General features: G+C 36.4%; 1 protein-coding gene and 1 pseudogene across 1 annotated transcript; one reads left to right on the top strand and one right to left on the bottom strand.

The window, feature by feature from the left end:
- The first annotated feature begins 7,123 nt into the window (after window positions 1–7,123).
- Window positions 7,124–31,663, top strand: LOC131276773 (vomeronasal type-2 receptor 116-like; annotated as a pseudogene).
- A 33,391-nt stretch (window positions 31,664–65,054) lies between these two features.
- LOC131276774 (olfactory receptor 7A5-like) lies at window positions 65,055–65,975 on the bottom strand. Its single transcript, XM_058290345.1, has one exon. It carries the CDS (start codon window positions 65,973–65,975, stop codon window positions 65,055–65,057), a length of 921 nt encoding a protein of 306 aa, XP_058146328.1.
- Between the last annotated feature and the right edge of the window lie 6,114 nt (window positions 65,976–72,089).

Here is a 72,089-nt window from a genome sequence, read left to right on the forward strand (position 1 = left end):
GTTCTCTGCTTTGGGGTGACAAAAAATAAGTGTTTCCAACATAGCTCTGTGTTCCCATAGATTTGCAATTATTAGGAAAACCTATCTGAACATGGAGAAATGGATCAGCAAAACCTGTTGATCTATGGTTTTAATACATTTTACAGGGCCTGAGGAGTAGATAAGGGTGTCAAATTTTAGGAATTCAAAATGTAGTTGTATTTTCACATTATTCTTATGCTATTGATTTGTAATTTCTGAATATTTACATGACTGCTGCTTCCCAGGCTTGGGCACACTGGATTGTGAGTGTTTCTAGTCACAGGAATGGTATGCAGGCCTGCATCTACCTTAGGAGGCATGCTGTTTGCCTAACCCGAGACATAGTTGTGTGAGGTTGTCCATCTCTCTATTGGACCATAGAGTGCATGATTCCAGGATCTCTTTCACTAAAGCATGACTGGCATGAGCCCCTATCGACAGAACACCCTTCTGATGCAATAAACGCCAGTTGTTTTTTTTTTTGAGAAGGGGTAGCACTAAATCTGCCTGGAGTGGAGGTGGTCCAGGGGCATTGCTATCCCTGGACTGGGGTGAAATCATAGCACCTAGGGGTGCTGAGGATAATCCAAACATATTTTCAACCTCTTGTTTTTCACCTGGGTGCAGAGCCCCAGTTGCAGAGCCCCAGGGCAGTAGGGCAGTGTTACAGATCCCCCTATTGTCTAGAGTATTTGGAAAAGCTTAGCCAAAAGAGGTCATCACAGCCCTTAGATTTGACTTTCTAGTTCATAACAACAATATATACATGTAGATGTATCTGCATGAGTCTGCAGGTTCCATTTCTATTCCACATACCCCTTACCTGGCACACAATTAAAGCTCTGGCTAATGTGGGGAGCTACTTCTAAGATGTACCTATTGATTTTCATTGTCCTCTCTGGCAACTTCCCCTTTCCGCATGGAAGTTAACGGATCCCACTTGCTTCCACAGAATGAAAAACAGTGTATTTAAGGATGGAGATCTGGTTATTGTGGGGTTTTTCCCCCTCTATACATTTCTAACTCAAAAATGGATTGCCCAGCCTACCGAGGAATTCTATTTGCAACAGTGAGTGCCATTTTCATTTATTTTCTGCCTCATTCTTATGTTGAGTGATGTGTAGATAATTTACAGATGGCTAGACCAACATAATCCACGTTATTGTCCTTGCCTTCCCACCTGCTCTCCTACATATTAGATTGTCCATAATCTTCTAACTGCATTTTTTTTCTTTCAAAGGAAAAGGAAAATATTCCATTTTCCTTCATTTTAGTTCCCATGACTTTCTCTTTTCCATTTCTGGAACATAAGGGCTCCATCATTCCCCAACGAACTCCTCTCTCCTTGTCTCTCTTCTGACCTAGATTCCACAAGCAGTGGATGAAATGATAATCCATAGAAAAACAATCCACTGGCATTAAGCCTTTCCTAAGAGGTTATAGAAAAATGTCTCTTCCCCAAATTAAGGATCTGATAATGATTGTTTTCCCATAGTTACAATTGCTAATATTAATATTCCTATAAAGATGCCACAAATCTGCGGTCCAGTTGTATGTACATATTTCTTACTGTAGACAGCTGGTTGTTCTTTGAAATATCTTTATATCAAAGCCTGCCAGATATCCCCCCTGCCTCCTAAAGCTGCCAACCAGGCCACGATTAAAAGATGAAGGGTCTGTGAGTCATTTTCATCTCCAGGATGATTCTGATTCATTTGGGTATTTGAACTAACTGGGTTTTTATATTTATGTGAATGCCTTTTCTTTAGAAATTGTCTAATTAATGAATTGATAAATTAAATTTGCAGGGGAATAGGTTTCAAAAAATTGTTAAAAAATATTTTGATGGTCTTCTAGCAAATAGATTTTCCCTGAGTGAAAGGAGGATATTTCACTAAAGAAAATGATAGCTTAATACTTTTTTGAAAGTGCCAGACACATGTTTTACAAGCAGCCGCAAACATTTGTGGCTGATGATGACAACGTTCAGAAATTGCTGTAGAAAGAGGTTGCAACAAAGTTTTCTTCCTTTTCATTTCTAGTTGTTTGTCTGCTTATCTCTTTCATTCTTTGACAAACTTCCAGTGATTCACCACTCATTTCCTTTCTGTAATTTTCCAAAATTGCTGTTAACCTCTGATGGGTGATGCTGATTTTTCCCTCCACCCGTGTCAGGGCTGCAGGGTTGAGGGTGGTTGATTCATGGCATTCTGGCCTGAATCTCCTAAGGAAGAAGGCAAATTTGACTCATATCTCAGCTTGCATGAAGCACCCTGTGAGTTGGAGGGAAAGAGTTTGTACATAATCAGAGAAGGAGTTATTTTAATGCTTTTCTTCTTATATTCTGCTGTTCTCTCAAACTACCTAAGGGAAATGTGCACTTGGTGGATTTCATTGTTGTAGAGTAGAAACCCAGAGTGACACTTCCCAGCATGCCATGATAATTAAATAAGGCTTTCTTTTCTGTGGTGACTTATCCATTAGATTCAGAAGATTCAGTGCCCAGTGCTCACAACACTGCGGATCAAGAAATTATTTTAATATCCTTTTATATATGAAGAAAAATACATGTTCAGTTAAGGAAAATGTTTTAATATATAATATTAATAGATTTTTCTTTAAAATAACTCAGTCATAAAAAGTAAAATGTATATAAATATGTCTCAGACCATGGAGTTGTAATGAAGCCCTGAACATATTCTTTTCTTTTCTGTATTAAAATTTGTATATAAGGTTGAGATCTTTTTGTCCCCATTCCTCTTTAATGTGGCGTGCATAAAAAAGAAGATGATACACAAACATAAATATGTTTCCAGTGTACAATTTGTATGCCTACATATATTATAGTCTAAGCGCTAACATAATTTTTATCCAGTAAAAAAAATTGTGATTTTATTGGGTTCTAATATTTTATACATAATTGATAGAGTAATATAATTTTGCATTATGAAAGAGGCTGATCGAATTTTTGGGGTTAAGTGTTTGAGTGAAATTTTTGGTATGTTTTCAATGTATGAGATGCATATTGCAAAAGAATCCTCCAGAAATACTCTAATTGACATTTTCACCTATAAAGGAAAATTTCACTTTCCTTGTATTTTTTTTTAACATGATTGAACAAATAGATAATGGTATCCTGTTGATCACATTTGCATTTTTTAAAATAATTGTTGGATTAATATTTTATTGGGTTAATTGGTCTTAAGGATATATTGTTTGGAGATTTGTCTTTTAAGGCTTTGGTCATTATTCTATTCATGTATACACCTTTTCACTTTTTACAAATGTTTTAGTTATTGAAAATATGAAGTATGTGGTTGCAAACATTCATTTTAGGGCTGTGGATCTAGATCAATGATTGAGCACCTGTTTCCCATGTACAAGGTCCTGGGTTCAATCCCTCAGACCTCATAAAATGTCTTTTTTATCCTGTTGTTCCTTTTTAAAAAATAGTTTTCATTGTGGCATATTTAAATTAAAAACAATATTAAATTTCTGTTAAAGTAAAATCCAATCATCTTTTCTCCTATTCTGTCTGCCGTTTTGGCCATGCCACTCCAATATGTAATTATATTAATAACTGTGCTAATTCCAGTATTTTGTTTTATTTTTGACATATGGAAAGTGTTTGCCTCTCGTATGAAGATTACCTTAATTTTATATTCCAAAATTATTTTCTTGTTCCACTAAATAAACCCATTCATTTGCCCCTTTCTAGTTTTTCATGACCACTTTGATTATGCATGAAACATTCCCTTAAACCCACATCATTTCTCTATTTTCTATTATTTCCTAGAGATACAACATCTTCCTGAGTCATTACCACACTCTCAAAAATATTGTGGCAAATTAAAAATTGCAGTTATTGCTTTTGCTAAATCAAATTCTGCCTTTAGTGTTCTCAAATATTTTCCCTAATTTCCTGAACTTCTCATGCTTCCAGGAAACCTCTAAAGTTTTATTAACATGACCTTTAAAATAGCTTCCTAAATTTTTATAATTTTTATTAAGATACATACAACCTCCAAATTTTTCCATTTTAAGCACTGTCAAAGGTACAATTTAGTGAAATAATGGCATTTACAGTGTTGGGATACCATCAGCCGCATCCCTTACCCCAACCTTTCATCATCTCTAACAGAAACTACTTGCCCAATTAGAAACAATTACCCCTCCCCTCATCTGCTGGGCCCGGGTAACTTATCTACTATCTCTGTTAGCTTTTTTAAGAAATCAATTTTGACACATATTATTAAAGCCTAAATTTGTTCAAAGTGTACATTTGTTTAATCATATAGTTGTGCATTTATCACTTCAATAATTATGACAGCATTTTCATTATTCCAGTAATATTGATAATAATAAAAAGAAAAAATAGGAAAACTCATCACCTCTCAATCTTTCTATGCTTTCTATACTGTATCAAACTGCTATTCTGTTTTTATTTTTATTTAGATTATTGGAATTTATATTTTACAGAAATCGTTTTAAATGTGCACTATCTCCCATATTCATATTTCTTATGAGGTTTTACTATGTTATATAACCCAATGTTACATTTTTTTAGTTATCCTTCTAGTAATATACATGTACTTAGATTTTACTTTTCATCCATATAAAAGCCCTGCACTAGTCACTAACACTATGGTGTGCTTTTCCCATTTCTATTCATTCCAAAGATTTACAAGCAACCTTTTAACAATTCTGCACATTGTTAAAACCTGCCCATTCCCTAGCTTCATTCTATTTTCTAATTATTAACTCCATGATTTTAAGCAACTTATTTAGTTCATAATAGCACCATCAAAAAATATTTATCCTGTGTTAACTTATATTGAAATTTTGTAGATTAGTTTGTATCTTTGCAATATTGTTTTCAATGTTTTTACATTCCTTGAGAGAGATTTATGATCTTATCCACAGGAGATGCAGCAATTTACAAGCTATTGCTGTCATATATTTCTTACCAAAAAGCTTCTGTAAGTTGTTTATGTAATATTGAAAAACCATTGACTGTTATATATTTATTTGAGTACTGCCTTATCTGTTACATATACTTATCACCTTTACTATTGGACTTCCCATGTGAACCATCTTATCCTTAGTGAAATACTGTGGCTCATTGTTCTTTCCATCTTTTTTCTTGTTACTTTACTGCATTATTTGATAGGCTAGAAACTCCAACAAGCTATTAAGTAATTCTAGCACTTACAGTACTTATATATATTCTTGATTTTAATATGAATGCTTTTTCTTCAAGGATTCTTTGACAATATTCTTTCCATAATACAGGGTGCAAAGTTATCATTAGGAAACTTGGATAATAGTGAGAATACATTCAGACTACAAGGGAAAGAGTGTCTGACTGTGGAGATGAACCCCTGGGTTTGGGTGATTCTACCATGCCTGATCCTCAACTCCTTCCAGTTATAATTCACTCTATTTGCATTAAGCAAATTCTATGTTCTAAAGTTGAGAGGGTTTGTGTTTTTAAGCATATTCAGTAAATACTCTTCTCCTAAAATAATATGTTCAGTTAGAAGTTGTTCAATTTTGTTAAATTATTTCTTTCTTTTCCAGTATTTTGGAAGAGTTTCTTACTAGGTAATTCAATTTATTTTCATAATGCCTATCATGCTATTCCATATTTATGTTTACAAGACATTTGGGGAAAAATTGAAAATATGAAAGTCAACTTATGGAATTAGACATAAAGATTCCCAAGGCAAATAATAACCAAAATAAATCAGAGGTAGATATATTTATATGAGACAAAATATAAGGATAAGGATAAAATGCATCATTAAGATTCAATTGGTAAATTCATAACCATAAAAACACTCAACCCATCACAAATATATAGTAATTGCTATCTATGAATAAAGATATGAAAGCATACGATGAATAAAGCAATAAAGAGAAACAAGTAGATATAGAATCAGTTATCACAGTGAAAAATTTCAATATTTATATTTCAAACAAATGATAACATATATCTAAGAAATATAAATAATATTTGAAAAAAGAATAACGAGTTTGATTTATTGAGCACATTTGGATACCTGTGTCCTATTATTGAAAAATATCAATTCTTGTCAATACACAGAATATTTATTTACACTTAGTAATATGTTAGTCAAGCCTGAAAAAAAAGAGTTTTGAGATACATAGAAGATGTTTTTATTTTTCTTGGAATTTCAAATATAAGTAATAAAAATGAAAGGTATTTCCCTTGGCCTGGACAATGATTTTTAATAAGTAAATGGAAATTTGTTGTAATTTGCAGGAAAGTTGAAAAGAATGAGGTTTATTTGGAGGAAGTACCTCTGAATATCTTGATTTATTTTTAATAGCAAGATTTATAATTTTTTAAATTAGCAAATGGAGGCTTTTTAGGCTTTATGATGCTGTTCCTCTTAGATTCCTAAAGTGTTCCCTGTCCTATTAGGTATATGTAATATTCACCACCCCATTCATCATTTTTCTTCTTCCAAATATTCCTGATTACCTGATTCCTCCTTCACTGAAGCTCTGAAGTTCTTCACAGTTCGTTGATTTTTGATGATGGAAAATCCAGAACTTGATGGGGTAGATGTTTATGCTAATTGACTGTCAGTCTTCTATGAGTCACTCTGTCTGTCCCATCCACTTCTGCTTGTGTTGTGGATCTGAACTGTTTTGCAGATTCACACTTTAGTTGGAATAAATTCATCTTCAAATTCATGCTAATATTGCTGGCATTCTAGAAATCATTTAATGACATGTTAATATGAAGAAATTATTTTGCTTCCAGAATGAAGAACAAATCCTACCATGAAAGTGGTCTGCTTTTCCACTCATTACACTTTCCATTGCAACTACTTTCATCTTTCAACATATAGGTTGAATTCAGTCAGGGCTTTAAAGAAACGTTCAGCTTTTTAGCCTTAGCTAAAATACTGTGGATTAAGAAGACAGAGTCTAGAATGACTTCACTGAGTTTTCCTCCTTAATTTGGTCATTGAATTGGATTGGTAGATAATCATGATTTGTGTTTTTTGTCTAAATATCCCTGTGCCCACCATAAAGGTTTCTGACAAAGAACTACCAGTATGTTCTGGCCATGCTTTTTGCCATTGAAGAGATCAACAGAAATCCACATCTATTACTCAACATTTCCCTGGGATTTGATATCTATAATGCCCTGCACAGTGAACAAAGGACTTTGGAAAGTCCCATCATTTGGCAATCTGGACTGGGCAAGTACAACCCTAATTACAACTGTAGGAAAGAAAGCAAGTCTGTAGCAGCACTTACAGGAACAACATGGGCACTTTCCATTCAGGTTGGGATACTGCTGGAACTCTACAAAATTCCACAGGTAAGCTGGATGGAGAGTGGTTGATTATATCAAGTATCCCTTGGTGTGATTTTCAAGAAACTTAAAAAAAAAAGTTCTAATATGGAATTGTGTTTATGCATCTCTGAAATGGTGTGGCCATTATAGAGAGTTTTGGTGGGATGTGAACATGTCCTTTATATGGACCAGATACAGGCAAAAAGGGAAGAGACAGAGGAGTTCCCAGACCACAAAGACTGATGGATTATTTTCTGAAACACTCCCAGTGGTCAGGAGATGATCAAAAAATAGAAAGAGCAAGTCTTCTCTTCTTTGTTTATAAGACTGATTAATATTTATTGGGGTTGAGAGGGTACTTTACCAACTCTCTTCCTCATATGGATTTATTTTCTCCTTATCCTTTAGCTTATCTATGGCTTTTATGATCCTAATCTGAGTGATGATGGCCAGTTTCCATCAATCTACCAGATGGCTCCCAAGGATACCTCTCTGGCTCTTGGAATGGTTTCACTGATGTTACATTTCAGCTGGACCTGGGTGGGGCTGGTCATCTCAGAAGACAAGAGAGGTGTTCAGTTTCTATGGGACTTGAGAGAAGAGATGGTCTTGAATGGAATCTGTGCAGCCTTTGTGGAAATGATGCCCATCACTGAGAGATCATACTTCTCATTGCACTGGCAGTATCATTTACGTATCAAAGAATCATCAGTGAAAGTGGTTGTCATTTATGGTGACTCTGACTCACTAATGGGTTTGAGTTTTTGTAGGTGGAATTATTTATTGATAGGGAAAGTCTGGATCACGACATCACAATGGGATTTTACCACAAGTGAAAGAGACTTTTTCCTTGACTCATACCATGGGGCTCTCATTTTTTCATACCGCCATGTTGAGATACCTGGATTCAAATCTTTTATCCAGACTGTTAACCCTATAAAATACCCAGAAGACTTTTACCTCACTAAATTGTGGTTCATCTCTTTTGATTGCTTGGTTTCCGAATCTGACAGTAACACTCTCGAGTATTGTCCTCCCAATACCTCCCTGGAGTTGATGCCTTGGTGGCCGTTTGACAAAGACATGAATGAAGGAAGTTATAATGTATATAATGCAGTGTATGCTCTAGCTCAGAGCCTTCATGAAATGCTTCTTCAACAAGTCGAAATGCAATTAGTAGGAAATGGAGATGGACATATTGTTGAAACTTGGCAGGTAATGTCTCTTTCATTTGATAGCATGTGTGTTTCAGAATATATCATAATTGTCACTTTCTTAGAGTTCCATATGGGCCCAAGGTGATAGTTTAGGGATCTTTCTCCGAAAGCCCAGAATTCATTGTATTTCTTTTAGTGTCTAGGAGGTAAATCTAGTCCTAGGTAGAAATGGTCAACAAAAAGAAAATGCCATTTTCAGGGAGGAATTGAGTTTAGAATCAAAATCAAAATTTTTCTTACTATGGACTTCAACATCCTTCACGACTAATGTTTTACATAGGAAATATCTAGAGTTCCTCCATGAGACTCTTAAATGACAATGGGACTTAATTCCTTTTGCCCCTCTTAGACAGGATTGGGTACTGTACTTACATTATCACATTTAATTCTACAACCAGTATAGATATTGATAACTTTGCTTTGCAATATGATGCTCTGAGAAAATTCAAAGAGCAAATGAGTATGGTTATATATAATCTACCTTTAGATTTTCTGCAAACCACATCAATATATTGCTTTATCATCTTGTCTTTGAAGTTTTCTTTAAATACTTGTGTGTTATTTTACTGACTTTATGGCATCTTAGACCTCTGTATATTTTATTTTATTGAAATATATAATTCATTCATGAACATACAAAAATATAAGTTTATGGTAAATGCTGTAAACTTACAAAACAACTATGCATATCATCATACAGTGGTCCCCTACATCACACAACCACCAACATCTTGCATTGTTTTGAAACATTTGTTACAAACTATGCAAGGGTATCATCAAAATATTCCTAATAACTATAGTCCATAACTTACATTTAGTTTTTTTTCCCAATCTACATTATTTTTTTATATTTTTTTATTATAGTTTTTGTGAAGTTACAAAACAATCATACAAAAGTTTAGAATTCCCATACAACATACCTTCACCAACACATCACTCAGTGGTGGAATATTTCATATGGATTATGAGATCATATCATCAAACTATTACCACCAATCATTGTCCATAGTGTACATTTGAAAAACTTTTTCTTACCCAACCAATATCACCACAGTATATTTTTGGAACTGAATTGAGAATATTATAGTGATGCTGACAACCTCAGTCAAGGGGTCACTTTAATTGTATTTTTTCCCATGCTTCTCCACATCCCCACCACACTGAAATAGTGACACACATCTTGTATAGCTCACAAAAGGACACTCTGGCATCTGAACCATCTACCATAATTGTTATCCAACTCTGGATTCACTATGTTTTTCAGCCCCTAGACTATTTTCTAGCTTTCTTTCATTTGACTTTTATATCCCTAGACTACCCTTTCCAGCTACAATCCCATTTATAATTCAGCTGTGGGTGGGGAGCTGTTCATCTCTTCACAGAACACCTGAGTTCTGGGAGATGTAGCCCTGCCGTTGGTAACCATGACAACAACTCCAGTCCTGAAAAAACAATTTAGCAAAGCAAACTCTATAAAATTCAAATATTCAGGGAGAATGCAAACCAAATGTGTTAAAACTTACTTAGAGTGTATGAAGTCCATGCTAAAAGCTTACCTAGAATGTGGAGGATATGTGTTTATTGAACACTATAACAAAGGACCATTTAGCTCTTCCTCTGTATAAAAAGAACTCGAAAATCTTGTTCTGTGCTCAGATTTTGAACAGAAAGCTCCTGAGTCTGGTAAGCCATAAATAAGTTCTTTTTTCCTTCCAAAAAATTTTACTGAGTCTTGGCCTTTTCATAAACAAATAATTGAAACAATCTCAACATCTACAGCATCTATGGGCTTTCCTGGGATTTGTAAATGAAGGCCAAAGAAGGTGCATTTTGCAACCCTTTCTGGATCCCCAAGGAAGCCAGGAAGAGTCAGGTGAACCCCCAAACTGGGCACCTTGGACTACATTTAGTCCAGAAAAGATGGGGGCTCCACTGAAATCTTTCTGATGAAAACAGGGGGGTGGACAATGAAAGGTCTGAAGAGAAATTCTGGGAACAAAATGACTCCATATGTGGAAAAACATGACTCCCCCTTGAAGCATAGTGTCAGGAAAATCCTAGCAAATTGCTAGGAAGGGGAGACCAATCACTTCCTAGGAGGCCCAATTACCTCCAGAAATTCAAGGGGAAGCCATCTCCTCCATGTCTGAAAGAAAAGGGAAAAAGGTTAAGAAGCCTGGTGTTTGGGTTTGGTGAACTGTGTTGTGAGCATCTGGTTCTGGTTTTGTCTGCATTGAGGTAGTGAACTTTTAGTTATAATAGGAAAGGATGTTTATAGGTTAGAGTTGTAACATTCTAAAAATTCGTCTGGGTTTTGAGAAGCTTGGTCACAGGAAAACGGATTGGCTTTCATAGTAAAGCTTGATCTGGGTATAAGGTTAAACAGTGAAAAGGTTTAGCCAGAATGTTTTGTTTTGGTGTTGAATAACAAATAGGCTTCATTTAGAAACAGCCATGGTAAACAGAAAGTCCTATTTTCAGTATTGAAAGTTCTCTCTTTCGAAGGTATGTAATGGTTGCAGGGACAGCTGTGTCTGGAAAATATAGAACTTGTGTGTCAGATTGCTCCATTTTGTGCTTCTCTCTGTGTCTGCTTGATGCTGGTATTACATTGGGTAATTATGTAAAGTGGTGAACTTGGTTAAATTGGAACCCTTCCTTACCATTGGCAAAGGAGTGAAATGATTATAGTTTATAAGGCAAAAACACAGAATCTAAATGTGTGTCCATGCTCTGCTGCCTTGCTTCTCTTTGTCTGCCCCATTTGACTGGGACTGATTGTCGCAGTCCATTCTGCCCATCCAAGATTATTGAAACTGACCCCAGTCCAGGTGGCTGGTCAAGCCAGGGGCTTGAATCATAGCCCTGTGAGGGCAGAGATGTCTCCTAGGAAATCACTGAGCCTAAAGGGTTCTTTTCAAACCGTTTTAGCAGCCTGGAACTCACTACCATTGCTTCAGCCCCTCTTGCCTTTAGGAGGATGCATAACAAAAGCAGAGAGCTGGAAAGTGGAGAGTGGCTTGACCCTTTTCAGTGAGTCCACACCTTCTATTTTTAAACCACATTCCTATCTAATCATTGCTCTACCTGGAAGGGTGGAAGTCAAGGAGACACAGAATCAGAATCAGGAAAAATGCAATAAAATTCCCTCTCTAAAGTGTCAAAGGCCAAAATAAATTTGCATAATAGTCTTCTGTCCATGTTCTGCTTTTCTGAATCTCAGTCTTGTAAATCTATGTAGAAATGGTTTGAAATGTATTAAAGCTGTAAATTGGTAAAATACCTTGGTCTAAAGGAAGGATGCTATTGCTTGAGAACAATAAACCTCTAATCACTTGATAGCCCTTTTAATTGTCTGTCTGGGACCAGTCAGCAGTAAGCATCATGAAAACGGCAGGAAAACAACAACAACAGGTAAATCTGAAAACCCAGACACCTCATGAAAAAAATAAACCTTGACTTTCCCAGTTTAAACTCAATTGAGCTAAAATATGAAATAGTAATCAAAATAAGACCTCATGTGCCGTCAGTAAGGGTCAGGGAGTTCCTTAAAATACTAAGATATGGAAAGCTTCTCTTTCAATCTGTGCTTGATTCTGTAGTAAATGTTAATACCTGTGTTTGGATTTTGTCAGTTTGCTTGTGCCTAAAAAATCATGGTAAAAGATTATTTAAAAATGAATCTTTAAATGTCAATAGTGTCTTGCTGATGAATTAAATGCATAACCCAGAGATGAAATTTGTTCAGGTACTAGAAAAAAAAAACAGGAAAACTTCACAGGATTGTTAGTAAAAATGATCTTGCAACTTAATTAATAAAGATATCCAATTTATCTTAAAGTAAAACCAAATAAAAACTGCAATTAAGAATTAAAATTATTGTGCAATGGACACAACCAATCCAGTGTCCACATAGAAAAGGTGGCATTGGATTGGGAAAAGTGGACATGGTGGCTGATGGGTATGGGGAAAGGCGGGAGGAGATGACAAGTGGAGGCGTCTTTGGGACATGGAGCTGCCCTGGATGGTGCTTCAGGGGCAGTCACCGGACAGTGTAAATCCTCACAGGGCCCACTGGATGGAATGGGGGAGAGTATGGGCCATGATGTGGACCATTGACCATGAGGTGCAGTGGTGCCCAGGGATGTGCTTACCAAGTGCAATGGATGTGTCATGATGATGGGAATGAGTGTTGCTGGGGGAGAAAGGTGGGGTGGGGGTGGTGGGGTTGAATGGGACCTCATATATATATATATATATATTTTTAATGTAATATTATTACAAAGTCAATAAAAAAATAAATAAATAAAATTATTGTGTAAGTACTATATATATATATATAATAAATAAAGCTATTACAATGGAGTAAACATGGTCAGGATTTTGTCTATTGTAATGGTAATACTGAATTAATTTTCTTCTATTTTGGCTACTTCAAATTTATCTAATGCTTACTGTAATAGTGGTGGTTATTACTCAAGCTTTTCGTATAGATTTTTTATAACTAATTTCACCCCTGTTCTCCAATTATTGTGATGATAACTATAAATTGCATTTGCATTTGCCCTTACTTACAGTTCCCACAGGTCTGGACCACCCCTAAACAAACCAACATAACAATTAAACTTTAAAAATTTTAGTGAAATTTTTAAGAAGGGGGCTTTAGGCCTATCACTTTTGTGCCAGTCTAAATAGTCTTCATCTTCTCATTTCCTCTTTACCCATGTAAAGAAGAAGCTGTCTTTTTCCTTGAACTTTAAAATAATATAAATTAATTCTGATTGGACATTTCCACCAGAAATCAGAAATAAATATTGCCAGGTTTTCCAAGAGTAGGCAAAACTCTTCTCAGTTTACAAGGCCTTACTAAACAACCCCCATTGTTCAGGCGGTCACACAAAAAAAAATTGAGTAAAAGCTACCTGGTTTCTTTCCAGGATAAACTGAACCCCAAATGCTTGTAAGGTTCCCTCCAAACAGAAATGTAACTAGGAAAGTAAGTGAGGGAAGTATATTTTAAATTAACCAGTAAAGAAAAAGTTTTCAAATACGTAAATGGTGTTTCTGTATAAAACTATTCATGTCTACCAATTTGTTAAAGTTAAATATGCAGTTATATGAGTAATATATATTTCTAAAATATAAATTAAACTAAATTATATGAAAGGTTATGTAAAAGATATATAAATACAGAACCCTTAAAAAACTATGAAATCCTAATAAAATTATAATTGAAACAGGTTAAATAATTGCCTTATATTCCACAACCTAAAAGTTAGTATGCTTATGAATTATTCAGTTTTTAAATTATCAAAAACAAAAATTTTAAGCTCTTGTAAAAAAGGAACACAGCATTTTTTAAAAATCAAAAACAGTTTTTAACTTGTTTAGCTTAAGTATTATCTCTTGGATTTATAAGTACCAAGTAAATAAGTTAACATTGTATGTGTTAAATCTTTAAAATAATGGGAACTGTAAGCTCATGTTTAATGAAATTAAATTAAGTGTAAAACTATTCTCTCTTAAATGCAGGGGGTATATTTCATTAGTTGCTATTTGTTATCTGGAATACATTTACCAGTCTATAATTGTGGTCATTTATAAAATGTTTGTAAAAAAACATCTTCCAAACTGAAACATTTAAATGGTTCTAGTTCTAGAAGCCATTGGTAACTAAAACCTGAATTGGTATTGGTGGTAAAGAATAAATTTGTGATAATGAAACCTGTCTAAAAGTCATTGCAAAGTGCATATTTAAGTAGATGGTAATGAAAAGTTACCTTGATTCTATTGGGAATCTTCTGTTTTCATTTTAACAATGAAAAATAGTTTATTTATCCTCTATTACTAAAGTAGAATGCCTGCTAATATCTTCATGGCAAAAGTGTAAAAAAAGAGTGTGGAATATAATGTGGAACACTGTCCATGTGATGCAGCAGTGCTCCAGAATGTATTCACCATATGCAATGGATGTGTTGCAATGGTGGAAGAAGTTGTTGATGTGAGAGGGGTGGGGTCAGAGAGGTGGGGGGTATATGGGGACCTCATATTTTTTTATGTAACATTTAAAAGAAAATAAAGAAGAAAAAATAAATAGAGGCTAAAAATAAATAAAGTCATTTGATATATGATGTGTTGTATTAAAAACGTTTAAAAATATATAAAAATGAGAGATAAACTTTAACATTGTCAAATTCTCTTGTGCATTCAAACCATGCCTTGAATACATTACAGGTTTCCTCTCCACATGAGTTATTGGCTAGGGTGATCACTGAGCCCTCAAATAAAAATTATCTCCTACATCACTCCACTGGTTGTGCTCCTGAAGTCAACAGAAACTATGTTGCAGGTTCAAACTCCTGTATCAGCCAATGATGGCTCAGTACAGTCAAACATACAATGGATATTGCCCCCAGTCTGGCACTGTACTATAGTGCCAGAGAGCACTATGCACCAGGCCAGTGAAATACTGGAAACTACCTTCTTAGCTTCTCTCTATGATCAACGATGCTGTGACTTGCTCTCTGTGTGAATAACATTCCAAGTGGAGCCATAATCACGATAGTACCGTAAGTAAGACTTAAATACAAATTGGCATATGGCCTGGTCCCATGGAGAGATAACATGTAAAGAATTACAAACCTGAAACTTAATACTGTTAATTGCAACTCAGATCCCTTATGCATTAAGTAATACATTAATTAATATTAAGTGTTGTACCTTTATCCTGTTAAGTGCTGTAATTTTATCCTGTTCTAAATATATACCTAATAATTATGTTATCTTTTCTATTCTAAACCAGGTACAAAATTACATTAGAAATGTTAAATTCCTGGTAAACTTCATTTTCTAAATAGTTAATGAACATGTCTATAAAATAAAATAGCCATCTTAGCTAAAACCAATGGGGCCACCAGTGGCTTACAGGAACCGGTTAATTAATATCAGGCTCAGCCACCCTACTACTTTATGAAACTCTACTGTGCAACAAAACTGGCTTTGTTTCCTAGCAGTGGGTCACCTATTAAACAATCAAAATTACCAGAAATTATTCAATTAAACCCAAAATGAAAAAAAAAAACTTTATTCTGTAGTTCTGATCACTCCCAAAGGTAAAAGAATTTCCAACTTAGTGCAATAACCCTGAATGAAACCAACTGCCCAAGAAGGTGCCAGTTCACCAGGAACACCTGATGAAGCACATAAGGGCCAATCATTAAAGAGCCTTAAATGCATCTTCGAAAAAAAACTAAGTACCAAATATTGTTATCTATTAAAATTTCACTCTGAAAATAAATAACATTTTAAAAGGTGCCATCTATTCAGGAACCTAACCTTGTCTACCTATGTAATCCAATGTCCTCTATAAAAAAAAAAAGTGCTCCAAAAATTTAATTAAGTTTGTTTCTTTCAGAATGAACATCCTATTAACCATATGAAAATTTCATTGACATTCATATAGAATGCCAGATCCATCTTCCTCCAGTCAAAATAAAATAACAATTTTTTACACCTTGTTAAGTAAGTGCTACATACAATCAATGGCCAGCAAAAGGTAGTTTCAGAAAAGAGATCCTCTCCCTTTAGCACATCTTTAAAATTAAAGGTGTAAACTTTTTAAAGATAAAATAAAATTAATACATGGATCTGGAGCCTGGCAAGAAATCCATGTAGATATCAATAACCCTGAGGATGATTGCTGGGCAGCCCCACCCCCATGATTCTACTGTCCAGGATGAGAACTTCTTCTGAAAACAAAATAAGCCCTGGATGTTAAACAGGAAATTTGACTTTGGTCCTTCACTGGAGAAACAATAAGTGGAATAATTAATCGAAGCTACAATCAGCCTCCCACCTCATAACTCCAACAATAATTACACCAAAGTTTAGGAAATTAAGCAGGCATAAAGGGGGGAATTATGTGAGTTATGGATGGGGGGCTGTTCATTGCTTCATAAACTGAGCTGTGTGAGCTGCAGCCCTGCCTATGGTAACCATGACAACAACTCCAGTCCTGGAAAAAATTTAGCAATGCAAACTCTATAAACTTCAAATATTCATGGAGAATGCACGCCAAATGTGTTAAAAGCTTATCTAGAATGTATGAAGTCCATGCTAAAAGTTTACCTGGAATATATGAAGTCCATGCTAAAAGTATACCTATAATGTGGGGGATATGTCTTTATCCTACCCTCTGGCTTATTGGAATACCCCTGCCATCTAACAGGGAGGTGAAGAAGGTCAACCAAAACACCAGGGAGCCAAGAGTGCCTACAACTGCAAGCAAGAGAATGGCATCCATCAACCATGCGGAATCATTTCTTCTTACTGTAGCATTGTATTCCATCAAATGCATATATCACAATTTGTTTATTCATTGGTTGACGGACATGGGTTATTTTCATCTTTTGGTAATTGTGAATAATGCCACTATGAATATTGGTTTGCAGATGTTTGTCTCAAAATATTCAGTTCTTTTGGCTATATTCCTAGTAAAGGAGATGCTAAATCATACAGCAGTTCTATATTTAACTTCCTAAGGTACTGCCAAACTGTCTTTGACAGAGACTGCACCATTTTACAATCCCACCAAAGGCGAAAGAGTGCTTCTGTTCTCCCTATCCTCACTGCACTTACTGTATTTGTGAAATAATGACTCTCAATGGGGTTGAGACATTATCTCATTGTCATTTTGATTTGAATTTCCCTAATAATTAGTGATATGGAACTTATTTTTAATATACTTTGTGTCCATTTGAATTTCCAATTTACTATTTGGAGAAATTTCTATTTAAATCATTAGCCCATTTTGCTTTATTTATTTATTTACTTATTGTCTGTTTATTTATTAATGTTGCATGCAAAAATTATAAGAGGACCTATATACCTCCCAGACCCCTCACCCCATGCCTCCCATATCAACAACCTCTTTCATCATCATGGGATATTCATTGCATTTGGTGAATACATTTCTTAGCACTGTTGCATGACATGGATAATGGTTACATTATAGTTTACACTTTCCCCAAGTCCAGCCAATGGGCCATGGCAGGAAATACAATGTCCAGCAACTATCCCTGCAGTACCACCCAGGACAACTCCAAGTCCTGAAAATGCCCCCACATCGTATCTCTTCTTTCCTCTCCCTACACTCAGCAGCGATCGTGGCCACTTAATCCACATCAATGCTATATTTTCTTCCTTTAATAATCACAATAGTTCCATAGTAGAATATCAGTAAGTCCACTCTAATCCATACTCTATTCCTCCATCCCGTAGACCCTAGGATGGTTATGTCCACTCCACCTCTATATTGAGTATGGGCTTAGATTCCACATGAATGATGGTTGCAATTCTCCTGCTTGCAGTTGTAGGCACTCTTGTATCCCTGGTGTGATGGTTGTCCTTCTTCACCTCCCTGTTAGCTGGCTGGGGTAAGTCCAATAAAACAGAGGGTAGGAGTTATAGCTCAGGGCCTGGCTATCACATGCACAGTCCAGAGTTTCAGGTCCCCTGAGTATACACCAAACCACAGTGCTAAACAGAATTCTGGTAAAAGTAACAGGAGAGTCTTTTGAACAAAGATCACATCTGAGTTCAACTCCATCACTCTCAGGCACACAAACTTCAAAGTAGGGCCAACTGGCATGGCACTGAACTCCATCTGCCATGACCATATAACCTGTGGGTCTCTGTAACCCTTAGAAAAACCAATACCTGGGCTTGTACCTACTTTGGTTGTCTCTAAGACACTGCTGAGGCATGTGAAATGGCGATGACTCTGATGACTTCCTGGGTCTTTTTCAGAGACTCATAGCCATATACACTCATTTGGCCTGATTTCCAACTTTTATTCGAGGTCAAAAAGCATTTCAAACACCTGATATTACATGTAGGCTGTGATATTCTGCTGGTCAGAATTGACAATTTTATTCAAGGTATTTTTCTTGTTACATCTTCAGCTGGTACTTGGTAGTAATCCCTCAGTGCCAGATAGGCTCATCCCCTGGATTCATGTCCCATGCTGGGGGGAATGTAATGCAGTTACATGCTGAATTTGGCTTAGTCAGTGGCCAAATTAGAGCAGCATGCTGGCTCTCAGGAGGTAACTTTAGGCACCCTGCAGCTCAAGGCCTAGTTTGTATTTCAGGTTCACAGATCCATAAACATAGTCATTAGTGTCAACGGCTCATTCTTGGACCATCCTTCTTTATTGGTCTTAGCCATTGCACTTGCGGGATTGTTGCTGTTCCATTGGAGAATGTGATAGAGCTCCCCTGGCTAGGAACACAGCACTCCCCCTGTTGTCATTTTTAACTGAAACCACTATGAAAATATCCAAACATTTTTATATACCCTGTATATATGCATTTTATGTACCCCTATCATTAACACCCCACACCAGTATTCCTCCCCTCCCATAGTTGAATCCCTCTGTGGTCTAAAATTTATTTGAAAATGTAGCCTAATGTATGACCAGGTTCCATTAATAGTAAAACGGAATATAATGATGGGTTTAAAAGTTAGATATAGAATACATCCTAATTTAGAAAAATTAAAGTAAAAATAATTGGGGGTATAAAAAATGAAAGAATGGAAAAGCTTTGTTTTTGCCTTTTATTACTGCAGTAATTTTTGCCCTGTGTATGTCCAGTGGCAAGGCAATTTCTTTCATTTCTTCCTCAGTCTCTACATCCTTCCTTTATCCTTTTTTTTTCTAATTATGAAATTTGTATTCACAAAAGTTTTAGATCACAGTAATTCATATATACAATATACGGTACTCTCACATATCCAACATCAAATACTTTTAATTACCCAGCAATGATCTTTTTGCATGTTCATATTATATTTGCTGCAACTAATGTGCAGATATTGAGACATTGGCTTTCAAACATGGTTACACTTGGGTTTACCTTATGGTTTACATTTTAGCCTATGGGCTTTTATACATTTTTGATATAATTTAACACGTCCTATATTCATCTTTGCATAATCTTGTGGAACACTTCCATTGCCCCAAAGTTACACTGATTCCATCTACTCAATACCCATTTTTAAATTGGATTACTCTTGCATTATTGTGGAGTTGAGTGATCTCTTTATATAGAATGGAAATTAAACCTTTATTAGATATGTAGTTTCCAAATATTTGCTCCCATTGAATAGGCTGCCTTTTTATCTTCTTCGTGATTTCCTTTGAATCACAAAAGTGTTTAGGTTTCAGAATGTCCCATTTATCCATATTTTCCTTTGATACTCATACTTTCACTGGAAGGTTTAAGAATGTACCAATTGCTGCAAGGTTTTGAAGATATTTTCCTACATTTTCTCTGAGGATCTTTATGGTTCTTGCTTTTTCTTTGATCCATTTTTTCTTAAACTTTTGTATAAGATATGAGATAGGGGTCCAGTTTATTTCTTGTGGCTATGGATATCCAGCTCTCTGAGCAACTTTTGCTGAATACATTGTTCTGCCCTAGCAGGGTGGGTTCGAGAGGTTTATCAGAAATTACTCGATCCTAGATGTCTGTTTCTGAATAGTTAGTTCAGTCCTATTGGTCTATGTGTCTTTCTTTATGCCTGTACCTTGATGTTTTTACCAGTGTGGCTAGGTAATATGATTTGAAGTCTATAAGTGAGAGTCTTCCAACTTCACTTTTTTTTTGGAAGATGCTTCTGGCCATTTGGGGATTCTTACCCTTCAAAAAAATTTGTAATTGGTTTTTCCAGTTTTTGAAGCAATGCTGGTGAAATTCTTATTGAGATCGCTTTAAATCTGCATACCAATTGGGTAAAAATGGTATCATAATGATATTTAATCTTCCAACTCATGAACATGGAAAGTTCTTCTAATTATTTAGGTTTTTTTGAATTTACTTTTAACAATGCATTATAGTTTTAAGAAATGCATGTGCTTTACGTTCTTGTTGAAATTTATTCCTAAATATGTGATTCTCTTATTTGTTTTTTTAATTTTTTTTTTTTACTTCATCCTTCAGGTTGGGCCATTAAAATTGTGTAGACTCACTACTTGTTTATGCATATTGATTGTGGATCCTCACAATCTAATGAATTTGTTTATCAGCTCTAGCAACTGTATTGTAGATTTTTTGAATTTTCTGGATATAAGTTCATATCCCCTGCAATAGTGAAATTTTGCTTCTTCTTTTCTGATTTGGAAGCTTTTTATTTACTTTTGCCTTATGATTCTACCTAGATAGTGTAGCAGTATATTTAAAAACAATGGTTACAGTAAGCACACTTTTCTTGTTCCTTATCTCACTGGGAACACTTTTAGTCTTTCACCTTTGAGTACAATGTTAGCTAAGGGTTTCTCATATATGGCCTTTATCGTGTTGACAAAGTTTCCTTCAATTCCTATCTTCTGTAATATTTTTATCTAGAAAAGATGCTGTGTTTTGTCAAATGCCTTTTCTGCATCAATCCATAAGATAATATAATTTTACTTCTTTGATTTATTAATGTGCTGTATTATGTTGATTGTTTTTCTTTTGTTGAACCATACTTTCATGTCTCATTCACATCAAATTTATCATAATGAATAATTCTTTTAATGTGTCACGGGATTCAATTATCCAGGATTTTGTTGAGGATTTTTGCTTCCATGTTCATTAAAGAAATGGATTTGTAATTTTCTTTTTTCCTAATATCTTTATCTGGCTTTGTTGTTAGGGTGATATTGTCTTCCTAGAATGAGTTTGGTATCTTTCCTTGTTGTTCAAACTTTTGGAGATGCCCGAGTAAGATTGGTATTAAATTTTCTTTGACGGCTTGGAGGAACTCACCTGTGAAACCATCTGGTCATGGAATTTTAATTTTGGTATTTTGTTTGAAGATGGCTTCAATCTCTTTATTTGTGATTGGTTTGTTGAGATTTTCTGTTTCATATAGAAACAGCATAGTTTGAACTTTCCTAGGAATTTATTTATTTCATCTACATTGTCTGTTTTTCTGGCATAGAGTTGTTCATAAGATCCCCTTATGATCTCTTTTATATCTGTGTGGTCAATAGTATTGCGCCTGTTTTCATTTTTTGAATCTTCTCTCTTCTTTCCTTTAGCAGCCTACATATGTGTTCATCAATTTTGTTTATATTCTTGAAGAACCAAATTTTGGTTTGTTAATTTTATTTTATTTTTTACTTTTCCATTTTCAATTTCATTTGTTTCTGTTCTAATCTTTGCTGTTCTTATTTCTACTTGCTTTGGCATTATTTTGCTATAATTCTTCTAGTTTCTTCAGCTGAGTGGTCAGGTTATTGACTTTAACTCTTTATTCCTTTTAAATGTAAGCTGTGAGGTCTATAAATTTCCTTCTCAGCACTGCTTTGATTGCATCCCATAAGTTCAGATATGCTGTGTTCTTATTTCCATTCATCTCAAGATATTTGTGGATTTAATCAAAATTTCTTATTTGACCCACTGATTATTTAATGATGTGATGTTTAATGTTCAATATCTGTAAATTTCCCACTTTTCTTTTTCTTGTTAATTTCCAACTTCATTCAATTATGGTCAGAAAAAGTGTTCTGTATAATTTAGATCTTGCTGAATTTATTGAAATCTGCTTTGTCATGCATCATACAGTCCATCCTGAAGAAAGTTCCATGAGCATTTGAAAATAATGTTCATCTTGCTATATTGGGGTGCAATGCTCTGTACATGTCCATAAGCTTTAAACCATTTGTCATATTATTCAAGATCTTTGTTTCTTCATTGATCTTCTGTGCAAATGTTCTATCCAATGCTGAGAGTAGTGTACTGAAGTCGTCATTATTATTGTAGAACTATATGTTTCTCCCTTCAGTTTTGCAAGTGTTTTGCTCATGTATCTTGGGACATATTACTTAGGTCTACATACATTTATGGCTGTTATTTCTTCATGGTATATTGCCCCTTTTATTAATATATAATGTCCATCCCTGTCTCTAATGAAAATTTTGCTTTTGAAGTCTATTCCATCTGATATGAGTAGAGGTATTTTAGCATTTTTCCTTTAGGGCATGCAGGGAACAACTTTTTCCATTCTTTCATGTTCAATCTTTTTGTATCCTGGTGTCTAATGTGAGATTCTTGCAGACAGCATATATATGGCTCATATTTTCTTATACATTCCATCAGATTGTGACTGTTGACTATGGACTTTAATCCATTAATATTTAATGTTATTCCAGTAATAGCAATTCTTGTTTAACCTTTTGTAAGCTTTGGGTTTTATCAATCATATTTTATTTCACCACACTTTTGACACTTTGAATTACTTTTACTGATATAATCTTCATTTTTAGACTCTCTTCCAAGACTGTCCCCTTTACTTTCTTTTCATGCTCTAACATTCTCTTTGTTATTTCCTACAATGCTAGTCTCTATTATAAACTCTCTCAGTAACTGTTTATCTATGGCTGTTCTAAACTCACTCTCATTTTTGAAAGACAGTCCTGCCAGATGTAAATTCTTGGATAGCATTTTTTCTCCTGCACTATTTCAAATATATCATGTGACTTCCTTTTTTGTCAAGGGTTCCTAATGAGAAAGCATCACTTAATTTTATTTGGTATCCCTTTCATTTTATGCATCACTTTTTTTTTTGCTCTCAGAATTAATTCCCTTAGTGTTTTTGATATTCGACATTCTGATTACTATGTGTTTTGGAGTTGGTCTATTTGGATTTATTCAGATGGGAATATGTTGTGCATCTTGGACATGGATATCTATGTACTTCAATAAGGCTGTGAAATTTTCTACTATTATTTCTTCAAACAATCTTTCTACTATTTTCTCTCTCTTCTCCTGCTGGGAAATCAATGACATGTATGTTTGCATGTTTCTTTCTGTCATTTAGTTCCATGAGACTCAGTTAAATTATTTCTGTTCTTTCCTATATCTGTTCTTTTGTATGTTTGCTTTTAGAAGCCACATCTTCAAGCTCAATGAACTTTTCTTCTGCCTCCTCAAATCTGCTGTTTTTATGCCTCTAGTGTTAATTTCATTTATTGAATCTTTCATTCACATAGTAGCTGCCGTTTTTCTATGAATACTTTCAAATTCTTCTTCGTGCTCACCCAGTGTCATATTAATATCCTTAATCCCTTTAGCCATCTCATCGAATTTTTTGAAGAGAAGCATGAAATCTAGGATCAGTTTTCTCAAATCTCAAATCCTTTGTCATCTGGAGGGTTATCTTTTTCCTTTAAATGGCCCATATCTTCCTGATTTTTGGCATGGATTTTTATTTTATTTTATTTTTTGGTGCTGTGACCCCTGGCTTACAAGGTATATTTATAATGGATGTATGTTCTCCTTTTACTTTAGGCCCTTCTTGTCTTTTCTTCTTTGCTGGTGTTGTAGTAGAATCTGAGGATAGAATTGATGCTGTAAACCTCAGAGGCTGAAGATGCTTGTGTTGCCCTGGACCTGATTTATCTTCTCCAAAATTTATTATTTGCCATGGATAGAGACAGAACGTCAGCCATGTGTAACAATCCAAGCTGTGCAGGCCAACATTGTCAGTAGTTGCCCAGATAGTGTGGGGATAGTGCTTCTGGTATGGGCTTCAATCTACACCATGTAGGTTCAAAATGTCAGGCCCAGGTAGATTGACATAGCTCCAGGATCCCTCCCTGCTGGTGGTGGGATGGACCTCTGGAGTGTCCAAAAATCATATTCATTTGGGCCAAATATGGCTTCAGTTTCCCTGAAGAACTGCACTTTAGGGGGTGAGAATAGAATCACAGACACCCAACTGTTTAGTCGCTGCCTTCTAATACCTGGAGAGGCTGAGGAAACATCAGTCCCCTCTTAACATTTTAGCATGTGGTGGTGGAGTCTTAGGCACCATATAGTTCATTTCATGCATGCCTAAAGTGTATCCAACTGCTGAAGAGACTGAGAAAACACCAGCTCCTTCCTATCCTTTGGGTCATATGAGTGTACCCACAGGTGACCAAATGTTCAGGCCATGCAGGCTGAAAATGCCTCTCATTCCCTGGAAAGGCTGTGGGAACATCAGACCCCTCCTTTCCTACTGGAATTTGGGGGCAAATCAATAGGTACTCAGCAGTTCCATCTGTGCAGGCCAAAAGTCCCTGCTATAGCCCCAAAAGGCTGAAGAAACCCAGCTCTCCTCCTATCCTATTTGGGGTCAGAGGTGAAGATGGAAGTGATATGCTTAAAAACCAGCAGGTCCAAGGATTCCAACTATTCAGTTGTACTGGTTAAAATCACCTGTGGTTACACAGAGAGGTTGGTCCAGGTCCCCCAGGTTCCTCCCTGACAAAGCTGGGAATGGAACCTAGGCTAGGGTTAGTATTCAGTTCTGGTGGAAAGAAGTCAGTCCGTACCTTCACAGTGATTTTCAGTCAGCCCTGCCGTGCATCATGCCAGGGGCAGAGTTAAAAGGGAGGCTTCTGTTCTTTTTCTGACTTGGGCAGTTTCAAACTTTAGCTGTTCTTGGGATTATACTTTATCCAGTTGAGTTTACTAATCAGGAGCTGAAATTGGTGCCCAGCTCTCTTTCCCTCCCCTTTTTTCAAAGTGGAGTTTCCAACTTCAGAATCAGAATAGTTTCCAAGGTGACTTGCACAGCTGGCACCGACCTCTATGGTGTGGAGAGCTCTACTCCCAAATTTCTGCAAATGGGTAGTCTCCTAACTTTCTTTCAAAGATGTTGCAGGATGCTCCACAGTTCTCCAGGGACACCCAAATAGGTGCTTTCGATAGTTCTGGGTGATTACTAACTGCCCTGTAGAACAAGCTGATATTTGGAGCTCCTTACTTTGCCACCATATTTTCATCTCCCCTCCATTCGCATTTACTTCTTTTATTTCATTGTATGTTAATAATAAATTTGCATTATGAAGCAGGGCTTCCGTAGCTTCATGTATGTTCCTTAATTTGGGTTTTCAATCTTTAATCTTTGGACTAACTCCCGCACAAAATGGTATCTATTTCAGCTGCACTCATTTCTGAAAAAATATGCAATTTGAAAATCCTATTGGGGACCAAATGATTTTGGATGAGGCAAAGAAATTGGAAGCCAGGTTTGACATTCTAAACTTTTGGAATTTTCCAGAAGGTTTCAGTCTAACAGTGAAAGTAGGACAATTTGCCTCAGATATGCCACATGATCAACAATTTTCAATATCTGAGGAGATGATAGAGTGGAACACAGGATTTTCAGAGGTGAGTATGACCTAGTCATCGTATTTTATATTTCATATAAAGAAAATCTCTTTATGGAAGATTTCTTCCTACTTACTGCTCAGTAAATTGCCACATCTAGGTATTTAACATCTTACCTTTCAACTTGAAAATGTTTCTTACCCACTGCCAAATGCATGGTAAGAACACATTTATTCACACACACACACACACACACACATATAATGTATTTCACATAACACAATGAAAATGAAATCATATCAAATAAATTTAATTATGTATTTAAAATATAAATTTGTGTTTGGTTTAATACCCCTAGCACAGTGTATATGATAGGGAGTTAAAGTCACAGTTGTAAACACATTTTTAAAATTTTCTTCCCAGACTCCCCATTCAGTAAGCAGTGAGAAGTGTACTCCTGGTTTCAGCAAAACATCTCAGTTGGGAAAGCCTGCCTGCTGCTTTCTCTGTATTGCATGCCCAGAGAATGAGATTTCCAATGAGAGAGGTAGGTTCATTCCCAAAAGAAAGTCCCCACCTCTCCTTTACATCCCCCAATAATAAAAGGTATTAAAAAGTTTCTGTAGGAAACAACAGAGTCAAAACTCATCCTTCCTTTATTTAGCAAATTAATTTTATAATCAATAATATTTTCCATTGAGATGACACCCCTTCTCTGAACTTATCTTGTTTGATAAACTTTAGACACATTACAGGCAAAGTCATCTCTAGGAAACACTTTTCTTCACCCCACAACTGTAAACTAAGTTTCATCCTTGTATTATAAGTACCTGCTCCCTATCCTGTTTGAAAGGATATTTTGATTGTATAAAAAGCTTGGGGCCTAACCATCTTCCCTTTCCCCATGACTAACACTAAGATGAAGAAGATATGTTCAGAAGGTTTAGGATGGTTTTTAAAATGAGTATTTCTATGGTGTGACACATGAGGACAATGTAGCACATTCTCAATGAGTCATTTTCAGTTTCTGGTCTCCCTTCATTCACAGCTGATTGGGGAAACAAAACATAGGGACACTTTGTGTCCACCATTAAAACCTGAAATTAGTGCATGGACAGAGATTTAGGGGATGGAAAATTAATTTTTTGAGTGGTTCCATGATTTTTCATAGAGGCAGTAGCATTAGTATTATGTAAGATGAATGAAGGGGCAATAAATTCTTGGCAGAATTATTATAAATGACAAAAAAGCAAATTACCACTGTATGTATTACTCAGAGATTCAGAGAACTGGAAAACAAAGAATCAGTATGACTAGAGCACAGAAAATATTGAGGATGGAGATGGAAACATGATATAGAAATGTGACGGAAAATCAATAGGCCATATTTTCTTCATAATATAATTCTTGAAATTAACCATATTCATGATATTACATGATGAAATCACATCTTCGGTGAGAAATTTCTGATTTCCATTTCTTGATTAATATGCGGTTAAATTGTCCAAAATACTTACTATATTTCATTTTTTTGGAGATGTGTTAAGACTAATGACCCTGCTATTAGTCAGTTTGGGAAAATTATCCATGTACCCATCGATACAAGATAGGTATTAGACCTTAATATTTGTATCACAATCTTATAAGGTCATTATAAGGTAGAACATTTACAGGTGTCTTGGTTTTTAAACATAAACTCATCTATTACAAAAAAAACCCTGCAATCTAAATCCAGCAATATTTTGTAAAGATGTGTTCTCATGAAAAAGCAAGGCAATTCAGTAAATGTGGCCCCTGATAAATAGAATCAGCCATCTCAATTCTCAATGAATACTGGAAAACATTTAATAAAATTCAACACCCACCAGTGATTTTAAAACAAATAACAAAAATATCATTTATCAAATAGGAATAGAAGGGAATCATCTTAATCCCTTAAATGATACTTCCTGAATACTAACAAGTATCACATCATTTGGAAGAGTTTCATGCCTGGGAGATGAATAATGAGACAAAAATCCACAATATTAACACATCCAACAATACACTGGGTTCCTTTCCAATGTAATATTGGCAGGAAAAGGATTGGAAGGTATAATTATGAGAAAGGATAAAATAGAGTTGAATTAATTTGTGAAGGATTTAATTGCGTATGTCTAAAATTGGGAATAATTTCTAAAATGAGGTTAGAGTTCTGAATACAAGGGTAATATAAATCCTTCTTACATGTGCAAGTTGTAGGGCTTTCTAAAATGAAATTTTCAGAGATGATAATTACAATATCTTGAAATTATTAAATGCTAAAAATAATATTAAGCAAAGTTTGGAAAGATTTCTGCATATAAAGATATAGAAAATCATTTTGAAAATTTTAAAGAAGACTAACTAAGTGGAGGGAAAAACCATATTTTAAGGGAAAGGACTCAGTAATTAAAAGGTTACATTATTCACCAGATTGATTGATTCAATGCAATTGCTATCAAAATCACAACTTTTTGAGGCAATTGAAACTTTTAAAATCATTCATATGAAATTAAACAGGAGAAAAATTTAGCTAAGACAAACTTTAAGACAAAGATTGAAATGGGAGTACTTATTCTACCTGTTGCCTTTTTTAATAAAATCACAATAATTTTGTTTAAGCATAAGGATAGAAAAGGAAGAAAAAATAACAAAATGGCATACCTAGAAAGAAAGTGGTCGCATAAAGATTCATCAGTATCAAGCACTTTAGAATTCTAAATGTAAAAATAAATAATCTTAAAGAAACCTAAAGAAGAATATTTTCATCTTCAAATTTGAAAAAATTCTTAAATAAAACAAATATAACATTAACTTATAGGAAACATTTAATAAATGTTAACTATACTAAAACCTGCTATTTTCTGTTCATCAATGAAAGATCAAGCCACAAGTGGATTAAATTATTTAAAATAGAGCTAGTCAACAATGAATTACATCAAGAATATACAGGGAGCTCCTACAGAAAAAATATAAGCAGAAAATCCACTAGAAAAAAAGTTCAATGTGTGAACAAGCCCTTCTTACCAAAACATCTCCATGCAAAGCACATATGTGATAGTGCTAGATTAATTAGTCAAAAGGAAATTGCAGTTAAAAAGCATAACGAAATAGCTCAAAACATCCCCATAATAGCTAAAATTAAACATTATTACTATGTTAAGTGTTGAAAGGAATATGGAACAACTGGTTGGTAAATTGGTGTAAAAATTTAGAAAACTCTATGGATTACTTGCAATGGTGAATATTTATTATATGACCCAAAATTATATCATCATATTGTACCAAAAACATTCATGGCAGTAGTTTTAATTATAACCAATACTCATAAACAATCTAAATATCCATCAAAATGAATAAATAAAAGATGATGTATTAATAGAATTCTATTCAGCCTTATAAGAGAATGGATTATAACACATTACACCCACAAAGACTATGTTTTAAAAACGTAAAATAACAAGTATTGGAAAGATGCAGGGAAATTGGAACTCTAGTACACTGGTGGTGGGAATTTAAATAGTTCAGCTACTGTCAAAATCAGTATGTCAGTTTCTTAAAGAGTAGAATTACCACATAATCAGGTAATTCCATTTCTATGTATACATGCATACAAAGGGAAAACTGGCACTCAAACAGATAATTGTGCACAATGATTATAGCAGCATTTTTCACAATAGCCAACACGTGGAAGTGACCCAATGTCTATCAATAAATGAACGGATAAACAAGCAGTGTTACATACAAACAGTGGGATATGATCTGGCTACCAAAGAACAAGGAATTTCTGAGATGTGCTGCTAAATGAAAGACCCTTGCAAACATTACACTCTTTGAAATAAGGAAGGAAAATGTAATTTATAAGAGATGTTAAAAAGGAGCAAATCCCCAGGAGAAGAAAACAGTGAAGAGGTTACTAGGGAAGGGGGAATGTGTATGGAGTGCACATAGTGAGTCTGTATAAAGAAAAAGAAATATATTTAAAAAGTGAGTGAAATAAAAATTATGAAACAATATCATCACAATCTTACTATTAACTATATTCATATATTATATTTAGTGTATTTATCATCAATCCACTCTATTTTTAGTTTTAAATATATTTTTATTACAAAGTTGGCACTTAAAAAATAATCAAGCACATGTGTAGAATTCCAGTACAACACCCTTTCAGCAACACACCAAAACATAGGGCAATATTTGTTATTGATTTTGAGATAATACCATCAGAATATTACCACCAGCCATCATTCATACTGTATATGGCATATTTTTTCCAAACTTCCCCATTTTGTCTCACAACAATGCAGAGTCTTGGTGGGTTGATGAATGGGGCCACTGCATGATGTTATGCATGTTTATTTTGTAAGTTCACAACTTTTATTTATACTTAGTCCTTGCTAACGTTCATGTATTAGTGAAATTGATTAAAATTTTTAAAAAGTGAATGAACTATATAAATATATCCTGTGAAATGAATGAATCTTACAAATAATTTTGGTAAAAGGACCCAAGCTGAAGTAAGCTGAGTGTTTAGAAGTCAAGAACATAAATTATTTGGAGATTTGAGAGAGAGTAAATGATTTTGAGGCATTAGATAAGAGTCCTCTAGAAGGCTGGGTATGTACTAGTCCTTGGACTGTGTGGTGTTACCCATATGTTCCACTTCCTCATAATTCATTAATGTGTACACTTATAATTTGTTCCCTTTTATGAATACATGTTACACAACAAGAAATATATTTTCAAAAAGAAAAGAATGGAAGCTCAGCAGTAAAATTGCAACTGTTATCAAACTGGAGGACTGAATTTCTAAAAGAAAGCCAGAGATCTAAAAGAAAGATGAGAGGAAGGAAAACAAGCAGATTAAAACACAGGGTTATTTAGAATCATCACAGACTGAACAGATATGGCTGAAATTGCCCAATGTTATTCTTTTGGGTTCAGTGAATAAGTGAGAATTACTGAACATGGGCTGATGACACTTTGCATTTCTGGTCAAATATAGAACACTGTGCGAAGTGTCCAGATCATCGGTATGCAAACAGTGAGAGGAGTCGATGCCTCCAAAAAGCTGTAAACTTCCTGGCTTACAAAGAGCCTTTGGGGATGACTCTGGTTGGCACAGACTTTGTTTCTCCTTCCTGACTACTGTTATTTTGGGGGTCTTTGTGAAGCACCAGGACACTCCCATTGTCAAGGCCAATAACAGGACTCTGAGCTACATCCTCCTCATCTCCCTCAACCTATGCTTCCTCTGCTCCTTACTCTTCATCGGTCGTCCCAACACAGCCACCTGCATCCTCCGACAAATCACATTTGCAATTGTGTTTACCGTGACTGTGTCCACTGTCTTGGCCAAAACAATCACTGTGGTTCTGGCATTCAAGGTCACTGTACCAGGGAGAAGAATGAGGCAGTTGTTGGTGTCAGGGGCACCTAATTTTGTAATTCCCATTTGCTCCCTGATCCAAATGACACTCTGTGGCATCTGGCTTGGAACCTCTCCCCCATTCATTGATGAAGATGCACACTCTGAGCCTCGTTATATAATCATTGAGTGCAATAAGGGCTCACCCACAGCCTTCTACTCTGTCCAGGGATACCTGGTCTGCTTAGCCCTGGGGAGCTTCACTGTAGCTTTCTTGGCCAGAAACCTGCCTGACACCTTTAATGAAGCCAAGTTCTTGACCTTCAGCATGTTGGTGTTCTGCAGTGTTTGGGTCACTTTCCTCCCTGTCTACCACAGCACCAAGGGCAAGGTCATGGCAGCTGCTGAGATCTTCTCCATCTTGGCTTCCAGTGCTGGATTACTAGGCTGCATCTTTGCCCCAAAATGCTATATTATTTTGCTAAAACCAGAAAGGAACACTCAGCATAGATTATGGATTAAAACACATACTGGGGGAAGTAAGATGTCTTAAGTTATAATTGGATATTTTCCTGCACTAAATAGAAAGCTTTAAGAGAATAACATCATGCTTGCATTTACCTTCACCTATTATGAAGTAAATCTCATCTTTCTCCTCTCTAAAAATATCAGGAGAATGACAACCATAGCCATCCAATTTTTCTACATTAAATTTCATTTTTTATCCTTTTTTTTGTTAGATATAATCTAACATTGCAGACTGATATTCTAGTTATTTTTGTGTGTTCTGAATATTTTTACATAGTCTTCCACTTTGGTTTTCAGTTCTTCATTTCTCTATTTCTTTTTTTCATAATTATCTTGGAGAGTGTGATGATTTTTTCCCTTTTCTCTGACTATCATTATCTTTGTTGTCGCTGTTTGATTTTTAATACATATTTATTTATTTTTAAAAGATACAGAAATCACACACATTGTCACAATAAAAAATATGAGGTTCCCATATGTCCCACTCCTCACACCCCCAATTTTCCTACATCAACAATTTCTTCCATTATTGTGGTACATTCATTGCAATTGATGATCACATTTCAGAGCACTGCTACACATCATGGATTACAGTTTGCACTGTAGTTTACACTCTCTTCTAGTCCCTTCAGTGGGTTTATGGTAGAATGTATATTGTCCTGCATCTGTTCTTGCAGCACCATTCAGGACACACTCCATGGCCCCAAAATGCCCCATATCACACCTTTTTCCTCTCACTGCCTTCACCAAGTCCCATGGCCACTGTCTCCACATCAATGATATAATTTCTTCCATTGCTAGAGTCACAATAATTCTACAATAGAATACCTGTAAGTCCACTCTACTCCATATCTTACTCTACCATCCTGAGGACCCTGTGATGGTGTTGTCCACTCCACCTCTCGACTGAGAGGGGGCTTCGATATTGCCTGGCTTCTGGATTGAAATATAGTGTCCACAACTCTAAACTCTCTCAGTTCTCTGGTGCAGTGTTTGACCATCTGCACCTCCCTGTCAACTGATGTGGGTAAGTCCAATGAACTGGAGAGTAGGTTTTGAAACCTACTGCTGAGGCTCAGGGTGCAGCTGGCACAGGGACAGCCCAGGGATTCAAATCTCCTTGACATACACCAGCCCCAGTGCCAACCACATGTTCCATATAGGGTAAAGAGAGGCATGTGTTGAGAAGTCATATCTGAGTCCAACTCCATCACACACAGGGGCACAAATTCCAAAGTAGGGGCCACTGGCAAGGCACCAAACTCCAGAGCTATCTGCCATGATAATAAAACCTGGGTGTCTCCATAGCCCTCAGAAGCACCACTACCTGGCATTGTATCTACTTTGCCTGTCTTAGATCCTGCTCATTCATGCATAAACACCACCCCTCTGATTATATCCCAACCATTTTGAAGTCTCTTAGCCTTGTAAATTCATTTGTCTTTAGCTGGCTATGGTTATTTTAATGATCTGATAAGATTTAGGAAATAATCTTTACTTTCCCACATATTTGAATTGTTATATTTTAAGTATAATATGTACCTACATATAAAAGCTCTCTTTCTGGACACACTCTGTAGCAGTTTGAATTATACAGTTTTCATTGGGCCACATTAGTAGGATATTGAGTCCCCATTCCCTTCGTTTCTGAGATTCCAGGATTTGGGCCCAGAAACCAATAATCCCCCAACATCAAAATTGTCTGCAGTACAAATAATGCATGAATAAGTACCCTACTGTTCCCAGGCCTAGAGGTGCTCACTTTCAAGGCATGGAGACTAAGTTGTTACATAACCTTTTTTTGAATTCTTTACCAAAAACCACAGCATTTTCCTATCACTACAGGCAGCAGAAAACACTGTAGGCAGAAATAACTAGATCTAGGAAATAGCATGGACTGGGTTAGAAAACCCCATGGTGTGTGAGTGGTCGAGTGGACTATGGTATAGCCTCATCCAGTCATTTTTATTTATCATGTTAATCCATTTTTTTGTACTCCTCTCTCACCTCAAAACATCTGAAATAAGTATACTCTCTAACTAGAAGTTATAAAATGGAACATGAGATTAGACTTTTACTCACTCTATTCTGAGTCCCATTTAACAGACTCCAGTTTATACTCAATAACACTGAGTTACTGATCCTGAATTTACATTATGTGAAATATTATTATTGGCTTTGCTCATTAACTCTTCAGAGGAAATATTTTCTATGCACAAGGCTTTGTATACACTAAATATCAATATTTAAGTTGAATAAATTTGTGAGTGCATTAAATTGTAATGTTCTGTGTGTGCATTTCATTTTTTATGCATTTGTTCATTCATTTAATATATATGCATTGATACATTTAAAGTATTTATTCTATGAAGATTCAAAACAGAACACTATAGAACCAGAAACTATCCTCATTAATCTAGCTGAAGTTTGTTTTGATGGCATTGTCCTTTAAGGGTAATTCAGGATGCAATGAAAGAATGGAAGGTAATGCCCTAATCTAGATATGGCAGGTAAAGAAAAAGCCTTTTATGGTAAGGAAATTAGAAAAGATATTTGGAGGATGAGCAGGACTTAGGACTAGGCATGGAAGGGGGACAGAGATGTAGAAAAATGATATTACAATCATGGGGACAAACTGAGCATAGACACTGAGTTTGAGAGGTGCACTGAAGAAGACAGAGGCCCTGCAATCCAAGTTGGAGGGAGAGAAATGAGAACACACAGGAATAGGTCAGACTATACAGACTATGTAGTTCATTTTAGGGTGTTGAACTTTATTCTAAGAAAAGGAATCTATTGAAAAATTGACAACTGGAGAAGTGGAAGTTGTTCTTAAAAAATGACCTCATTTTGGAAGTACATTATTGTGAGTTTAATTAACCATATTGAATTATACAGGTGACTGTGGTTAAAAGTGGAAACTTTAGGTCATATATATTACTGGGAAAAGTAGTAAAAATAAATCATAGGACTGTATAACACAGGGAAACTTACTGCAGAAAATAAACTTTAATAGTGCATTTATAAGAATGTTCTTTCATGTTTTATCACTAATGTAGAACATTTTAATATAAGATGTTAGTAATAGTGTGGTATATTGGGATAATGCACCTAATGTAAATGATGGATGATGGTTAATATTACTATTTTAATAATCCTCCATCAAGTGCAACTAAGGTAATTACTAATGGAAAGTGCCAAGGATAAGGGATATATGGGAACACTTTAATTTTTACATGATTTTTCTGCAAAGCTATGACTTATTTAATTAAGCATTAATAATAATGATGACAGGAGATATTTCACATGCCTGTATATTGGGTGTTTTTTTATGTTGTAATATATGTAAATTGTTTCACATGCTGTCTAGAATATAGACTCTTTAATTAAATGCTGGTTATTACCATAAAAAAAATAGAGGTCACTTATATTAAAAAATATCTATCACCAAATTTAACAATTATTCCATAACAATGAAAGGTGTTGGCCATCGGGTGGTACATGGGAATCCTGTGTTTTCTCCGTGATTGTTCTGTAAACCCACAATTTTGCTTATAATATTTTAAACAAATCAATTTTATTGATGAATATTAATAAAGTATAAATCCATCTATAGTGTCAAGTCAGAGGTGTTCGGTGTAATTACACATTGTGCATTCAACACTTCAGTCATTCTTTGGGCACTTCCATTACCCCAATAATTATAAACAACAACAACAACAACAAAAACAGATACACACAAACAAAACTCATCTCATCTCAGTCTCTCTATGCTTCCCCAGCCATAGTTAGATGCTTTTCTTTTTCCTTCTCTCTAGTATATCATAATTTGTAGTTTGTAAAAACAGTCTTATATATGAAATATCACACATATTTGTATTTTACATGAGGTTTTACTATCTTTTAGAGCCCTATGTTGCAGTTTTTAGCTTTACTTCTACTAATATACATAACCTCAAACTTTCCATTTCAGTCACTCTCATACGTATATAACAGCTCTGCTAGTTACAAACACAATGATATATTTTAACCATTTCTATTTATTTCCACAGATTTATAAAAAGCCTTTTTTAAAATCAGTTTTGCTGATTAACCTTCAGGTTTCTATTTTCTACACTCCTATTTTGGTGTCCTATATTCTAGTTATTAACTTAATGAGTTTGTACAATACACTAAGTTAAATGGTAGCCCAATCAAACAGGATTTGTCATTTACTGTCTGGATTGCTTCACTCAACATAATGTCCTCCAGCTTCTTCCATGTTCTCATAGGATTCATGATTTCATTTTTCTTACTGCTAAAAAATATTTCATTGTGTGTACACTGCACAATTGTTCAGCCATTCAAAAGTTGATGGACATCGTCAGGGTTTTTCCCAACTTTTGGCAATCATGAATAATATTGCTATGAACCTTGGTGTGCAGGTGTCTATTCATATCTCTGCTCTCAGTTCTTCTAGATATATTCGTAGTAATGGTACTGCCAGGTAACAAAGAAAGTCAGTGCTAAACATTCTTATGAACTGATAAACAGTCTTCCACATTGACTTTACCTTTCTACACTTCAAACAAAAATTAATAAGTATGACTATCACACCATTTCCTCTCAAATACTTATAATAATTTTCTGATGTTTTAATAGTGGCCAGTATAATAGGTATAAATGATGTCCTACTGTAGTTTTGATTTGCATTTCCTTAATTGCTACCTAGGTTGAACATTTTTTCATGTCTTTCATCACCATTTGTGTTTCTTCTTTCAATAAGGGTCTTTTCAAGTATTTGGCCCATTTTTAAATGGGGTGTTTTATCTTTTAATGGAGTTGCATGATCTTTTTGAATACCATGGTTATTAAACCCTTAACAGATATTTTGCAACCAAATTTCCTTTATTTATCTGTGCACTTATTTATTTATTTATTTATTTTAAATTTTACATTAAAACATTCTAGAGGTTCCCATATAACCCTCATGCCCCTCACCCACTCCTTCCATATCAACAACCTTTTTCATCATCATGGGACAGTCACTACATATGGTGTATATATTTTTGAGCATTGCTGCACCACATGGATGATCGTTTACACTATAGTTTACACTTTTCCCCAGGCCACCCAGTGGGCCATGGCAGGATATACAATGTCCAGGAACTGTCCCTGCAGTACCACCCAGGACAAATCCAAGTTCTGAAAATGCCCCCACATCATAGCTCTTCTTTCCTTTCCCTACAGTCAGCAGCTGCTGTGGCTATTTTATCCACATCAGTGCTATATTTTCTTCCATTGCTAATCACAATAGTTGCAGATTAAAGTATCAGTAAGTCCACCCTAATCCATAATCTATTCTCCCATCCTGTGGACCCTAAGATGATTATGTCCTCCCAACCTGAATCTGAGGATAGTTGCAGTCAATACCTACTCTCCAGTTCATCAGAAGCACCCAGGACAATTAACAAAAGGATTATGATGGACAGTGCTCATTCCAAAAACAGTATGTACAACTGCAAGCAAGACCAGTCCATCCATCCGTCACATGGGACCTAACCCCCTCTCAATCAGAAGCCGAATGGACATCACCATGCCCAAATATCACAATTGAGAAATGAGCAACATAAGAGGGAATACAACTATGGAACAAAGTAGACTTACTATTAGAATACAACTATGGAACAAAGTAGACTTACTATTATTTTAGTAATGGAAGAACTTGTCGCATTGATACAAAGACAGTGGTACTCAGAGGTTCTGAGGAGAGGGAGAGAGAAGAGTAGCTGTAATCGAGCAATTTTAGGACATTGGAATGGTTCCTTATGTTAATGCAATGACAGATGTAGGCCATTTTGTCAAAACCTATAAAATTGTGTGGTGAAAATTTTAAACCATAATGTAAACTATTGATCACGGTTAGTAACAAGGCTTCAGTATATGTTCATCAAGTGTAACAAATGTACCACACTAAGGACATCTGTTGCTAATAGGGAATGTGTGGGAGGGGGAAGGGAGTGTATGTGGAAATCCCTAATATTTTTAATGTAAAATTTATGTAATCTCGAGCTTTTTAAAAAACAAAAATTTAAGTTAAAGAAAAGGAAAGAAAGATAGTACTGGAATAAATATAATATGAAATATTGGTAATATTGATTTGACCACACAAAATGCATGAACTTTCAAAAATGCCCCTAAAACAATCATACATACATAAAAGAACTAGGAAGCACACATACATAAAAGAACTAAAAAGCAAGCAGCTAAGATATGAAAGAAAGAGAGAGAGAGAGAGAGAGAGAGAGAGAGAGAGAGAGAGAGAGAGAGAGAGAGAGAGAGAGAGAGAAATGAAAATCCTACAGCCTGCATTTGAAATGTTGCAAATAAAGCAATAATTAAAACACTTAGCCTCGGTGTACAGAGAAAGACTTGAATAAACAATTGCCAGCTGTGAAAAAAATTAAATGGCTAATAAATTTACATCGATTTAACTTCACCACTAAAGGAATGATTCCCAAGAAAAACTGTTATTATATCACCTTAGATTTATTAAATAAAACTGACCTTTACTCACGTAATGCCCAATGTGGGAGAGTTTCTCCTATGAAATGCTGAGCAAGGCAAAATTTGCCTCCATTGGACAGGACCTTTGCCATCAATAAAGAAATATTCCCCAATATAGTTTTAAGAGAAAGTCCTTGCTTCTACACATTCCTCCAATGCTAGTATCATTTTTCCCTATTCCCATTTACTATAAGGTATTCTTGGACATATGTTCTGATTTTCCTGGGACCACTATGTCTTACACATTCCCTATTCTGATTGTACTTCCATTACCATAACTTAATTGTCAACAAGGACCTCTACGTAGTTGGGTCCAGTGGACAGCTCTTTTTTTTTTTTTTTCTAAACTTAAGAAGTAATTATTTTTGTTAACAATACTAACAGGAAAACAAGTACCATGATCTCTCAGCTCCAGGCTAGGCTAGACTGCCCCTCAGTGACCTCACATATAAGCTCTTGGCTTTCATTCTTTTTGACCATTTTCCTTCAAATTGTGCTGAGCTTTCAGACTTTTGGGGACAGAGTCGCATAGAAGAATGTCTCCATGTGGAAGCCCAAATTCCTCCCTGTGTGGCTGATGTTAACACTGACCCTCTTTAACCATCAAGAGAGCAGCTATGAGTCTCCAAAAGAGTTGGGAGGTCATCAGAGGGGTAATGCTTATGCATGCCTCAGCAGGGTCCCAGAGACAGTCAAAGTAGATACAAGCCCAGGTACTGGTTCTCCAGAGGGCTACAGAGACCCACAGGTTTTTTGGTCATTGCAGATGGCTCTGGAATTCAGTGTCATGCCAGGTGGTCCTACTTTGGAGTTTGTGTTACTGAGTGTGATGGAGTTGGACTCAGGTGTGACCTTTGTACACATGTCTATTCTGTTGCTTTTATCAGACCTGTGATTTGCGCTGGGATTGGTGTATACTCAGAAGACTAAAGTCCCTGGACTGTCCATGTGACAGCCAGGCCCTGAGCCTCAGCAGACTTGCAGCTCCTACCTTCTGGTTTGTTGGTCTTACCACAGCCATGTAACAAGGAAGTAAAGAAGGTCAGCCACTAAACTGGGAGCAAAGAGTGCCTACAACTGCAAGCAGGAGAATTGCATCCATCATCCATGTGGAGTCTAAGTCCCCTCAATGTAAAGGTGGAGTGGACATGACCATCCCAAGGTCCACAGGATGGAGGAATAGAGTGTGGATTAGAATGGAATTACTGGTGTTCTGTTGGGGGAACTATTGTGATTACTAATGGAATAAATTGTAGCATTGATGTGGAGAAGGTGGTCACAGTGGCTGCTACGGGCAGGGAGAGGGAAGCAGAGATAGGAGGTGGGAGAATTTTCACAACTTGGATCTGTCCTAGGTGTTGCTACAGGGACAGGTGCTGGACATTTTCTGTCCTACCATGGCCCACTGGGTGGACTGCAGTGACTGTAGACTGCAGCGTAGGCCAATGACCATGTGATGCAGCAGTGCTCCAAGGTATGTTCTCCAAATGCAATGAATGTCCCACGATAATGAAAGAGTTTGTTGATGGGGGAGGAGTGGGGTGAGGGGGCTGGTGGGTATGTGTGGACCACATATTTTTTTAATGTAACATTTAAAAAAAATAAAGAGGGAAAAAGAAAGAGAGCAGTAACATGTCATGCATTGGCCCCACAGGCAGAGCTGGGGCTCCCATGGATACCAGCATTTCCCATTCAGCCCAGGGTTGCACAGGTTGTGGGACAACAGCAGAGGAGATAATTTCAGCTTTGTATGGCCACTCATAAACACATTTCCTTGTTACTTCTAACCAGAAGCCTGCATTTCCTGGTGGGACACTTGTCTGGAAAGAAAGGACATTTTCTCTTCTAATCTTCTGTTCCCAATAGCCCAGGTTCTGAGTCAGGGGAATGCCATTCTTAGGATTTCTCCTCCATGAACTGCCCTGCCTTCCAAGATGCAACTTCTTAGCAACTTACCCCTTCAATTGACTTAAAGTTTATTCCAAATTTGACGGAGGTGCCATGTCCATTAGGTCTCCAAAGCTGTTACATGGGTTGCGGATACAGCACCTGATATTACCCCTAGAAATTTACTATTCTCTTATTTAATAATGAGCAGAACTGTATCTATTAGCTATAAAACCATGGAAACCATGGATACAACATTTCTTCCATTGATGCCATTTTGGCATAACAATTAAGAACATAATACTTGTGACAAAAATTACCACCTGTGATGGCCCAGATTTATAAAATGTTTGTTCACTATAAGAAATATTTTCAGACCTTATTATGCACTAGAGTCTGAGTCTAGTAACATGAATGGATTGTCTCATTTATTTTTCCTGTATATATTTGAGTGTTGCCCAATTTATTTCCTAAAAAGATCTGTTAATATCTCTGTAAACTTAAGAATAAACAAGAAAATAAAAACTTTATGTATTTTTAAAGCTTACATAGTTATAACATAAGTACAATTCAAAATGTGAGCTTTAATTATATTTAAGGATATAATTCACCGGTAAAGTTTATGTACACAACCTGCGGCTATAATCAACACTATTTGCCTAAAGTGATGCATCAACTTAAGCAGAATCTCTGCACAAATTAAGCTACATGACTTCCCTACTTCAGTCCTTGGTAATGTAATCTAATATCCACATCCATGTAGTTCATATAAGCAAGAAAATTCAGCATGTGATTTTTGTGCTTGGATCATTCCTCTCAACATGTTGTATTCAGTGTTCTCCATGTTTTACTATGCATCAGAAATTGTATCCTTTTTGCTGCTAAATAATATTCCAGTTAGTGTATAAATTACCTTGGTCAAAGAGAAGATCATTGGGGACTGGCCATGTTCTGTTCTGGTTTCAGTTGTTTCCATGGATTAATGGCATTTTTTTTTTCAAATTCATTGAGCTTAAGATATGGCAGTCCTTATGTATGTTATATTGCTCATGGCCGGGAGAGGGAAGAAAAGATGAGATCTGGGGAAACAGACTTGACCCAGTGGTTGGATCATCCTTCTACCACATGGGAGGTCCGCAGTTCAAACCCCGGGCCTCCTTGACCCATGTGGAGTTGGCCCATGCGCAGTGCTGATGGGCGCAAGGAGTGCCTTGCCACACAAGGGTGTCCCCCGCATAGGGGAGCCCCACACACAAGGAGTGCCCCCATGAGGAGAGCCGCCCAGCACAAAAGCAAGTGCAGCCTGCCCAGGAATGGCACCGCCCACACTTCCTGTACCGCTGACGACAACAGAAACGGACAAAGAAACAAGACGCAGCAAATAGACACAGAGAACAGACAACTGGGGGGAGAGGGGGAATTAAATAAATAAATAAATCTTAAAAAAAAAAAAAGATGAGATCTGGGGACCCCTTTGGGACTTGGAGTTGTGCTAAATGATATTGCAGGTACAGATGCTGGACATTATATACCCTGCCATAACCCGCTGTGTGTACGGGGGGAAAATGTAAACTATAATGTAAACTACAATCCATGTACTGCCGCAGTGCTCAAAAATATATTCACCAAATGCAATGAAAGTGCCACAATGATGAAAGAGGTTGTAGATGTGGGAGGAATGGGGGGCTGGGATGTGAGGTATGTGGGAACCTCATATTTTTTAATGTAATTTTTTTGTGATCTACATATCTTTAAAAATAAGACAATTTATTAAAAAATAAATTTTAAAATTCTCCTCTTGCACATACTTTTATACTACATCACTGAATTCCATTCTTTCTGAATATGATATGGCTTTCATGTCAATAAGTACTGCAACTGTTCAAAAATAAAAGGAGTTTTCAAAACTTAACTTCCCTGAGCTGCTATACCATCCCTGCTACCTAAATCTAGACCTGCGATGTGTGGAAAAATAAACCTAAATTTCCGTATGCGCTATTTTGATTGGTTTTCTGTTACTAGCAGCTTAATTCTATCAATAACTACATTTGCTGTTCATGAAACATTTTAGAATTATAGTAGCATTTCCCACTTAGGATGAGCTCTATGAGGATAAAAATAGGTATCATATGTATTTTGTAATAGTCATATAATATTGTACTTCATTCTTTGGAGAGTTCTGCACATGAAGGAAGGCCTTGACACATTAGAAGACCTCCAAAATAAAACTGCTATTATAAGCCAAGATCCAAAAACTTGACATCTGGTCACTAGTTAAAGAAATTCAGTTTGTTATTATGCATATGAATAATGTGCCTAATACCTCTGTTTCCTCTTCGAATTGTGTGTGTCTCTGTTATTTATTTACATTTCAAATGTGACCTGAAACCCATGTTTTTGTGTTTCCCCACTGCCAGGACCTGCCAGCACTGGATTCTGCACAGCAAATACACTCCAACCAGACTTTGAACTGACATGGCTGCAAAAGGTCACCGTCTGCTGGCTGACTGAAGAAATGCATGTGTGGAAATTGAAAATGAATAATAGAAGCTTTTTCCAGACTTTACAACCTCCCTCCCCAAGGCCCTTGGAAGTGTGTCTGCAACTCATTACTGAGTCCAGGTCCCAGATTTCAGCAGATAAGAGGGACTATCCTGAAGATGCAGAACTGGCCAAACTAAGGATCAAAGAACATTAGTAGCACACAGCCTTCCACCACTAAATCCCTCTGAAAAGGAGATATATCCAGTATCAGAATAAACTCGCCACCATACTCATTTGCTTGTAAATCAACAGAAATCACAAGCCATATTAAGAAAATGGGAGAAATGGCCCACACAAAGGAATATATCAGTGCCCCGGATGAGACACAGGATTTGAGAACACCATTCACTGAGATTCATACAAATTTCCCATATCAAAAGTGACCTCAACAGAGCATCACTTCATGATTTCATGAACGGAATCTTAAAAACTGCTCAATGGAACACCCTGAAAGAGAACAAAATATGTGAAAGGAATGCCAGTTGTCTGAGCCAATTGCACTGTATAGTACCTATGTCCAGAAAAGCCCTAACATATAAAAGATCTCAGCTAGAACAAGCAAGAGTTTTGCTGGCTGACTGCAGAACTTTGACGAGCACTGCAGAGATCAACACAACTCAAGAACATAGGTGCACTTGTGATATTAAATGCATTATCTTAAACCCATTTTGGGGATTCATTTATATGCAGCCCTAGCTAAAAGATCCATTTATCATTGTGCACAGAATTGAAAGCATTAAGGACAATCAACAGGTTCTTACTTTGTCTTCTTTCAGATATTGGAGGGCAGCAGCAAGTGGGAATGTGTAGGATAAAGTGCTTCCAGGAAAAACAGAACATCTGTCCACGGAGCTTGTACTAAATGGGAGTAAGGAAAAATGGGGTACTAGCAGTGGAGGAATGTATAGGAGTGAGGACTTTCTCTTAAGAGTGCTTTTTTGGAGCATGTTTCTGTACTGATGGCAAAGGTCTTGCCCATGGGAGGTAGATGTTACCTTGCTAAGAATTTCATTAGACAAACTTTCCTACATTGGGTATTACATGACAAAAGGTCAGTTTTATTTCATGGCTGTAAGGTGGTATATAGAAATTTTTTTTCTTGGCAATCATTCCTTTATTTGAGAAGTTAAATCAATGTAAATTTATTAGCCGTTTAATTTTTCCATTTAGGCGATTGTTTATTCAAGGCTTGTTCTGTATACTGGGGTCCGAGTGTTTTAACTGTTGCTTTGTTTGCAAACTTCACATATACAACTGTAGGGATTTCTTTCTCTCTTTCTTTCTTTCTTTCTTTCTTTCTTTCTTTCTTTCTTTCTTTCTTTCTTTCTTTCTTTCTTTCTTTCTTTCTTTCTTTCTTTCTTTCTTTCTTTCTTTCTTATCTTTCTTTCTTTCTTATCTTTCTTTCTCTCTCTCTTTCTTTCTTTTCTTTCTTTTCTTTCTTCTTTTCTTTCTTTCATCTTAGCTGCTTGCATTTTAGTTATTTTTTATATATGTAGATGTTTTTAGGGGGATTTTTTGACAGTTTATACATTTTATGTGGTCAAATCAATATTACCAGTGTTGTATATTATATTTTTCCCTGGCTTATCTCTATTTCTTTTACTTTGATTTAAATTTTTATTTTTAAGAAAGCTGTAGATTTCATACATTTTCAATAAAAAATGCAAGCCATTATATATTTTTCATAACCTACAAAATTGTGCTGTATAGAGCGCAAACTATAATACAAACTACAGTCCATGCTTAATAGCAATGCTTCAATTTGTGTTCATGAATTTCAGCAAATTTACCACAGGAAAGCATGTTGTTAATGTGGGAAGGTGTGGGAGGGGGAAGTGGTAGGCTTATGGAAATACCCTAAAATTTTCTAAGTTTTTTGTTAATATAATAGAAGTTTTTCATTACATAAATTTGACATAAAATTATATTGGATTCTGAGATACCCTTTCCCTCCCCCTCTCACATTTCCCACTATTAATAACATCTTTCATTATTGTGGCACATTTGTTATACCTGATGAAAAGTATTGAAGCATTGCTCTTTATCATGGTCTAGAGTTTACATTGCACTTTGCACCATGCATTTTTATTTTTTTTTCTTTAAATAATTAATTAATTAATTATTTTTAAAGATACTTAGATTGTATAAATGGGAATCCTCCATATTTTTATATAACATTTAATCTATTGCTTCTTTAAATATAAAAAATTAAAAAAAAATAAAGATTGTGAAAAGGCAGCAAACCCAATAGGAGAAATTATTTAAAAACCACATATATAATAATTGTTTTTGGGTTTTTTTTTTCTATATAAATGATAAAAGGAAATCAGTGCTATTTAAAAATGTGCAAAATACTTAAGTGGGCATTTTTCCAAAGTGATAATACTAATGGTGAAATAGCACATGTAAAGAAATTTTTTTCTTCATTTTCTTTCCAATGTTACTTTAAAAAAATATGAGGTCGCCATATACCCTCCACCCCATCCACTCCACCGCTCCCACATCAAAAACCTCTTCCATCATTGCAGCACATCTGTCGCAGCTGGCGGATACATTCTGGAGCACCGCTGCACCACATGGACAGTGGTCCGGACTGTAGTCCACACTCTCTCCCAGTCCACCCAGTGGGCCATGGCAGGACACACAACGTCCAGCATCCATCCCTGCAGCACCACCTAGGACAACTCCAAATCCTGAAAATGCCCCCACACCATATCTCTTCTTCCATCTCCCCATAATCCACAGCCATCGTGACCACCCTCTGCACATCACTACTACAATTTCTCCCCTTACTAATCACAATAGTTCCCCAGCAGAACAATAGTAAGGCCACTCTAACCCACACTCTATTCATCCATCCTGTTGGTCCTGGGATGGTTATGTCCAGTCTGCCTCTACATCAAGGAGGGCTTAGATTCTATATGGACGATGGTTGTAATTCTCCTGCTTGCAGGTATAGGCACTTGGCTCCCTGGTGTGGTGGCTGACCCTCTTCACCTCCTTGCCAGTTGGCCAGGGTAAGTCCAAGAAATGAGATGGTAGGAGTCACAAGTCTGCTAAGACCCAGGGCCTGGCCGTCACATGGACAGTTCAGAGATGCAGGTCTCCTGAGTATATATCAATCCAAACACCAACCATAGTTCCAGTAAAAGTAACAGAAGAGGCATGTGTAGCACGGTCATATCTGAGCCTGACTCCATCACAGTCAGGAACACAAACTCCAAAATAGGGCCAACAGACATGGCCCTGAACTCCAGAGCCATCTGTCATGACCATAGAACCTGTGGTTCTCTGCAGCCTTCAGGAGAACCATCATTTGGGTTTCCATTCACCTTGACTGTCTCTGGTACCCTGCTGAGGCATGCCTAAGCATCACCCCTCTGATGACCTCCCAATTCCTTTTTGGAGACTCATAGCCATATAAACTCATTTGGCCTTTCCATTTCCCAATTTTATCAAAGGTCAAAAGCAATTTTTAAAACATGATATTACATGTAGGCTGAGATATTCTGCCAGACTGTGTTGACCTCTTTATTCAAGGTCTTTTTCTAGTTACATCATCAGCTGTTGCTTGGTAGTAATCCCTCAGCACCAGGGAGGCACCTGGGAGTCATGTCCCACCCATGCTGGGGGAAGGCAATACATCTACTTGCTGAGTTTGGCTTAGAGAGTAGTCACATTTGAGCAACATGGAGGCTCTCAGGAGGTAACTCTTGGGCACCCCACAGCTATAGGCTTAGTTCATATTTCAGGCACACAGGCTCATAATTGGAGCCATCAGTATCAAGGGTTCATTGTTAGACCTTCCATCTTTATTGGTCTTTGCCAATGCACTCGGAGGATTGTTGTTGTTCCATGGGGAATGTGATAGAGCTTCCCTGGCCAGGAACTCAGCACTCTCTCATCTGTTGTTTCCAATTGAATTCACTAGGAAAATATCCAAACCTTTCTATGTACCCTGTATACATGCCCTGGAGAAATCACTCCAAACTGTGTGCCCTCTACCAGTAACACCCCACATAAGTCCTCCTCCCCCACCATAGTTGAATCTCTCAGTAGTCCAAAACATCTTCAAAAAGGAGTCCCAATATATTTTCAGGTTCCAGTAAGAGTAAAACGGAATATGTCTAACCGTTAACTCCGTTACCTACATACATAGTTATTAAGAAAAATTAAATAAAGGAAAATAAATTGGGGTGAAAAAATGAAAAAAATGAAAAAGCTTTGTTTTTGACATTTTGCCTTTCATCACTGCTATAAGTGTTGCCCTGTATGTACAGTGGCAAGGAAATTTCTTTCATTTCTTCCTCAGTGTCTACCTCCTTTCATTTTTTATAATTATTAAATTTGTCTTCACGTAAGTTTTAGATCACAGTAATTCACATATACAATATATGGTACTCTCACATATCCAACATCAAACCCTTTGTCCCTTCCCAAACAATGATCTTTTTACATGTTCATATTATATTTGCCACAGCTGATGTACAGATATTGAAACAATAGCTTTCAAACATGGTTCCATTTGAGTTTACGTTAAAGTTTATATTTTAGAGTATACAGTTTTCTAAATTTTTTGTTATCTTACGTTGTACATTATGGTTCACATTTTAGTCTATAGATCTTTATACATTTTTGGTGTAATTTAACATGTCCTATATTCATCATTGCATGATTTTATCGAATATTTCCATTGCCCCACAGTTACACTGATTCCATGTATTCAACACTTCTTTGCCCCTCCCCTCCAGGCCAACCATGAAAATCAATCTTCATTACTTGAAGTACCATATACTTGCAAAAATGTTGAAGGCTTGAAATACTTGATTGCCCTAACCCATTGTGAGCCACCAATTCTCTTGAGAAATACAATTTTAATATCACTAGCTATTAGGGAAATGCAAAGCAAAACTCCAACGAGACATCTTCTCACACATCATAATATGATCACTAAAGAAAAAGAACAAAATACTGTAATTCCACATTTATATGCTCAGTTTTATCCCATTTTTCCCTTTCATCTCAGTTTATGCATTCTAAGAGGCCAAAATCACCCATAAACCAAAGCCATACAGATGCAATGAGAAAGAAAAATTACAGAACAATCTCTCTAATGAACCTACATACAAAAAACTTAACCTATTCGCTTATTATAGTCAACAACACATCAAATGAATATACCCAAGGACCAAGTAGTTATCATTCCTGGTATGAAAGGATGGTTCAACATAAGAAAATCAATCAATACAACACCATCTAAAATGATTGAAAGAAAAAAAATCACATGATCATCTCTACAGATGCAGAAAAAGCATTTGGCAAAATGTGGCACTGTTTCCTGATAACAACACTGCAAAGATAGGAATAGAAGAAAACTTTCTGAAATAATAAAGGTTATATATGAAAAACCCAGTTAACATCATATACAATGATGAAATCTTAAAGCTTTCCTACTAATATTGGGAATAAAACAAGGATGCGCACCATCACTGCTCCTATTTAACATTGTGTTTGAACTACCTGCTCAAGAACCTAGGAAAGAAAAAGTTCTAAAAGGCCTCATATTTTTTGAATGTAATATTTTTAAAAAATGAATTTAAAAAATAAAATTATTAAAAAATAAAATAAAATAAAAACAACAACAACAAAAAATAAAAGGCATCCAAACTGGAAAGAAGTAAAATTTTCACTATTTGCAGAAATCCTGATCCTACTCATAGAAAGCCCTGAGAAATCTATAACAAAACTTCTAGAATTTATAAATGTGTTCAGTAAAGTTACAGGTTATAAGATCAATGCACAAAATTCAGTAGCACTTCTGTAAACAAATAATGAGCTATTTGAGGAGTAAATCAAGAAAAAATACCATTGAAATTAGTAAATAAAAGAATAAAAGATATAGGAATAAATTTAACTAAAATTGTAAATGTCTTATACACAGAAAATTGCAAATCATGGTTAAAGGAAATCAAAGAAGAGTTAAATAAATGGAAGAATATTCCATGCTCATGTATAGGATGACTAAATATCATTAAGATGTCTACTCTACTCAAACTGATATATGGATTTAATGCAATCCCAATAAAAATCAACATGGCATTGTTGACTGAATTGGAAAAGTAACTGTGAAATTTATTTGGAAAGGCAAGACTCCCAAAATAGCCAAAGATATATTGAAAAAGAAAAATGAACAGAGGAAACACACTACATGATGTTAAAACATATTATAAACCTACAGTGGTCAAAACCACATGGTAATGGCACAGAAATAGACATACGAAACAATAGAACAGAGTTGAGAGTTCTGATATAGATCTTCACATGTATAGTCATCTGATATTTGAACCACCACCAAGCCCACTCAACTGGGACAGACTGGCCTCTTCAACAAAATGTGCTTAAAGAACTGGATATCCATATCCAAAAGAATGAGAGAGGAGCCCCAGATCATCACACCTTATATAAAAATCAAAGCAAGATGGATCAAAGATCTAAATAAAAGAGTCTAAAACATAAGACCTTGGAAGATAATTTAGGGAAGCATCTATAGGAACTTGTAATAGAAAATGGTTTCATGAAATTCAAACCCAAAGCAGGAATAGCGAAATAAAAATAGATTAAAAAGACCTCCTCAAAATTAAAAACTTTTGCAACTCAAAGTAGGTTGTCAGTCTTTTGCAGTCTATGCAAAAGGAGACATTATTTGGTAACAAAATGTGTGATAGGAACTTAATATCGAGCATATATAAAGAAATCCTACACCTTGAAAATAAAAAGACAAACAACCCATTTAAAAAGTGAACAAGTGGGAAGTGGATGTGTCTCAACTGATTAGGCTCCTGTCTACCAAATGGGAGGCCCTGGGTTTGCTTCCCAGGGCTCCCTAGTGAAGGCACCCTGGCCCACACCTGCAGAGAGCTGACAGTCTGTGCCCATGGAGAACTGATAGCCCATGCCCAGAGAGTGCTGATGGCCTGTGCCCATGGAGAGCTGGCACAGCAAGATGACTCAACAAAAGGAGATAAGCAGACATAGAGGAAAGCACAGTGAATGGACACAGAGAGCAGACAGTGATCAATTGGCAAGGGGGGAGGGGATAAAAAAATAACAATAAATATATAAATAATTTTAAAAAGTGAACTAGTGACATGAAAAGACACTTCTCCAAGGAAGAAATGTATATGCCTAAAATGCACATAAAAAAATGCTCAACATCACTAGCTATTAGGGAAATGCAAATCAAAACTACAATGATAGTAAAAGGGATTAGAGTGATGAAGTTAAAGTTTAGATATAGAATACATGTTAATTTAGAAAAACTAAGGTAAAAATAAATTGGGGTATCAAAAAATTTTAAAATGCAAAAGCTTTGTTTTTGATGTTTTGCCTTCCATCACTGCAATAAGTGTTGCCCTGTATGCAAATCGTCAAGGCAACTACTTCTATCTTTACCTCGGTGTCTATGTCCTATCTTTCTCTGGGTGGGCTGTAGGGGAGTGTGGGCTATGACGTGGACCATTGACCATGAGGTGCAGCTGTGCATCAAATGCAATGAATGTCTCATGATGATTGAGGAGGTTGTTATTATGGGGGGAGGAGGGGGGTGAGGGGGGTGGGGGGAATATGGGGACCTCATTTTTTTAAATGTAACAATAATTCAAAAAATAAATAAAGACAAAAAAACTGCAATGAGATACAATCTTACACCCATTAGAATGGCTGCTAAAAAAAAGAAAGAAAAAAAAAACAACCAGAATACTACAAGAGTTGGAAAAGATGTGAAGGAATGGGTGCCCCCATTCCCTGGTGGTGGAATGTGGAAGGATACAGCTACTGTGCAGGGAAGGTTTGCAGTTCCTCATAAACTAAATATATAATTGTCATATGATCCATCAAATCCACTGTTCTGTATATATCCAGAAAAAATTGAAAGTAAGAACACAAACAAGCATATGCACACCATATTCACCATGGCATTATTCACTATTGCCAAAAGTTGGAATCAACCCAAATGCCCATCAACAGGTGAGCAGATAAACAAAATGTGGTATATATATATGCAATGTAATACTACTTAGCTGTTAGAAGGAATACAGTCCTAACATATGGCATAATATGGATGAATCTTGAGGCTATTATATTGAGTGAAGCAAGCCCTGCTTTGAAGAACAAATATTACATGAACTCAGTCAAATGAATTAAGCACATCAAGCAGCCTCAGAGAGCTGGAATCTGCAAGATAGGTTTACAGGAAATGGGAAGGGAAAATAAGTTTTTGAGCCAGCACTCACATGTGCAAAATCTGTGGTAATTTGTAAGTGTGTAGCTGGACTATAAAGGGATATGACAGGAGTGAAGTGATATTTTGGGTGAGGCAGTGAAGGTTTTACTGGGGGGGTGGGTTGGTAGAGTGGGGAAGGTGGGTTGGACTGTCCATGAAATTGGGGGTAGGGTTTGTGGACAGATCAGATGAGCACTGGGGATTGCTGGGTATGCCATTGAAATTACAAAATTTTGAAAGTTCTTATGACAATATGACAAGGAAAAGTTCATGGCTTAGGGTGTTGGATGGAGGGCATTAGGGACAGGGTGCACAAGGGACAGGCTTCTAGGGAGTATGAGAGTGATCATTTTGTCGTAGTTTGTTATATCACTGGGTGGACACCTATATAATGAAGGGAAGGACTTGAACTGCTTTCCTCCCCATCCTGGGGAGGACCACTATGTTCTCAAACAGAGGGGAGGGAGTCTCAAGATCATAGGTGATGCTTAATAAGGGAGATCAAACGAGTGTCAAGACCTCAGTGTTGTTGCAAGTAACTATAAATCTTTCATACAAGTAGTGAAGTCTGAAGTTCATTGTGTGCCCCAAGGTGGGGGGGGGGGGGGAAGGGGTAGGAATACAATAGACAGAACAGGAGGTACTTAATTGACAGTGGATATGTTTTACAAGACCTTGCAATGATGGACACAGGCCATGTTAAATACCATTAGCATTTATAAAAGCAACCCATCCAAAATGTAAACCATAATGTAAACAATTTTACCATGGTTATTAGCTATGTTTCACTATTTCTATATCAGTTGTAATAAATGAACCACACACATATGAAGATAATATGAGAAGGAGGAAAAGGGGAAAGATGTTGGGTATATGGGTGTCCACTTGGTTCTATATGTGACTTTACTGTGACCTAAATTTTACTTGAAAACAAAATGAAATAAGTAAGACACTGGGAAATAAATAGAAGAAAATGCCCCTATATGTACAGAACAACAGTTATTACAATTATTGCAAGCAAATGTCAAAATAATTTTTAAGTATTTTTCATTATTTTTTAATATCCCAATTATTTTAGATTTTTTACATTAAATATGTTTATTATTTCTTAAGTTTAAACCTGTCATTATTATTTCAATTTACTATTGATTTGGTATTATATTTGCTTCATTTTTTAAGGAATCTTGGATCACAGAAGTGTTGCAACAGGAGCAGGGGAAGATAAATGGTATGGGCTGTCAGTGATGGGGGATATATAATTGGAAGTTCACCTGGACATACATATAAGGCATATAAATGTGTACAAATATTCACAGTGCATTGTCATAGTGGTTGTAGACTCATGTAATAAAAAAAAAGATATTGAATTCTCATCCAGGAGAGCTCTACCACATTCTCCGGTGGAAAAGCAACAATTCCCCAAGTACAGGGGCAATGTCACAGGACATTTTCTGTGAAGACGGATGGTCCACTGATGGGCCCTTGATATTGTTGACTATTCTTATGAGCATTTGATCTTGAAAATAAAACTTAGCCTAGCGTTTTAGGGTGCATAGGATTTGCCTCCTGAGAGTCTCCTTGTTGCTCACATGTGGCCTCTCACTAAGTAAAACTCAGCATTTAAATACTTTGCCTTCCCCCAGTGTGGGAAATGACTCCCAGGGTTTAGCTTCCCTGGCAGTGAGGGATTCCTACTAAGCATCAACTTGCAGAGCAACTGGAAAAAAATCTTTGAATAAAAGGGGGGGGGGGTGGTAAAATCAGATGAGTTTATATGGCTACCGGACTTCAAAATGAACTGGGAGGTCATCCCAAGGTAATGCTTACTCACGTCTCAGCAGGATCTCATAAACTGCAAAAGTAATACTACCCAAAATAGTGGGACACCTGAGGGCTCTGGAGACATCCAGGTCCTATGATCAGGGCAGACAGCTCAGGAGATAGGTGTCTTTTCAGTGGGCCCTACTGTGGAGTTTTTACTCCTGAGTGTGACAGAGTTAGTCTCAGTTGTGGCTTCTCTACACATGGCTCATCTGCCCCTTCTATTTGAACCTATAGTTGTTCCTGGATTTAGTGAGTGCACATGCAAGAGATTGAGTCTTTGGGCTGTCCATGTGCCATGTCTGTCCTGAAAGTCAGTGGAGATGCAACACCTGCTCTCCAGTTCAATGGACACATCCAAGACTTCTAACAAGAAGGCAAGGATGGATAACCACCATACCAAGGAAAGGAGAGAGCCTACAACTGCAAGAAAAGATTCCCATCCACTGGCTCGATGGGATTGGAGCACTCTTTCAGTTGGAGTTGGAGCGGAAATCACCATCCCAGAATCCTCAGGATTGTGGAATGAACTATAGATGAGAGTGGACTTGCAAGTATTTTACTATAAGCTTACAGTGATTCTAGCAATGGAAGAAATTACAACATTGATATGGAGGCTGTGGCCACTGGAAGCTCTGAGGGCAGAGAGGGAAAAGCAGGTGTGGCACAGGGGTATTTTCAGGACTTAGATATGTTCCTGAATGACATTGCAATGATAGATATGGACCATTATATATCTTCCCATAACCTCCACAATTATGTGGGAGAGAGTGTAAACTACAATCTAAACTATAATCCATGCTCAGTGGCAATGCTGCAAAATTCATTTATCAATTGCAATAAATGTACCACACTAATGAGCGATGTTGCACATGTGGGAATACATGAGACATATGGGGAGAAGGGCATATAGGAACCGCTATATTTTTTCTCTAACAATTATGTAATCTAAGTATGTTTAAAGAATAAAAATATATATGTATTTAAAAAATTGTAAGGTAGACATTGCAAATAATATCCTCCCCACTGATTGCCTTCCATTTTTCTAAGGTCTTTTTTTACTTGCATCAGAAGCTGTAAAGCTAATGCATTCTCACATTTTAAGAATATTCTTTGGCATCTTTTGCAATAATTATTGTTTGGGGTATGACATTTTTCAATCCTCTTGCCAAATTTGCATTTGGAATATATATATACCTTGTTCTCTAAATCTTGCTTTCTTTAATTTTTTTTGAAGTTCACTAAGGATTTTTATTTTTATTTTTTCATTTTTTACCTATTTTTATTAAAGTTAATAGGTCACTAAGAAAGTTACATTTTAAAAGCTTTAAAAAAACAATAAAAAATCATAAGAGGTTTGTATATATCCCACTCCCCACCCCCACCCCATAATTCTTGTAAATTGTATTTTTAAGATATACATCACACAAAAAAGTTACATTAAAAAATGTAAGATGTTCCCATATACCCTGCACTGCCCTACCCCACTCTTCCCACACAAACAACTGCCCCATCATTGTGGCACACTCACTGCACTCAGTGAACACATTTGGAGCATGGCTACAACACATAGATAATACTTTACCTTGTGGTTCACACTCTCCCCTAGTACATTCGGTAGGTTATGGCAGGATATATAAAGTCCAGTATCTGACCCTGCGATATAATTTAGGACAACTCAAAGGCTCCAAAATGCCCCACATCACATCTATTCTTCCCTATCCCTGTCCTCAGCAACTGCTGTGGTCACTTTCTCCACACCAATGTTACAAATTCTTCTATTACTAATCACAGTAGTTTTATAGTAGAATATCAGTAAGTACACTATAATCCATATTTTATTTCTCCATTCTGTGGACCCTGGGATGATGATGTCCACTCCACCTCTAAATCAAGAGGGGGCTAAGATTCCACATGGATGATGGATGCAATTTAAAACTTTCTTTTGAGATATTTGTGTCTTCGTGATCTTTCATCCTGTCCTCATTATCATCCTGAAGATGTATAACATAAAGGCTTCCCCCAATATAGCATTCTGATATTCCTAGTTGAGAAGCAATTGTTGTAGAACTGTCACCATACTTTGTTACAAAATAACATTGCAATGTGTTGTGAGTGGTGTTTAGGGACCACTCTACAAGATTACTGGAGTTTGCTCAACTTCAACATTCAATGCAGCCTTGCTTCATTACTGTGTCCATCAGGTAGGAAGGGACACAAAATGACTGTGAAGGAAACAGTCCCAGTGGGAAGCCCCAATTGTAGGACTCAGCAGCTCCTCCCCAAAAAACAAAGTTTTAATAAGGGAAATACATGCTTACATTTTTGCTCCATCGAAGATTTCACCTTAAATCTCTTTATTCAAAATTGAGCCAAAAGTTACTGTAAACTAAATAATGACTTCCCCAAGATGTACACATCCTAACCCCTGTAAACTTGAAATAAATTAAAGTACATGGGACAAGAGATTAAAGACAGCAGGTGGAATTAAATTTGCCAAACCACTGACATTAAGGTAAGGAGATGTTCTTGGATTTTCAGGAGGGCACAATATAATCACAAAGGATCTTAAATGGTAAGGTGGAAGGCAGAAAGCCTGTGTCAGAGTGATGTGATGTGAGAGAGACTTAACTGTTCTTTACTGGCTTAGAAAATGGAATGGGACATTGAGCTAAGGTGTGGTGAACCAGGCTGCCTCTGCAAGGGCCCAACAGCTTGGCTGAGATAGATAATCCTGGCTGTCAGAAAAGCCTAGAGCATATGGGCACCATCATAGGCCACCTTCTAACTCTTGTAGTACCCAGGAAAATTTATTGAGTACACAAGGGGATGAAAGCAACTGTAATGTTCAGAACATAGCCTGCTTGAAACATATAAGGAGACATTTAATCATGAGCTGTATTAAGTTAGACATGTATATGAATAACCAGGAAAATAGATCCATGAGTTATGATTTCATTTTTAAATTCCACATCAGGATTAGAATCAAGGGAAATATATACTGGGAAAGGACTAATAAGGGAACTTCTTCTTTAAGCATACAAAGACTATGCATGTGTGTGCTTTCTTCATGTGTCTGAGTCTTCCTGGACAAATCTCTTGCCACTTCTGAACCCCAGCACTAAGGTATTCTTTAGAATCTGGAAAATGCAGGAAAAACAGGTATTTCCTTAGAGGCCACACAACATATGACATATCTTCCAACAGATTGCACATTGATAGTAGATCAATTTGATTCCCTTTGGAAATTTGACCTCAAAAACATAAAGGTAATGTTCATATTGTTAGAAGTACTAATTAGTGGTCTTTTCTTACAACAGCAACAGAAAACTCATACACATTGTAAAGCCTAGATTTCAGATTTAGGTGTATTTTGCCCCACTAACAAAAATCGGATTTCTGTCATTAATGCAATTGTCAGATGTAAATTGGAAATGCAACTTATCTAGGTTTTACTAAAGATTAACTGAACAAGATAATTTTTAAAAGAAGGATGTATAAGGGAGAGTTGACTTTCTCTTTTTTAAATGTGTTATAAAGCTTTGTTTATCACAACATTTTGGAAGTATAAGGGAAAATAGATATATTAATGCATCAGAATAATCACAAACAAATTCTTCAAAATAATGAGTTATTATAAATAAAATGTGGCATTAGGTGGTTTCTGGGGGCTCTAGAGACATCTGGAAACTCTAGGCAGGGCAGAGAACCCCAGGAATTCAGCACTCTGCCAGAGGGCCTTACATTGGAATTTATGATAACCTATATCTGCAATATACTGGAGTTGGTCTCACTTATAATTTTCCTACATATGGTTGTTAACCCCCTTTTCATTTGAACCTATAATTAGCGCTATACCCATTAAATATGTGTCCCAGAGACTTCAATCTTCCATGTGTTCATCCGTATATTGAGCCCGTCAGCAGACTTGCAGCCAACACCTACCCTACAATTCATCAGACTGGCCCAGGCCAACTAAGAAAAGGATGAGGATACACAAGGACCATCACCAAAAAAGAGCATCTACAACTGCAAGGAAGACTGTTTCCGCTATCTGCCCCATGGTATCCAAGCACCCTCTCTACCAGAAACAGAGTGGGCATTACCATCTCAAAGTCTCAAGATGAGAATGCAACAATGGACTAAAGTAGACTTATTATTCTACTAATGGAAGAAGTTATATCATTAATATAAAGGCAGTAGACACCAAACTTTCTGAGGGGATGAATTGGGAAAAATAGGTGCAACAAGGGTCATTTTTGGGACATTGGAATTGTTCTGCATGATGATGCAATTATGGATACAGGCTTTTATACATTTTAGACAAAACCCATAAAATTGTGTGGTGCAAAGTGTAAGTCAAGGTATAAACTGTAGACCATTACTAATCACAACGCCTCAATATATGTTCATCAATTTTAAGAAATATACCACATTAATGAAAGATCCTGTTAATGGGGGAAAATGTGGGAGGGAGTGGGGGTGAGGTATATGGGAATCTCCTATATTTTTTATGTAACATTTATGGTATATAAAGTTTCTTTAAAAATAGTAGATGAAAAAATACAAAACTTAAAATGAGGAAATGTAAGTTGTTGAAATAACGGTTTTAAGGCAAGTGCTTATGTATTGAAAGCAAAATACATTTACATTCTGTCATTAACTTTAGTTACTATGACAACTGAAGTTGGAAGGAATATCTAAAATAGCATAAGGTTCTAGATGCAATATAGCTTACCTTTTTTTAGCTTAAATTAAGGTGGGATGCACATATAAGAAAGAACTGGGAACATGATTAATGGACACAAGTTCATTAAGAGTCTGCACACCAAAGTATTATGGGAATCAATAGTGCCAAAAACTGCAAGCAATTTTTGGAACTGCAACCATCACCAATGTGGAATCTAAGCCCCCTCATTTTTTATGTTTTGCCTTTTTATTCTGTATTTTTTTAAATGTTACATTAAAAAATATGAGGGCCCGATATACCACCCATCTCCTTCACCCCACTCCTCCCACATGTGAACATCACCATCCATCACCATAGAATGGAGGAATAAAATATGGATTAGAGTGCACTTACTGATATTCTACTATGGAACTCTTGTGAATAGTAATAGAAGAAATTATTGCATTGAGGTGGAGAATGTGGCCACAGTGGTTTCTAAGAGCAGGGAGCGAGAAGAAGACATATGACGTGGGGACATTTTTGGAACTTTGAGTTGCCCTAAATGATATTGCAGGGTCAGATGCTGGACTTTATGTATCCTGCCATAACCCAGTGAATGTACTGGGGGAGAGTGTGAACTACAGGGTAAACTATTACCCATGTGTTGCAGCAATGCTCCAAAATGTGTTCACCGATTGCAATGAGTGTTTCACAATGACGGAGGAGGTTGTTGGTGTGGGAGGAGTGGGGTGGGGGGTGGAGGGTATACAGGAACCTCTTATATTTTTTAATGTAAAATATTTTGTGATGTATATACCTTACAAAAATGATGGGGAGGGATGGCGGGGAATAGGGTATATGGGAAACTCTTTATTAAAAGAAGTGTAAAAAAATTAAAAAAAATAAACATTAGGGGAAATGACTGTGGCTCAATCAGATGAGTTCCTGTTTACCAAATGGGAGGCCCTCGGTTTGTGTCCTGGGGCCTCCTTGTGAAGCCAGGCTCGCCCAAATTCACGGAGCACAACCTGGCCCACTGATACTACAGAGTGTCGCCCGGCCGGCAGGTGTCACGGAGAGCTGACTCAGCAAGTTGATGCAGTAATTAAAAAAAAAAAAAAAGAAAGGAGACAAGAGAGAACACAGAAAAGGCCGCAGCGAATAGACACAGAGAGCAGACGGCAAGCAAGCTGCAAAGGGGGATGGGAAATAAAAATAAATAAATACAGACCACAAAAAACACTATAAAGAATATAAAAGCAAATGGAAAATTAGAGAAAATATTTAGAACATACTGTACAGTGCAAACCATAAAAATGTAGACTTAAAACATCGTGTTAAAATATTATATTTGAGAAGTAAATTTTGATAGAGAATAAGCCAACATTTCAGAAAGAATAAGTACAATTAAATCATAGACTGGAAAAAGGTTGAACTGTATAACAATCAAAGAAACTCACATTAAAATATTATGAAACCTAGGTTCACAATATCAATTATAACCCAGTTTTAGGAGGAGGCAATAAAATTGGAAAACTCATGATCAGACAATGGGATACAAGGAAAGGGTTACCACTGAGAGTACTAAAGGGGTGTTTCATTTATTTGTAAGAATGATGCCCCAAGAGACAGAACATTCCTTAGGAGCAGTCTTCCTAAAGTGGGATCTTAAATCAGAAGACCTCCTGTATCCTTTGAGATTATCTTTTATTATAACGGTTGAAGGGAGTCAATATCACACGATACCTTAAAGAGTGACCTCAGTGCAGACAGCCCGGATTTGGTCTTGTTTCTGCCTCTTCAGCAAACCTTTCATCTTGAGCTAGATGCTTACAGCAACACTCTCTCCCATCATCGTGACACATCCATTGCACCTGGTAAGTACATCTCTGAGTATCACTGCACCCCTAGTCAATGGTCCACATCATAGCCCACACTCTCCCACGTTCCATCCAGTGGACCCTGGGGGGATCTACAATGTCCCGTAATTGTCCATGAAGCACCACCCAGGACATCTCCTCGTCCCGAAAACGCCTCCACATCTCATCTCTTCCTCCCATTCCCCAAACCCAGCAGCCACCATGGCTACCCTTCCCACACCCATTCCACATTTTTTCTGTGGTCATTGGATTGGTTGTATCCATTGCACATCTATGTCAAGTGGGGGCTTAGATTCCACATGGATACTGGATGCACTCCTCCTACTTTCAGCTGTAGACACTCTAGGCTCCATGGTGTGGTGGTTGACCTTCTTCAACTCGATGTTAGCTGAGTGGGGTAAGTCCAATAAATCAAAGTGTAGGAGCTGAAGTCTGTTGAGGCTCTGGGCCTGGGTGTCATATTATCAGTCCAGAGATTCAAACCCCTAAATATATCTAAAACCCCAGCACCAACTACAATTCCATTAAAGTAGCATGCAAGTCTTGTGAAAAGAGAACCTTCTGAGTCCAATTCCATCACACAGAAACACCAGCTCCAAAGAAGGGCCATCTGCCATGGTAGTGAACCCCATCTGCCATGATCATAGAACCCGTGGGTCTCTTTATTCCTCAAAAGAACCAATACCTGGGGTTGTATCTACTTTATCTGTCTCTCAGACTCTGCTCATTTGTGCATAAGGGCATTCCTTCTGACAACCTCCAGACTCTTTTTTAGAGACTCATAGCCTTATATTCTCCTTTCTCCTTTCCATTTCCCCCTTACATTAGGTCAAACAGCATTTTGAAGTCATGTTATTATATGTAGACAGGGATATTCTGCTGATCCATGTTGAACCTTTAATTCAAAGTCCTTTTCTAGTTGCATCTTCAGCTGATATGTGGTAGTGATCCCTCGGTGCCAGGGAGGCTCATCCCCGGGTGTCATGTCCCACACTGGGGGGACTGCACTGCATTTACATACTGAGTTTGGCTGTGAGAGTGGCCACATTTGAGTAACATGAAGGCTGTCAGGGGGAAACTCCCAGGCACAGTGTTACTCTAGGCCTTATTCTTATTGGAGGTGTATAGGCTCAAAAGCATAGCCATAAGTATCAGGAGCCCACTGTTGGGCCCTCCTTCCTTCCTGGTTCTTGCCGTTGCACCTGGGGGACTGCCGCTGCTCCCCCAGGGTCCATGACAGTGACCCCCTGGCCAGGGGCCCAGTACCCCCCCCCCAGCTATTGTTTTTAATTGTTTCCACTATGAGTATATCTAGACATTACTATATACCCTGGGCATATGCCCTGTATAACTCCCTGTCAACCATATATATCCTGTCAGTAACATCCTATATCAGTATTCCTCCACTGCCATTGTTGAACCACTCTGTGATCCAAGACTTCCTGTAAAGTCAATCCCAGCATAATGTCAGCTTCACAAGAGTCTTAGATCACTGAAATTCATATATACAATATACAGTACTTCCTCAGATTCACCATAAAACCTTTTCCCTTCCACAGCAATAATCTCTTAACTTGTTCATATCATATTTCCTGAAACTGATGTACAGATTCCGAGACAATAGCTTTCAAACAAGATGACATCTGTGCTTACTCTGTGGTCCATACTTTAGGTTGTTCAGTTTTCTAAATTTTTTAGTTATCCTATGTTTTGCCTTATAGTTTACATTATTAGTCTGTCATCCCCTGTATGTTTTTGGAGTAATATTACATGTTTTATATTCATCTTCGTGTACTCTCACAAAACTCCTCTCTTGCCCCCATATTTACCTTGTTTCCATCCATTCCACATCCATTTTCCCCTCCCCTTGGGGCCCACAATGCCAGCCAATCTCCATTTCCCGAGTAGCCATGTCCAGAGATACTTGCAGCAGTATTCAGGGCCTGACTTTCTCAACTGCCTTAATGCCCTGGGAGCCATCCTTTCTCACTAGAGATACAGTTCTCTCTATTTGATGGCATTAGTCCTCCCCAGGATGTGGGTCCACCCCAACTCTCACTTCTTGGGTCTCTTCCCAATGGTACAACCCACCTTGGCAAAATGAGCCTTTAGCTATTTGCCCAGAGTCCGTCCCGCATCAGCCCATACCCGCTGAGCATCCTAAGCAGGTAACCCTCCTACTTATACTTTGATACGATTTTCTCAACATTTTGTTCTCAACTAACACCTGACACTCTCCCATGTTCGTATGTTGCCCCTCCCTCCCGCCGATTTTTGGACTATATTACCCCTCTGCCCATCCCCAGCCCCCCTCAAACCCACAAAGCCCCACCCAAAGGTAACCCCTTGCCCCCATTTTGTCCCTTCTTTGTGCTCATACTTACCGCCAACTCATCACAGATTCCACCCCTCCAGATGTTAACTCACATCCTTCGTCCACCCTCCGATTTCCTGTAAGCCTCTTTTCCGGTGTTTAGCTCTCTGAGGCAGTTTGCTTATTTCATATCATTGAGGTCATGTAGTATTTGTCCTTCAATGCCTGGGTTGCTTCACTCAACATAAGATTCTCAAGGATCATCCATGTTATCACGTGTGATTGTAGTGTATTTGTTCTAACAGACGATTAGTATTCCATTGTGTGTATATACCACATTTTTTGATCTACTCGTCTGTTGATGGACATTTGGATTGATTCCGACTTTTGGCGATAGGAAACACTGCTGCTATGAACATTGGTGTACATGAATCTGTTTGTGTCCTTGTTTTCAGTTCTGATGGGTATATACCCAGCAGTGGTATTGCTGGGTCATATGGCAAATCTATGGTTAGTTTTTTGAGAAACTGCCAAACTGTCCTCCAGAATGGTTGGATCCTTCTGCATTCCCACCAGCAGTGGATGAGTGTTCCCCTTTCTTCACATGCTCTCCAGCATTTGTATTCTTCTGTTTTTTTCATAGCTGCCAATCTTATGGGATTGAGATGGTATCTCATTGTAGTTTTGATTTGCATTTCCCTGATAGCTAGAGATTTGGAGCATTTTTTCATGTGCTTTTTAGCCATTTGTATTTCTTCTTTGGAGAAGTGTCTATTTAAATCTTTTTCCCATTTTTTAAATGGGTTGTTTATCTTTTGTTTTGAAGATTTATGAGTTCTTTATATATACAAGTTATAAGCTTCTTATCAGATATATGGTTGCCAAATATTTTCTCCCATTGTGTGGGTTCCCTTTTTACTTTCTTGACAAACTCCTTTGGGGTGCAGAAGGCTTTAATTTTGAGGAAGTCCCATATATCTATTTGTTCTTTTGCTGCTCGTGCTTTTGGTGTGAAATTCCTGAAGCCATTTCCTATTACAAGGTCCTGTAGATGTTTCCCTACACTGCTTTCTAAGGTTTTTATGGTCTTGGCTCTTATATTTAGGTCTTTGATCCATCTTGAGTTGATCTTTGTATAAGGTGTGAGATGGTAGTCCTCTTTCATTCTTCTACATATGGCTATCCAGTTCTCCAGGCACCATTTGTTGAATAGGCCATTCTCTCCCAGTTGAGAGGGTTTGGTGGCTTTAATGAATATTATATGGCTATATACATGAGGTTCTATATCTGAACTTTCAATTAGATTCCATTGGTCTGTGTGTCTCTCCTTATGCCAATACCATGCTCTTTTCACTACTGTAGCTTTGTAGTATGTTTTGAAGTCAGGAAGTGTGATTCCTCCTATTTCGTTTTTCTTTTTCAATATGTCTTTGGCTATTCGGGACCTCTTTCCTTTCCAAATAAATTTCATAGTTAGTTTTTCTAGTTCCTTAAAGAAGGCTGTGTTGATTTTTATTTGGATTGCATTGAATGTGTAGATCAGTTTTGGTAGGATAGACATCTTAATAATATTCAGTCTTCCTATCCAAGGTACATTTTTATCTAACTTCCTTAGGAACTTCCAAGCAGACTTCCATAGTGGCCGTGAAATTCTATATTTCCAACAATTTTGAATAACTGCTACTATCACCCCACCTCCTCTCCAACACTTGTTGTTTCCATTTTTTTTTTAACGATGGCCATTTTATTAAATGTGAAGGAGATACAATTGTACTTTTGATTTCCACTTCCCTAATAACTAATGTTATTGAACATTTTCCCATGACTTTTCATCATTTGTATTTCTTCTTTAGAAAAATGTCTATTCAAGCTTTTGCACAATTTTTAATCATGTCCATTTGTCTTTTGTTGCTGGTTGAATATATACCTCTTTATATAGTGTGGACATTAAAACCTTGTTGGATGTGTGATTTCCAAATATTTTCTTCCCTTTGGTAGCCTGACTTTTTACCCTCTTCTCAAAGACCTTTTAGATGCAAACTTTTTTAATTTTGAAGGGGTCCCATTTTTTCCACTTTTTTTTTTCACTGTTGCTCATGCTGTGCACGTAAGGTTTAAAAGAATCCCAGATGCCACAATATCTTGAAGAAGTTACCATAAATTATATTCTAAGAATTTCCAGGGCCTTTATGTTAAGATCTTTGAAGTATTTGGAGATGATTCTTGGGGAGTGTGATAGAGGTCCTCTTTCTTTCTTTTGTTTAGTGATATCCAGTTCTCCAGAGCCATTTGTTGAAGAGACTGCAATGTCCAAGTAAAGTGAATTTGGTAGGTTTAGAAAAAATCAGTTGCCTATAGATGTGAGAGCCTGTTTATGAATGATCAATTTGATTCCATTGATCAATATGCCAATTGCTATACCAATAACCTGCTGTATTGACTACAGTAGCTTGGTAATACAATTCAGTGTCAAGAAGAATAAGTCCTCTGAATTCACTCTTATTTTTTAGGATGCTTCTTTTGGCTATTTGGGGTCCATACCTTCCATATAAATTGGGTAATTGACTTTTTATATTACTGTAATGTAGGTTGTTGGGATTTTAATTGTGAGTGTGTTGAAAATGTAAATCAGTTTGTTTAGTTCATATTTTCATAATATTTACCTTCTATTCAAATAACATAGACTATCCTCTCAATTATTTTGTTCTTTTATTTAATTTTACTTTGATTTTTATGATCTGTAAATGAAGACTATTATTGTAGGAAATCTAAGAAAAATTTCCTGAAATGCTCTCCCTGTCAAAAAGAAAAAATTGTTAAACAGCAACATTGCATCTCTGGAAGAATCAGAGATTATAGACATCATCAATCTTTGAATAATCAGTGGTTGTAATGTGTAATGTCTACTAGAGCCTCAACCATCTTCTGTTAAATGTGCAGGAGAAAAGCACATATGAGGGTTAAAATGTGGATTATTGCAAATTTAACCAGGTGATAACTCAAGTTCAGGATGTGATCACTTTCTGGAGCAAATTAACAGAAATCTTGCAATAATTATAAAGTATTTGATATGACAGAATATTTTTTCATGAAATCCATATAAAAAAGGAGTACTTGCTTTTATCTGACAGAGACTGAAGTACACATTCATTAGGCCAATAACTATGATAATTTTATATGTACCTGGACGAAAAATTTTACTGCTAAACATTCCAAGCAAAAGATTCTGTCTTCAATATTGTAGTAGGGAATATGACAAATAAGTCGGATAATTTAAGGGAAATTACATAATAAAGAGGTGTTTTAACGTACAAAAATTTAAAAGAATTTTAGAATAATTAGGCATCTAGCAGATTATTTTTCTATGCACTATAAAAAGTATCTAGATTTAAATTTCCCATGGATTGACCTTGGTTAGTCATGAGAAATTTTCTAAACTTGAGGCAAAAGAATATTTTACAGAGAGAATGTTTCTCACCTGGAAAGCTTTTTAAAGGCCTGCTTTATGTCCTTGTTTCTAAGACTGTAGATAAAAGGGTTCAACATGGGAGTGACTACTGGGTACATCACTGAGACTATTGCATTTGCCCTGGAGTTTTGGGTAGCAGCAGAACTAAGATACACTGCAAGAACTGTACCATAAAACAAAGACACTGCTGAGAGGCGAGACCCACAAGTAGAAAATGCTTTATATTTACCTTCAGCTGTTGAAATTCTCAAAATTGAAGATATAATCTTAGAATAAGTGTAAAGGATCCCACTGAGTGGAATAAAACCCATAAGCGCAGTTGAAATATACATCAATAGATTGTTGAGGAAGATGTCAGAACAAGCAAGTTGGACCACCTGATTAAGTTCACAGAAAAAGTGAGGCATTTTCAACTCTGTACAATAAGACAATCGCAAAACCATTAAGTCATGCAAAAGGGAGACTAAAGCACTCAATAACCAGGATGCCAGTAGCAGAACACCACAGAAATGAGGGTTCATGATGACCATGTAATGCAGGGGGTGACAGATGGCTACAAAGCGGTCATAGGCCATCACAGTCAAGAGGGAGATGTCTAATCCTGAAAAAAGCATGAAAAAATACAATTGTATGAGACAGTGTTCATAAGTTATGGTTTTGCTCTCTGTCTGGATATTCAGCAGCATCTTTGGGACAGTGGTGGAAGTGAAACAGATATCTGTAAAAGACAGGTTGGAGAGGAAGAAGTACATGGGTGTGTGGAGGTGTGAGTCTGAGATGATGGCCAGGATGATGAGCAGGTTTGCAAAGATAGAGACCAGGTACATTGACAGGAACATCCCAAATAGCAGAGGTTGCATTTCTGTATCTTCAGAAAAGCCCAGCAGGATAAATTCTGAATGACATGTTTGGTTTTGTGTATCCATATATAAAATGCAACTCTTGGAACAAAGAACAGAGAAATGCATATTTAGACAATAACAGCTATCACAAAATTAAGATAAATGATATGGTTTGTAAACACATTAAATTAACTATGATATATAGATACATCAAGTATACTTAATATGGAAATAATGGGAAAACATAGGTTCCTCTTATACTTTTTCTAAAGTTTCTCCCAGGAATTGAACTAGGGACCTCATATTCAAAACACGTATTCAAACTGAACTATACCTGGTCCCCACGCCTGCTGCTTCTGGATGCTGTTTCTGACTAGCCATCCTTGTCGATAATTCAAATAATTAGTCATGACAAAACATCTCACCACAAATTCTGTAGAATTTATTTCATTCAACAAAGATTTTGATCAGCCATTCTGTGACCTGTGTTGAAGTATTGGGTTGCTAGATATTTGTGATAGTAGTACAATATTCTGAATATAATTAATATTAGCAACTGAACATTTGAAATGAGATAAAATGGGAAATATTTTGACACCTTTTTATTTAAGTTAATAGATAACAAAGGCTATATATTTTTTAAAAATTAAAAAAAACCATGAGGTTCACATTTATCCCACTCCCCAACCCCCAACTCATCGTTTTTGTAAATTATATATTTTTGAAGATATATACATCCAATGTAACATTTTTTGGTGGGAAATTTTGAGTTGTGTATAGGTCACTACAGTTAAGAGTTTAAAATAAATAGTTAGTGGTATTTTGCTTTAGCATATGTAATACATGATATTGCTATGATGCCATTTCTTTCCTACCTGATTTGTACATTCAACTCAATCCAGTTCTAAATGCATGCAAGTTATTTAAAGGATGTTGAGCAACTAATTCTAAAATTTAATGGAAAGACTATAACCTAGAAAGTCAATATAATTTTGAAGAACACAGTATAAAACCACATTAAGTGATTTTGAGACTTAATAAACATAATAATCAAACAGTTGTCTTTTATAAATAAACACATAATTTAATGTGAGAGAGTCCAGAACTAGATCCACACAAATGCCATCAAATATTCTATGACAAAGGAGAATGGTCAATTCAATGGAGAAAATGTCTTCTTTTCAACATGTTTTTCTGGGACAATGGAAAGTACACATGCCAAACAAAAAAGGAATTAAGTACAGATTGTACACATTTCAAGAATGTTAACTGTGTATGAATGAGTGTATGAATCATACACTCACATGTAAAATATAATGTATACATCTTCTAGAATAAAACATACAAGAAAATTAAGGGTCCAGGTTTTGATGATGGGTGTTTAGGTATAGCATTCAAAGAATGAACCATGACAGAAGAAAATTCATAAGTTGTACCTTACTAAAATTGAAAGAAAATACATCTGCTTTGTGAAAGATGTTGATAAGGAAATAAAAAGAAAGTCAACAGACTTGGGGTAATATTTGTAAAAAAATTATAACCCATAAATTATTTGTATTCAAAATACAAAGAATTATTAATACCTAACATTAAGAAAGCAAAAACCCAATTAAAAGTTATTAACAACCATACTGTAATATTTTTGCATCAATGTCAAAGATGCACTGTGTTAAGGGTGAAGGGGTATGGAAGAGATATGCCAAATGTATGCTATGGACCATAGTTAGTTGCAATAGCCTGATGATATCATTTCATATTCTCTAACTAATGTTCCATAATGGTGTGATGTGTTGGTGAAGGGTTGATGAATGGGAATTCTGAATATCTCCATGATTGTTTCATAAGTTCACAACTTTTTAAATAAAAAAAATATATAAAATAGGCTGGGAGTGAATGTTGTTCAAGTGGTTGAGCAGCCGGTGCAATTACAAAGACCTTTTTAAAAACCAACCAACCAAAATAATAATAATATTTTTAAAAAACTCAACTCTCATTGTCAAGCAGATGTAGTTTGCTGGTTGAGCACGTGCTTCCCATATGCAAGGTCCTGGGTTCAATCCCTAGTACCCCCTAAATAAAATGGGCAAAAGATCTGAACAGAATCCTAGCCAAGAATATACACATTTGGTAAGTATAAATGAAAAGAGTTACAAAAGAGAAGGAAGAATCTCCAGATGATTGTTGGTAAAGAAACCAGTCTAAATCACTGCATATATATGATATCAGTATATTTTTATGACTTCTAGGTAAGGCAAAGCGAAAGTGGCAATAGAATGATCACTGGTTGTCAGGAGCATAGGGAGGGGGCAGGTGGGCTGAATAGGTAAAGAGCAAACTATTCTATATTATACTGTAATTGTAGGCACATAACATTATGCATTTGTCAAAACCCATGGACACATTTACAGATATGAGCATGTATACATAATAGTGTACACAAATATATTTCCTTATAATCTACATGTGGAGGGACCAATAGAAAGACACATATAGTGCCCAGACTTTGGATTTTAACACAATTTTACAATATGAGCCTTTTTGGAGAAACTGTTGACTGTGGGACGCTGACAAGAAATATACGAAAAAGAGCCTGGAGAAAATTGTAGTATGAAATAAAATCCTCAACAATGGGAACAATGGGGATAATGTAAAATAGACACAGAGCACAGTGGAAAGAGCTCCCATTGCCCAAACTGGAGCAAACTGAACAAAAAATAAAGTAGCACTGTATTACAACCCAAAGTATAAAATAAATGAGGATAATATCAAATAGACACAGGACTTAGCTGACAGAGTTCCCATGACCAAAACTGGAACAGACTGAACAACAAAATAAAGTAGCATTCTATCACAAGCCAGAATATAAAATAAATGTGGGTAATATCAAATAGACCCATAGCACAACTGCCAGAGCTCCCGTGGACAAAATTTGAAGAGTCTGAAGAACAAAATAAAGTATTACACAACCCAAAGTATAAAATAAATGTAATGAGCCAATACTGATCTGTATAAATTATTGATCATATAAATAAGAGATATATCTTCTATGCAGATGAATTCCAATAATTTATGAACATACTGCTCTCTCGAGGCAGTTGAGCAAAAATCCACACTCTTGAATGTGGGTTGCCCATAGTGTAGTATGTAATAAGGTGCTATATGGAAAGGCAGAAATTTGAGGAACTTTATAGTGGTGGGACCTCAAAACCCTGTTGAGCACATCAACAATAACAATGGTAAGACATGTTGATAGAATATACCCTGGATATGATATGATTTTATCTCAGGTGTCTTCCTATAAATCCGGTAAACCCAGGCTTATCATGACAAGAACAGCAGAAAATTTCCAGCTGATGGAAACCTTAAAAAATGCCTTGCTTTTATTCCTCAAAACTATGCAGGTCATCAGACTGAGGAGTCTGAGATTTTGTCACTACCAAGAAGAGCTTTGAAATTTATTACCAATGACATGTGGTATTTTGGATGGAAGAGGTTAAGAACAAGAGAAAGGTGAGAGGTTCTTGCAAACCATCTCTACTATCCTTTCAATATTTCTATAAATGCAACCCTATTCTAAGATATTAAGTTTATTAAGAAAGAAATTAATAGCAAAAGGCAAAACCTAAGGAAATCCAAACTCTAAGTTTCACTCCAGACGCAATTACAAGCCTTGGACAAGAATATCACATTGCTGTAAGTCACACATCCTTTCTCCAGTAAATCAGAATAGTGAAAAATGGTTTTGTATAGTAACTGAAAGAATTAAACACAATAAAGAATACACATGCATAGTATAGTATAGTACAGTATAGTATTGAATATTATTATTTATTGTCACTCAAACTCACATGGACTCACTCTCCACACCTCCTTCCCACTTCCACTGTGCTATTTCCATTCCTCATCATCTCTCCAGGGTCTTGACAACAACGATATTCACAAGACCCATAGTGAACTTTCCCCATGACAAGGCTTTTCAAGCACATCACTTTCTATAAGCCCTCACTGACTCTCCAATAACTTCAAACGTAAATATCCATCTTATGGACAAAACTCCAGTCTACGTTATCTGGTACTGCCAACCTGATCAGGCTCATCTTCCAATTTTCTTGTTCTGCCCCTCAAATTTCATCAGATACAAATAATTGTTTTTGAGAACTCACAATACCTTATGATTATATTGATCCAATTTGAGTTCCTGTACTCTCCTCCTGGTGTCCTTTCTTCTTAATATCCTCTTTTCATTCACAGTTTTCTCCTCTTGAAATTATCCCAATTTTTCCTTCAAGGCTCAGCGCAATCACCAGCTCCTTTCCAAAACCTTCAGTAACCTCCATAGGATGAATCCAAATTTTTGGATCCACTTCAGCAGGATTTCTGGGCTACCCCAGATACTGCATGTACTCCTATTTCTCTTGCATGTATCTGTTTGAGATGAGGAACAATGTCTTACTCATTCTTTTACCCCTAAAAAAATATTTTGTGACTATAATGAAGCATTTGATGACTTAATGTTGGTTAGTGACTAAAATTAAAAAATGAATGAACATGGTTAAACAGATGCTTGCAACAATTGTAGACAAAGAAGTGAAACAAGGAAAAATGCTGCTGACAGAGAGCAGCCCCAAGAAGATAATTTGCTGTATCTGTTATCTCCCTCCACAATCAGGCTTTTTAAGAAGGCAGGACTTTGTATATTAAGCATTCTTTATGTGCATAACCTGTTGATTCCCATAAAGTTTCCACCAATAAAAGGATGTGGCTGGAGTCCCAATACATGCCCCCAGCACCTGTGAAGATTCTGCGACTTACCCAGAAATTATGAAGGCAGTGTCTAATTCCATCAATTTAGATTATTCCTTGAATGATAGATGGAATTGGAAGTTCTCCTCACAGGAAAAAAATGTGAGTTTGAACTACTCACAAGGCCTCTAGAAAACAAAATAGCATTTTCCCTTCACCAGAGATTTGTAAAATAGTCTTGAGACATTGTAGGGGAAGAATTTAGTGTTTCCAGGCCTTGAGGGATTCCATTCCCATAAGCATCGTTAATCATGTATTCTTTTGTCTGTCTTATCACTGAGATATTTACTTCCAAGGAGATAAGAAAGAAAGGTACAATTAAAATTTGTGCTGATTTTGAGCTTTGGGAGAAGGCTTTGGAACTCCATGTTCATCTCTTATCCCAGTGGACTCCTTCTCTGGTGGAGGATGTCACCTCTCCTTAGGTGTGGTCTCTAATATTGCAAGGTTTCCCAAAATTATTTCCCTATCTCTGATTCTAGAGAGAGATTCAGAGTACACTAGAATATCTTGTCTCCAATCTCTCTTCTCAGGAGTCTCTATACATGGGGCTTCCCTCTCTCAACATGATACCTTCTTGTTTCACTGTTTATCTTTTTTGCCCCATAGTTAGCAACATCTGTTCAATTCACTTAACATTTGTTTTCTCAGTCATTCAACAAATATCTATTCACCAATCCTGTATGGTGAACAGTAAACTATGCTGAGAATGAAGAAAAGGTGAAGATATTTTACTTCCTCTCAAACATCTCATATACAAAGCAAGGCAAAAGATAAGAAAATAATTGCAAAACCCTAAGGTGGTACTGAAGTCCTCCTGCAGTTTATTTCCATATAAGTTAAGATCAGCTTTTCCATTTCTGCTAAAAAAGCTCCTGGGACTCAGATAATGATTACATTGAAGTGATAGAACCCTTTGGGTGGTATTGACACCTTAATAATACTAAATATCCCTATCTATGAGCACAGAAGCTCTTGACCTTTACTTAGGTATTTTCTATTTTCTTGCAAATTTTTTTTGAAATTTTCATTGTGCAACTTCTTTAGTTAAAATTACTATTAGGCATTTTGCTCTTTTAGAGCCTATATTGAATAGATTTTTTAAATGTCCATTTAAGAATGGTGGGGTTGAATGGGACCTCATATTTTTTGAATGTAATATTTTTTAAAAAATGAATTAAATAAAGAAAAATTAAAAAAAATAAAGTACAACTAATTTTTGCAAGATAACTTTGTAGCTTGCATTTGGCTAGATTCATTTATCAGCTCTAATGCTTTCTTTTTTTTTTAAGACTTATTTTATTTATTTCTCTCCCCTTCCCCCACCCCAGTTGTCTGTTCTCTGTGTCCATTTGCTGTGTGTTCTTCTTTTTGTCCGTTTCTGTTGTTGTTAGT

Source organism: Dasypus novemcinctus, chromosome 30 (assembly GCF_030445035.2).
Source record: "Dasypus novemcinctus isolate mDasNov1 chromosome 30, mDasNov1.1.hap2, whole genome shotgun sequence".
Lineage (NCBI taxonomy): Eukaryota > Metazoa > Chordata > Mammalia > Cingulata > Dasypodidae > Dasypus > Dasypus novemcinctus.

Coding starts and splice junctions, on each gene's coding strand:
- LOC131276774 (XM_058290345.1), bottom strand. CDS start 65,975: ATGGATACACAAAACCAAACATGTCATTCAGAATTTATCCTGCTGGGC.